The sequence below is a fragment of the Setaria italica genome, chromosome VI (genome assembly GCF_000263155.2).
Source record: "Setaria italica strain Yugu1 chromosome VI, Setaria_italica_v2.0, whole genome shotgun sequence".
NCBI lineage: Eukaryota > Viridiplantae > Streptophyta > Magnoliopsida > Poales > Poaceae > Setaria > Setaria italica.
Window position 1 is genome coordinate 20,949,901 of NC_028455.1, and position 67,374 is coordinate 21,017,274.

The 67,374-nt window shown below is 45.4% G+C and overlaps 3 protein-coding genes and 1 long non-coding RNA gene across 8 annotated transcripts; 2 read left to right on the plus strand and 2 right to left on the minus strand.

Moving 5' to 3' along the window:
- Window positions 1-22,411: 22,411 nt before the first annotated feature.
- On the minus strand, window positions 22,412-23,713 carry LOC101764644 (small heat shock protein, chloroplastic). The gene is made up of 2 exons (XM_004973209.4): window positions 23,389-23,713; window positions 22,412-23,247 (listed from the first exon to the last, which is right to left on the minus strand). Exons 1-2 carry the CDS (start codon window positions 23,627-23,629, stop codon window positions 22,715-22,717), a joined length of 774 nt encoding a protein of 257 aa, XP_004973266.1. The 5' UTR covers window positions 23,630-23,713; the 3' UTR covers window positions 22,412-22,714.
- A 2,676-nt stretch (window positions 23,714-26,389) lies between these two features.
- LOC101765065 lies at window positions 26,390-30,140 on the plus strand. Of its 5 annotated transcripts, XR_215399.3 has the most exons (7): window positions 26,390-26,848; window positions 26,957-27,121; window positions 27,717-28,130; window positions 28,490-28,610; window positions 28,842-28,919; window positions 29,570-29,664; window positions 29,758-30,140. It is a non-coding gene; the product is annotated as an uncharacterized LOC101765065 (long non-coding RNA). The 5 variants fall into 5 exon arrangements; XR_002678199.1 differs by lacking the exon at window positions 28,490-28,610 and having other exon boundaries at window positions 26,391-26,848; window positions 26,957-27,116; window positions 28,847-28,919; XR_001164400.3 differs by lacking the exon at window positions 28,490-28,610 and having other exon boundaries at window positions 26,392-26,848.
- Window positions 30,141-31,041: 901 nt separating this feature from the next.
- On the plus strand, window positions 31,042-31,706 carry LOC105914575. Its single transcript, XM_012846828.1, has 2 exons — window positions 31,042-31,395; window positions 31,491-31,706. The coding sequence occupies exons 1-2, from the start codon at window positions 31,042-31,044 to the stop codon at window positions 31,704-31,706; spliced, it is 570 nt and encodes a 189-aa protein (XP_012702282.1).
- Window positions 31,707-36,050: 4,344 nt separating this feature from the next.
- LOC101765314 (bifunctional nuclease 2) lies at window positions 36,051-40,489 on the minus strand. The gene is made up of 11 exons (XM_004973212.3): window positions 40,332-40,489; window positions 39,159-39,457; window positions 38,392-38,562; window positions 38,251-38,300; window positions 38,117-38,173; window positions 37,972-38,037; window positions 37,806-37,880; window positions 37,320-37,438; window positions 36,848-36,939; window positions 36,506-36,564; window positions 36,051-36,426 (listed from the first exon to the last, which is right to left on the minus strand). The coding sequence occupies exons 2-10, from the start codon at window positions 39,451-39,453 to the stop codon at window positions 36,509-36,511; spliced, it is 981 nt and encodes a 326-aa protein (XP_004973269.1). The 5' UTR covers window positions 39,454-39,457; window positions 40,332-40,489; the 3' UTR covers window positions 36,051-36,426; window positions 36,506-36,508.
- Between the last annotated feature and the right edge of the window lie 26,885 nt (window positions 40,490-67,374).

The following is a 67,374-nucleotide window of genomic DNA, read 5'->3' on the forward strand; positions in this document are numbered from 1 at the left end:
CCGGCCCAGCTCTGTGCTCCCGCACCGCACTGTTTCCACCGTCGCTGGCAAGCAGGGCCCACAGGTCATCTGCTACCTCCCGTTCCCCTCTGCGTCGGACTCGAGCCCGAGCTCGACTTCGATCTGGCAGCGCCCCTCGCGTCCCCGTGCCCCCGCGTCCACCTCCGTCTTTGGGCCACACGCCAAGGACTGTATAAAGGCCGCTGCCACCTTCTGCCCTCCCCACCAAACCCTAGCTCTGTTCCTTCAGCACGCGCCACCAACGACGCTGCCACAGCGCCACCGCCACTGATCTCCTCTATCACTGCACTCCCATCGCCAAGGACCCTACCCCGAGTTTCGCAAGGAGGTGAGGAAACTGGACCTGTGGTCCCCGTGCTTCTCCGCGCCTTCCTTTGCTCGGACGAGCTCATCAAAGCGCCACCTCCAAGCCGTGCTTCGCGCTGCCACCACCACGAGATCCACCCAGGTGACGCCCTAAACCGCCTCGCCGTTTCCTCCTCTACCTCCTGGTCAAATCCCTGTCCAAATCCGCACCTCGAGACTCGCTTTCGAGCAACTCCGACGAGCCATCACCGTGCGCTGCCGCTTGCATGGCCACCCTGCGTCGCTAGCCGTCGGATCAGCATCTAATGGCCATCCGAGTCAACCGGCTGTGTACCAGTCAACCACACCATGTCATGCTATTTTTGCTAAAAAGTCCCTGTACTTTTCTAGTTTTGCTCCGCAGTCCAGCGCAGTTCACAAACCCTTCCATCTAAGTCATGTTTTCTTTCACCTAGGCCCCTAAGCTTTTGCATATTAGAACCCGCCATCCAGCTTGGCTCTTTTGCGTGTTAAATCTTTAGTTTATACGTGTAATTGTGTTTTAGGTCCTTGGTTTCTTGTCGTTAGGCCCCTGAAAGCTTAGATTTCTCACAGATAATTGTGCTTAAATGCAACATGGAGCGACCACCCAGGAAAACAGTGCAACCACAACAACTACAATGGCTCAGGTCTTGGCAAAATAATTAGGGACTTTGGTTAGTGGCAGATTTACCTAAAAGGGGCAAGAGGGGGAGATAGTAGTTGGTGTATAACTGGGTCCTCTTTGGTAAGGAGCTTGGCTAAGACCCTATGCCACTAGGGAGGGTTATGCATTGCGCTGATCATGAAACCTTAGCAAGCTATCCTAACTGGGGAAACTTTGTAAAGGCCTCGTAGTGTCCCTATTCAATCACACCACGGAAGTGTGGTATGGTGCCTTGCAAACACCGCATGGTTGGGTCCAAAGTTCTTTGAACTTTTACATGACTTGTGGGTAAACATGTGCAACCTCTACAAAGTGTAAAACTGATCGATCAGCCATGCTCACAATCTTGTTTTTGTTGTTTCTTAATTGTGGGTGGTATAAACTTACGTTTAGATAAATGCTAATAAAATTTGACCAACTAATTAAAAGTTGATGTTGTTAAAACCTTAGCCATTCCTTGGTTGGCCTTACACTACACTGTTCCCCATGACTTGTTAAGTACCAACCATAAATGTATTCACCCTTGCAAAACCGCTATTCAGAACAAGTGAATCTCGAGGAGTATCTGCAAGACTTCAAGGAGTTCTAGGCGTGTGTTTCTTAAGTCAGCTACCTGTGGAGATGTTGCTACTTTTGGAGTTCTGCTGCGTAATAATTAGACTTTGTGGTTTGCTATTCGTTGTGGCACTATCTTTATTCATTGTGGCACGTCTTTGCTATTCACTTATGTCATACATGTGTGTAACTTGATCTTGGTGCACATGTATTCAATGCACTTGGTTTTGTCCTTAAAACCTGGTGTGACAGAAGTGGTACCTATTTAAGGACTATAATAATCTAGTAGCCATTCCTACCTATTGCTTAATTTAAATCTGCTTAAATAAGCTTAATCTTGACTTTACCCATCCTTACTGCTATTCTTTAATTTTGCTACAGCCATTCCCTTCATTATTTATTATAATCTTTTATTTTGCTTTTGTCCTTGTTCTGTAGAATGTTTCAAAACTTGTCTTAAATCAATTTTATTTTATTTTCTTCTATTAGATGGCTCACACCAGATAGACAGCCCGCAAGAGCACCCATCCTCCGTGTCATGGCATCACTCAGCATCATCCTCAGAAGTCCGACGACGAGCTTGAAGAGCAGCACTACTACTTCCACCACCCTGGAGATGATATAGATGAGGACGCTGTAGCAGTGGAGGGAGTAGAGCAGGAGCTTGCGCCAGCTCCAGCTCCTGTGCCTGCACCAGCACCTGTTGCAGTCGACGCAACAGACTCTGATCCAGCTTCAGAACCAGAGGAGGATCCGTCTAAGCCGTCTGATCCATCAAATCTAGAGTCTAACCTAGAAGAGGATGCACCAGCTCCTAAGCCTGAGAAGTGGACTAAGTGGGTGAAGGAGGACAATGGGGTGGGAATCCCCATGGCTGATGAGTTGAGGACAACCTGGCACCGTTTGGGACATATCATGAGGCCCAACTACAAGTGTCAACGGTTCATGCACCCCCTGTATCCGATGTATTAGAAAGTGAAAGTGACCCTCTATGAGCTGCACGAGGATGGATGGGAGGTGGTGTCTGTCCACAAGGATGTCGCACAAAGGACGACTATGCATGCCGGTATCGATGAGGCAGCTAGGAGAGCACTCGAGGTTCTCTCTCATAGGGAACATCCACGGTTGCAGAACACCTACCGCCAGTACATACCTTTCAGGGCCAGTGGTGAAGCTAGGACCTTCATAGCCCCACTCAGTGGAAACGACATGGCAACATATTACATTCGGAAGTATTCAGTTGCAGCCATCACTGCTTTGAATGATGCAAACAACACTCTTCATGCGACCCAACAAGAGTTACGTGAAATCAGGTGGGAGAGGGATGTACTAGTTGCTTCCGCAATAGGAGCGCCCCTCTTAGAGTTGCCAGAAGAGGTGGAGTTTCCAACTTAGTCACCATCACCCAAGCGCACCCGCTATGACTCCCCCGGTGCCGCTACAGAAAATCTCTAGGTTCTAGGAGTGTTAAGTTAGTTCTTTGTAATCGTTTGAACCGTCGACGTTAGAGTGTGCTTAGCTTAAAGTGTGTTTGGAGGCTTGGTCTTGTGATAAACAATTGAGTTGGATCTTTGTAATGATTGCGGTGTGTTGTGGAGTGATTACCGCAATGATATCAATTTTTGGTAGTAAAGTGATTGGTTTGGGTTTTAGTTCTGTTCTCAATCAGCTTTATCCCTCTTAATGTTGATCATTGATTTATCTATATCTATCTGTCATGCAAGATATGTGTTGCTCAAATCTGTTCTCATCATCATGTGACCTGTCAGTGCTGTTTTATTTATATCTCGAGCTACAATATTCCAAATGGCATGAACAAGTTGGCTTAGTTCCATAATTTTGTGGATCATGTTCTGTCAAATTTTCAGAATTTTTGGATATTCTTTTTGGGATATACATACGAATTTTTGTGACGAGATCAGAATCTGAAACTGTTACCTAATACTATCAGCTTGTTTAATTTATATCTCGAGATCTAGACTCCAATTGAGGTGATTCTAAATGGGTTAGTTTGCAAATTTAGTGAATTATGACTTGGTAAATTTTCAGTAATTTTGAGTAATTCTACTGAGAGCTACATCTGATTCAGTGGAGCTAACAGAATCTATCTTATTTGGATATCATGTTACTTTATCATTCTCAGTTACCTCTTTATGCACTTATCTAAATCTATTGTTTCTAAATCATTCTCAGTTATTTGCATCTGATGGTGAACCAGGTCTGGATCAAGAGTTGACCAGCCCGTAGTGCCCCATCACAGGAACAACAACAACTTCAACCCCGCTCCTCAGCCGAACTAAGAAGCACCTGTAGGGATGGAGCAGTTCTTTGCAGCACAAATGCAGCTCCTCACCAACAAGGCCAACACCATGGCGGCTATTCAGGCTTAGCTCAACAACAACAACAACAACAACAACAACAACAACAAAAACAACAACAATCAGCAGTAGCCGCCCAGGGACAAGCATAGAGAGTTTATGAGCCACAAGCCCCCGACGTTCTCACATTCTCCAGATCCACTTCATGCTGATGACTGGCTGAAAACTGTGGAGAAGATGCTTAATATCACCCAGTGCTCTGATAGGGAAAAGGTCTTGTGGTCTAGAGGGACAAGCTGTAGACTGGTGAGATGCCTACACTACCGCCCATGCTAATGCTAATGCCATCACCTAGGAAGAGTTCAGGACTAATTTCAGGAGTCACCACATTCCTGCTAGTCTTATGAAGTTCAAGAAGAAGGAGTTCCTCGCTCTCAAGTAGGGGAACATGACAGTGACTGAGTACAGGAATAAATTCATCCAGTTGTCTCGCTATGCTCCTGAAGATGTTGCAGATGATGACTAGAAGTAGGAGTTATTTATGGAGGGTTTGATTGGACCACTCCAGTACCAGCTGATGTCACACACCTTCCCTACCTTTCAGAAGTTGCTGGACAAAGCAATTGGCCTAGAGCACAAGCGCAATGAGCTAGGGGAGACGAAGAGGAAATCAAGTCACAGGCACCATCAGGAAGCAACACTTGCCCTCGCTTTGCTCCACAGCAGGGGACACCACTCTGCCCAGGGGGCCCGAGTGGGAATTTTGGGCAGCAGTCATTCCAGCGCTCGGCTCAGCAATTCCAGTGCCCCAACAAAAGTTCCAACGCCCAGTGCTATAGACTCCGTGCCCCAGTTTCCACAGAACCGCTAGATGACTCCCGCAGGAATCCTTGTAAGGCCTAACACTTCAGTGGGCAACACTTGCTTCAAGTGTGGAGAGGTTGGCCACTATGCCAACGCTTGCCCCAAGAGGAATGGGCCAAACACTCCCGTGCAGAACAACAGTGCTGCAAGGCAGAACCAGCAGATACAACAGCGAAGGAATGGGAACCAGACCCCACAAGACAACCAAGGGTAGCAGAGCTATGCCCGTGGCAAGGTGAATCACATGGATGCTGAGACTGCTTAGGGGGCCCAAGATGTAGTGTTCGGTATGTTCCTTGTCAACTCAGCCCCCACATCAGTTTTATTCGATTCTAGAGCATCGCATTCTTTCATCACCTCTCACTATGTGGCCAAGCACAATCTTCCCATCTGCACCATGAAGCATCATATGCTAGTTAGTTCACCAGGGGGGAGATGAAAGCATCATATATGTGTCCTAAGGTTGGTCTTAAGATTATGGTAGTTGACTTTTCCGCAAGATTGATCGTCCTAGACTCAAAGGGGATTGATGTTATTCTGGGATGAGTTGGTTGAGTATGCATGATGCAATCATCCAGTGTGCCAAGAGGTCAGTTCTTCTGACAAGTCTTGATGGAGAGAAGGTTGAGTTTGTGGCTACTCTACCGTCAGCAGCAAATTGCAAGGTGATTCAGTTGGCTGGGAAATCTTTAGAAGATATCAAAGTGGTGCGTGATTATCTGGATGTGTTCCCCAATGAGTTATCAGGTATGCCACCTGACCATGATATTGAATTTACTATTGATCTTTTACCGAGTACTGCACCTATTTGCAAATGACCATATAAAATGTTTGTTGATCAATTAAGAGAATTAAAGCAACAAATAGAACAATTATTGGAAAAACAGTTTATTCGCCCTAGTACATCACCATGGGGAGCACCGGTTATTTTTTGTACCAAAGAAGGATGGTACGCAAAGGATGTGTGTGGACTACAGATCACTCAATGAGGTAACCATCAAGAACAAGTATCCATTGCCCCGCATCGAGGATTTGTTTGATCAGATGAGGGGAGCCAAGGTATTCTCTGATATTGACTTGTGTTCGGGTTATCATTAGATGAAGATCAGGCCATCTGACATTCCCCAAGACTGCTTTCACCACCAGATATGCTCTTTATGAGTATACACTTATGTCTTTTGGGTTGATAAATGCACCAGCTTACTTCATGTATCTGATGATTAAGGTATTTATTGAGTATCTTGATAAGTTTGTGGTGGTATTTATTGATGATATCCTAGTTTATTCCAAGAATGAGGAAGAACATGAGGAACATTTGAGGTTAGTGCCTTAGAAATTGAGGGAGCACCAGCTGTATGCACAATTTAGTAAGTGTGATTTCTAGTTGAAAGAGGTTTTTGCCTTAGTCATATTATCACCAACAGTGGAATTGCAGTGGATCCAAGCAAAGTTAGGAATGTTCTGAAGTGGATGCCACCACAGGTAGTTGCGGAAGTCAGGAGTTTTCTTGGACTTGCAGGATACTATCGCCGGTTCATTGAAGGATTCTCCAAAATAGTGAAACCTCTTATCTCACTGTTGGAAAAGGGAAAGGAATTCAAGTGGACAGAAGCGTGTCAAGCCAGTTTTGAAGAATTGAAGAAAAGATTGACCACAGCTCGAGTGTTAGTGATGCCAGATGTATAGAAGAGTTTTGACATCTACTGTGATGCATCCCGACAGAGCCTAGGCTGTGTTCTTATGCAAGAAGGGCATGTTATCGCCTATGCTTCAAGACAGTTGAGGAAACATAGGCAGAATTACCCTACTCATGATTTAGAGTTAGCCACAGTTGTACGTGCTTTGAAAATTTGGAGGCATTACATCCTTGGAACTAAATGTCAAATTTATACTGATCATAAGAGTCTCAAATACATTTTCACTTAGAACGACCTTAATCTGAGACAGCGACGTTGGTTAGAGCTCATCAAGGACTATGATTTGGAAATTCACTATCATCCTGGTAAAGTCAATTTGGTTGAAGATGCCTTGAGTCGGAAGGGTCGTGCTAATCTGGCCTTTGCATTTCAGTTACCTGAAGAGTTGATGAGGGAAGAAGCTTAACTTGAGTATAGTTGCTCAAACTGAAGGAGTAACTATGGAAGTGGAGTCGACTCTAGAGCAAGAGATATGAAAAGGACATCCTGAGGATGCCAAGATCAAGGAGACTAAGAAGTTGGGGAAGGAAGGAAAAGCCTCGAATTTCACATAGGATTCTCAGGGAACTTTATGGATTGAAGGGAGAATTTGTGTTCCAGATGTGGGAAATCTTCGACAGATGATCTTGAGGGAAGCTCATGATTCAGCTTATTCTATTCACCCTGGAACCACCAAGATGTATCTGGATCTCAAATGGAGGTATTGGTGGCCTAGAATGAAGAGAGACGTAGCTGCCCATGTAGCTATTTGCGACATATGTCAAAGGGTCAAAGCTGAACACTAGAGGCCAGCTGGATTGCTTCACCTTTAAAGGTTTCCGAATGAAAGTGGGAAGAAATCAGTATGGACTTTATAGTGGGATTGCCCCCTACTTAAGCTGGCTATGACTCAATTTGGGTGATTGTGGACAAGTTGACGGAGGCAGCACACTTAATACCTGTGAAGACCACCTATTCAAGGGCAAGATTGGCAGAGTTGTATATGTCGAGGATTGTGTGTTTGCACAGTGTTCCCAAGAAGATAGTGTCCAACAGAGGTACTCAGTTCACATCTCATTTCTAGCAAAAATTGCCTGAATCTCTAGGTACGAAATTAAATTTTATTTCAGCTTATCATCCTCAAACGGATGGACAGTCTGAGAGAACAAATCAGATTCTAGAGGATATGTTGAGAGCATGTCCATTAAACCATGGAGGTAGTTGGGACAAGAGCTTGCCCTATGCAGAGTTCTCCTATAAAAACAGCTATCAAGCCAGTCTCAAGATGTCACCGTTTGAAGCTTCATATGGGAGAAAGTGTAGAACCCCTCTCTATTGGAGTGAGACAAGAGAGCGTCAATTATTTGGGCAAGAAATAATTCAAGAAGTAGAAAGACAGGTTCAGATCATCAAGGAGAACTTAAGGACAGCCCAATTTTGGTAGAAGAGTTATGCCAACACTAGGAGAAGGGAATTGACCTTTAAGGAAGGTGATTATGTGTATCTCAAAGTATCACCCATCAGGGGTATGCGCAGGTTCAAGGTTAAAGGGAAGCTGAAACCTCGCTTCATTGGACCTTTCAAAATTCTTGAGAGAGTGGGACAGGTAGCTTATCAATTGGAGTTACCTAATCAGCTCTCGGATGTGCACGATGTGTTCTATATCTCACAATTCAAGAAGTGCCTCAGAGTTCCAGAAGAACAGTTGCCTATGGAGGAATTGATTGTTCAGGGGGATCTCACCTATACTGAGCATCCTGTCAAGATCTTGGATACTTTAGCAAGGGTTACCAGGAACCGGGTGATCAAGATGTGCAAGTTTCAGTGGACTCACCATACAGAGGACGAGGCAACTTGGGAAATAGAGGATGAGCTAAAGAAGGAATTTCCCCAACTCTTTGCAAAATCATTCGAATCTCGAGGATGGGATTCTTCTTAAGGTGGGTAGGATTTGTAACACCCAAAATTTCCAACCTTGCATTTCACTAAAATTTGCTAGAAACAATTTTGCTTGTGTTTAAGGCATATAAGGTTGTTTTGCATTTTCTAGGCATTTAAGCATTTTCAAAATAAATTAATGAAACATAGGAATTTCTTTGCGCATCCATGTTGCTGCATAGTTTTCGTTTTGTTTGCTTGGTTTCAAGTTTATGTTTTGCTTTTAGCTGTTGGTTTTTCCTTTTCTGTTAGTAGGAGATGTTTCCGTCAAGTTTCGGAGTTCTTCAATCAGTTGGCGATACTTCTATCTGTCTCTCGTATTTTTTGGTTCAGCTACAACAGCCAGGCAGTAGTTCCTCCATAGCTTGGGCCCATTCTCACTTTCCGCTCACCAATAGCAGCTTGCAGCCTAGCTCTGCGCCTCGGCCCAGCAAGCACCGACCCAGCTCCACGCTCTCGCACCGCACCATTTCTGCCGTCGCTGGCAAGAGGGGCCCGCGGGTCATCCGCTACCTCTCGTTCCCCTCCTCGTCGAACTTGAGCCCGAGCTTGACTTCGATCTGGCTACGCCCCTCGCATCTCTGTGACCTCGCGTCCACATCCATCTTTGGGACACACACCGAGGACTGTATCAAGGCCGCCGCCACCTTCTGCCCTCCCCACCAAACCCTAGCTCCATTCCTCCAGCGCGCGCTGCCACCGAAGCTGCCAAAGCGCCACCACCGCAAGATCCACCCGGTGACGCCCTAAACCGCCTCGCCGCTTCCTCCTCTACCTCCTGGTCAAATCCCTGTCCAAATCCATGCCTGGAGACTCACTTTCGAGCAACTCTAGCGAGCCACCGCCACGCACCGCCGCTCGCCGCCGTTCACCGCCGCTTGTGCCACCGCCCCGCGTCGCCAGCCGTCGGATCGGCATCCAACAGCCCGCATCTGAGTCAACCGGCCATGTATCGGTCAACTGTACTTCGTCATGCTGTTTTTGCTAAAAAGCCCCTACGCTTTTCTATTTTTGCTCCGCAGTCCACCGCAGTTCAAAAACCCTTCCAACTAAGCTGTTGTATCTTTCACCTAGGCCCCTAAGCTTCTGCATATTAGAACCCGTCATCCAGCTTGGCTCTTTTGCACGTTAAATCTTTGGTTTATACGCGTAATTGTGTTTTAGGTCCTCGATTTCTTGCCATTAGACCCCTGAAAACTTAGATTTCTCATAGATAGACCCCTACAGTTTGTTTTGTGTGTATCTTTTGCGTCCTAGCTCCACTTTTAGCGTTCTTTATGTCCACGAGTTCATTCGGACACATAGAAGAGTTTTGTAAGCTTGTTTTCTTCTGTTTATATTGATTGGTGTACTATTTTCTCATTTTATGCTTGTGTTTGCTTGTATGTGCTCGTGTGACGTGTGTAGAAGGACACCAGTTCGAAGGGTACAAGGAGCAAGCTTTTGAAGAGTACAAGCAGCAGGAGCCAGTGCAAGAAGGCAAGTCGTTCCATTGATCACATCTTTAAGTCCCATTACACCTTTACTTTCATGTTCAATACAATTTTCGTATGTACTCCATATTATAATCATGATGGGTCCCAATTAAGGTTTTCCTAGCTATATTCCATATACCTTGATCAACTGGTTTTACTTTTATGCTGGGTAGCTCATGCTTATCGCTCAACATGGTTATGGTGGTTTTAATGAACTCAATGATTAAACTTGTTTCATTTATACTATACCTTTCACTAATACAAGATCAAACTTATTAAATGGAACATGGAGCGACCACCCAGGAAAACAGTGCAACCACAAGAACTATAATGGCTTTGGTCTTGGCTAATTAATTAGGGACTTTGGTTAGTGGCAGCTTTACCTGAAAGGGGCAAGAGAGGGAGATAGTAGTTGGTGTATAACCCAGTCCTCTTTGGTAGGGAGCTTGGCTAAGACCCTATGCCACTAGGGAGGGTTATGCATTGCGCTGATCATGAAACCTTAGCGAGCTATCCTAACTAGGGAAACTTTGTAAAGGCCTCGTAACGTCCCTATGCAATCACATCTTGGAAGTGTGGTATGGTGCCTTGCAAACACCGCATGGTTGGGTCTAAAGTTCTTTGAACTTTTACACGACTTGTGGGTAAAGATGTGCAACCTCTGCAAAGTGTAAACCTGATCATTCAGTCGTGTTCACGATCAGGAACGGCCTGGACCCTCACATGATAAAATTATCAGATGATGGAATTAAATCATTGTCATTTATTTACTATTACATTGTTATATCTTGTTTATGTTGTTGCTTAATTGTGGGTGGTACAAACTTACATTTAGATAAATGCTAATAAAATTTGACCAACTAATTAAAAGCTGATGCTGTTAAAAACTTAGCCATTCCTTGGTTGGCCTTACACTACACTGTTCCCCACAACTTGTTGAGTACCAACCATAAGTGTATTCACCCTTGCAAAACCGTTGTTCAAACCAAGTGAATCTCGAGGAGTATCTGCAAGACTTCAATGAGTTCTAGGCGTGCGTTTCTTCAGTCAGCTGCCTGTGGAGATGTTGCTACTTTTGGAGTTCCGCTGCGTAATAATTAGACTTTGTGGTTTATTTGAGACTATCAGTCATGTAATAATGGTTAATACTCTCTTTATTCGTTGTGGCACTTTCTTTGCTATTCACTTATGTCGTAGATGTGTGTAACTTGATCCTGGCGCACATGTATTCAATGCACTTGGTTTTTTCCTTAAAATTGGGTGTGACAACAACAGATAGAATAATTCGAATAGTGGCAGATTTGACAACTGGACTAAAGGTGTCCTCATTATCTATCCCATATCTTTGCTTAAACCCCTTTGCAACAAGCTAAGCTTTATACCTATCTAAGCGCCCATCAGATTTTCTCTTCTCCTTATAAACCCACTAGCATCCTATAATATTTCTCCTTTTCTGTGGTGGTACTCTAGGCCAAGTTTTATTTTTTATGAGTGCCATATATTCTACATCCATAGCAGCCCATCAGATCGTGTAATACCCTACGTCCTGTGTGTTGGTTTGTATTGATCTTGGATGAACTGGAGTTGTTCTTGTTTGAGGGGGGGTCCCTGCCCGCCCTTATATATACGGGAGGGCAGGGTTACAAGTCTGAGTCCTAGTCGAGTATAATTACAGAGTCCTACTCAGTATGGCCCGAGTAGTTTTCCATATACATACTTGACTAGTCCGAGTGGGATACGCCTATCCCTTGTCCTGACCATATCCGAGTACACCCCTTAGTGGGCCGTTCAAGGTCTACTCGTGGGCCTAGGGTGCATTCCCGACAACCTTCAAATTTGTATTATGCAAAGCTTTATCAAGATTTTGAGCTTCACCGGATGCTATGAAACAACCACATTTAATAGTGTTGTTTTTGTATACCTTGGCCTTCCTGTTGATGCCGCTTTGTAGTCTGGTTCTGGGCATGTAGTGTTGGGTGCAGAAGATCTAGGAAAAAAGATCTGCTCCAGGATTGGAGCCAGCTGCTTTGTCTCATGTCCTAGCGAAAAATCTGCTCCAGGAGCAGCACGGTTGGTGCAGGTACTCCTGTTGCCTACTATAAGAAATCTTCCGACTAGTGACAAACCAAAAAGTGTCATAAACGTGTTTTTTGCGTTAAAAACCATGAATTATGATGCGGGAGTGACAAAAATCCTTCATCAATAGTCGAGTGTCATAAACCGTGACTAGTGACGTTCCTTATTTTTGTGCATCACTAAGATAATGACAAATGAAAATTCATCCCACATGTTGTCATAAACTGGCTCCTACGTAGCATGCCACGTCGAACCACAGTCTGATGTGGCATGACGGTTGTGACAAACTGTTTTGTCATAAATTGAATTAGGCCCGGTTCTTGTTGGACCAAGCTCAATAATTGATGTCGTCATAAATTGATTTAGGCCCAACTTGTTGTGCTGAGCCCAATAATTGTTATCATCATAGATTGATTTAGGCTCAATTCTTCTTGGATCGAGCCCAATAATTGCTGATGTTATAACTTGGTTTAGGCCCAATTCTTGTTGGATCAAACGCAACATGTGTTGACGTCATAACTTTGTTTAGGCCCACGAAATAATGGACCGAGGGGGTGAGCTCATGAAATTTGGGGTCCAGTTATTTTCGGGTGTAGCTCAGGTAGCACTTAATTAAAATATAATCTAATTTAGTATTACATACAAATCAATTCGGTAATTGACAACACACTTAATCTTTACATACCACACATACAAATAAATATTTCTCATCACACTTCACACATAATTATTCATGACCAAAGAACAAGCACAAGCAGATTGTCATAAGAGATCACAAACCACTATACATGATCTTAAACAAAGCAACTAAATAAAGTAAAGAATACAGGAGCAGGATAAGCACTTGTTTAGTTACATACCACAACACATGATTGAATTTTTAGCAATGTAGGAATGTGATACTAGGTCCTGCACAATAAGTATTTGGTCAATTGTCTTAGATAGAAGGAACAAGATGTACCATGACCATAGAAATGCAAATGCCAGCCTTGCAGATAGATCTAGAGTGACCAGGTAAGAGAAGGATCTCAAATCTAACATAATACACCGATAAATTTACTTTTCGCTAAAGAAATGCTCCAGCAGCTAGGCGCAACTAGGCTTTGCTCCAGACAGAAATAAACTTGAGCAGAGTGCTCTCCGGTGGAGCAAATGCAGATCCAGAAAATTGGATGGGACTATAGAGAAAAGAAATGAGATTCTCACCTCTAGAGATCGAAGATGAAGTGGTGCATGATTGGATGGGGCAGCCGGTGCTTGCATGACATCCTCGCTCAACTACTCAGCTGCGCAAGCATGAGCGCAACCACTGTAAGGATGCTGAGATGTTCCTCCAAGAGTGTCGCCGACCATGCTACACTTTGATGCCCACCGCCCGTGGAGCTTGCCACCACCGCTGAGGTAACCCGCAGCCGTTGAGGTCAGCTGCCACCGCAGATCTAGTTGGACTTTAGAGTCAGCAGAGAGGAGAGTGCTAATTTTTTGAAATACAAGTCAAGAGTTTGGAGGGGCATTGCAGTAGCCATGTTTTTATTATTTGGGGGGAGCCAAGGGAATACAGAATTTGAATATCCCACTTTCAAGTTCCTCAGTGCGAGATGAAAATTTGGTAAGCTACACTTTCTGCAGGGTCACTAATAAGATTGTGCGCTCTTATCAGACCCATTTGTCAGCAAAGCTGGGTGCATTTCATCTTGCATACAACACATGTGGGAGACGAATATCTAGAAGAGGCCCACGCTTCAGTGAAGCTGGGTATGTTTCCAGTCGCTAACCACAAAGGGGAACAACTGTTTTCTCCAACTATAGCCTATCAACTTCTAAAAGTCATTGTAACTTGAAATCAATGTTTAGTATAAGTGGGAGATGATGGAATACTCTGTTGCATCATTAAAGTCATTGTAACTTGAAATCAATGTTTAGTTTTGCACTTCATAAACTATAGCCTATCAACTTCAACCACCAATCGGAATGCAAACCTAAGGGTAGGACGAAATCAGAATCTATTGCCTTCAACCGAAATCCCCAATTCCAAAAATCCCCTTCCCTGTGACGAACGGGGAAAGTAGAAGCACAAAACAGGAGACTAACCTGAATGTAGCTCTGAAGAGTATCTTGGCCCCCTTAAGTGGGTTTTGGTGATTTAATGATGCAAGCTTAAGTGTCTAACAAAGTTTCAACTGCATAAGCAAGTTTAAAAGGATTATTGGTCATGAAGCACTTGTGATGGACCCCTCAAAAGGAAATAAAATTATAAACGGCATATTCTCAAGTCTAAATTTATTTTCGTTGAATTTGAGTATAGGAATGCCGCACTATTAAGAGGGATGCGTGATCTCTTGTCTTTATGTTGAAAAAGGTGCTCAAGATGACCTAAGAAACCTATGAGAGACACCCTTTGCACCTGCACATTACATGGGGATACTTAGTGGTACTAACAAGAGAGTTTCGAAATTTTCCGAAGGTTTTTCCGGAATTATCCAGAGGTTCAGAGTTTCTGGAGAGTTTCCGGAGGTCTAGATTTTTCTAGAAAGTTTTCTGGAAAATTCTGGAGGTTCCAGAAGTTTCCGAAGAAAGCTCCAAAAATTTCTGGAACTTAACCCCTAACGGCTAGTTTAAGGGTGAAGGGGTATAAATACCCCCTCCCTTTCAATCTCTCTTGCCTCCTCACTGACCTGAAAGCTCAGAAAGTATTGACTTCCCTCTTTACTCCCCTACTGACCCCTCTTTACTCCCCTCTTGGTCCTAGGTGAAGATTTGGTAAGGGATTTAAGGAGAGATTCTTGAGAGAGTAAGGGAGTGTACTAGTGAGCTAAAACTCCATCTCTTGAGAACCTTTGTTCTCCGTCAAGCCGGCGTTCCGCGTTTGTTACTCTTGGAGCTTCAAGCTCCTAGCTGGCTAGGTGTTGCCTGGTTGAGCATCCAACCTTTGTGGCTGCCTCAGGAAGTTTGTATTACCCCGACGATTGAGTTAGTGACTCTAGCTCGATCTTTGTGGTCGCTAGAGGGAGGAAAGTGGCTTACGAGTGAAAAGCCCACCCTTCGTGGGTCCTCAACGGAGTCGTAGGATTCAAGGTGTGAAGCTGAACTCTGGGAAACAAATTCTTGTGTCCCTTGTGCTTGTTGTTCTTAATTTCGTTCATACTCAAGCATAGAACATATTTCTAGGGTTTGTACTCGATCTACTTCTCTAGAAAGTTTGGAGCTGTGCTATCTTGTGTCAAAGGCTTAGAATAACCTGTTGAACAATCTATATTTGTCGATTTACTTTTTAGCAAGTTTATCTTGAGGTTGTAGTTGATTTCTGTCAAACATCCATTTAGTTCACAACTTCACTCGGAATGAAGTCTGGTCCTTAATGGAACGCCCCAAGCAAAATGTCATTGGAACTAAATGGGTGTTTCGCAACAAGCAAGATGAAAATGGCAGGGTGACAAGAAATAAGGCAAGGTTGGTTGCTCAAGGGTTCACTCAAATTGAAGGATTGAATTTTGGAGAAACATATGCACCAGTGGCAAGACTTGAAGCTATCCATATACTCTTAGCATATGCCGCCCATCATGACTTTAAGTTATATCAAATGGATGTCAAGAGTGCATTTTTGAATGGACCAATCTCCGAAGTTGTCTATGTTGAGCAACTACCAGGCTTTGAAGATCCAATGTTGCCCAACGCGCATCTACATTAGACCGGCTACTCCAACTCTTCTACCGCTATGCTGCGTGTCTAGTGGTAATGATCCATGACTCCTTTACTCGCAAGTTTCCTAGGTGATGCGATAGATGTATGCTAGAGTTGCCTACCCGTTTCCCTTCATGAACGCTACGTAGCTTCTCTTGCAAAGTAGCGGCCGGTGGCTTCGAAGGTAAGCAAGTTTCATGTAAACGAACTTTTCTGAACTTTTTGAACCATTTCGCTAAGTGTGCTGCGTTGCTTCATGGAGTGCCTTTGCATCAGATTAAATGAATGTATATGTGGAGGATAGCGTGGATCGGCGTGCTTTGTATTGAACCCCACAAGAAGGTCATTTCCTTTTCCTCGTGCTGCTGCTTTAAGAGAGAAAAAGCACCCCCGCCTAATCAGCCCATAGGCTTTACTACTACTTATCACTTTATATGCATACCAAAGTAAATTCAAGAAGGCCCACCATGCATCTTCAAGTAAAAGTATGATCGCATGCTGCAGGACTGCAGGGAGTTCGGTAGTAACATGCCCAAGTGTCTAATAGTTCCTTGATGATCGCATAGGACATACGATTGTATCAGGCAATCAAGTGGCCATTTGAAATGAGAATAAAGGTATTGTACTCTTATAAGAGTCCCTGTAACTGCTCTGCAAACTAGCATAGCAAACTGTGTCTTGTGATTGGATAAACTTGGATAAAAAAAGTGCGAGAGGGCAAAAGGAAAGCGAGCCATACTACTGAAGAGAAGGGACAAGTGGAAACCAATGTACCATGATCTGGAAGGAAAATCAAAGGATAACGTCCATTGTAGAAATTTATATTTGTGACACATAACTTTTATTTGAGCATTTTGCAACCGGATTTTATGTAAGTGAATTTCTTCAGCAACTGACTCTCCATTAGCATTTTTGCTCGCTTACTATATCCTATAGTGTCATCATTTGTGGACAAATGGATATTCCGTTATCAAGGAATCATGGATAGGAGACATAAATCCACTTGTATATGTTGTCATAGCAACCAAAGAGATGCAAGGTATATATGTATATACGTGGAAATGCACGGGATCTCTCTGTTGGTTCCTCGAAGTCGTTTAATTATATTAGATTCCCATCATATCTTTATACAAGTTGGTTGCTTAGATTCTTCCATGCAAATGATCTGAGGGTGGTCCCAGTTGAGCAACCTTCAGAGATGTTGCTATTAAAGTTATAATTGCTCTTTTCAGCTGATGTTTCTTTACACATAGAGATGGAATCTTTAATCAATATCTATTTACCGAAAGCATTTGTTTGACACTCTTTTCTCGTAAAGGACGACAGTATGACCCCGACATGTTGCTTTTCTACAGTTACTATTAGGAAGTATATTAGGAAGTATATGTGTATATTAGTTGTACACTTGATGTATTCCTTATACTTCAAGCCATATTGGCTATATATACAGAGGTCACCACCCCTCATAAGGGTGTGTGGTGTTTTCCATCTACTTGTCTACATGGTATCACGAGATTAGATTGTGGGCCTCCTCTCCCTGCGACTCCCCCCTGATACGCGCAACCCTAGGCAGCGCCCCCCTTGCTACGCTACTGCCACCCACCCTCCGCTGCACCTCCCCGACCGGCTTCCCCCCCCCCCCCTCCCCAACCAGCTCCACCTCCCGGGTCATGCGCCATGTCCTCCACCGACTCCTTTGAGTCCGGCGACACCACCGCTCATGCTGCTCATCCTGTACCACCTCCTGAACCGCCCCCTACTACCAACGGTGTTGCATCTGTGCCGCCACCTGGCACCGGCAGCTCCTCTAGCGGTGCGCCCCAAGCTCCTCCAACTGGCGAAGCACCCGGCAACGGCGGCGGCGGCTTTATCGTGTACCTGGAGCCGCCGCCCGCCGTCCACCCCTATGCCACCGTCTCCATCAAGTCTCACGTTCTCGTAACGCTGACGATGAAGTCCAACGCCTACTCCAGATGGGCGTCCTTCTTCAAGTCCATGTGCAGCAAGTTTGGCCTCAAGTCGCACATCGATGGCACGGTGGTGCCCCGTCCCCAGGACCCCGACTGGGATCAAGCGGACTGCTGCGTCCGCTCCTAGTTCTTCAGCTCCATCGACGACTCCGTCCTCGACCTCACCATAACCAACAACGATCAGACCGCCCGGGATCTTTGGCTCGCCATCGAGGGCCTCTTTCGGGCCAACAAGCAGTCCTGGGTGATCTTCATTAGCCACGACTTCCACTCCATGACACATGGCGACTCCTCCGTTTGTACTCCAAGCTATATTGGCCATATATATAGAGGTTAGCCCCCATTAGGCTGTGTGGTATTTTTCCATCTACTTCTCTATAGTTACACTACACATGCTTTTCTCGTAATAGATTAGGCGGAAGCAGGAACTATGCAGCTACTCCCTCCATCCCAAATTATAAGTCATTTCAAGAATCTTGGAGAGTCAAAGCATCTCAAGTTTGACCAAAATTATAGAGAAAATTATAAAGATTTATAACATCAAATAGGTATACTATGAAAATATAATTGATGAAGAATCTGATGATACTTAGATGACATCATTAATATTATTATATTATCATATAAATTTGATCAAACTTGAGATACTTTGACTCTCCAAGATTCTTGGAATGACTTATAGTTTGGGATGGATGAGTAGTATATATGTACAACGTTGCACGCTCAGTTCCTACAGCACATCGGTGCTTCACCGCCTTCAGCCACCCATTAGGTCACACCCATATATATTCAACAGATGTCAAATATTAGGAGGCACTGGTAGAGAATTGATCTTTAGTCCCGGTTGGTAAGGTGCAAATCTCCCGAAAATCCATCCGGGATAAACCAATCGGGATAAAAGGGGTCCTTTTGTCCCGGGTCACTCAACCGGGACAAAAGACCTCCCTTTTATCCCGGTTAGTAATACCAACCGGAATAAAACTATTACCAACCGGAATAAAATGGGTCACCACGGCAGGCGCTGCAAAAAAAAAGAAATCCCAGGCTCTCAGGAGGAGGGCCCACACACGCGCAAGTCACAAGTCACAAGTCACGTGATTTTTCACGCGAAATATGCGCGTGCGCTTGCGTGGGATTCGAACCCACAACCTCCAGCCTCGCGCGTAGCTTCCTTGCCATCCCACCTACACAGCACATCTGACTATATATAGGGGATGCAATTCTTTTGTATTAATTCGTGGGGACCCTTTTATCCCGGTTGGAAACACCAACCGGGATAAAAGATCCATCTTTATCCCGGTTGGTATTACAAATCGGGATAAAAGGGTTCGAGGGATTTAGTCCTCTCTCAGCCACCCCGTTGGGGACCCTTTTATCTCCACCAACCGGGATAAAAGGCCTCTCAGGGTCTTTTTTTTCCACTAGCCTTTGCAACCGGGATAAAAGGTCCCGATTGGTGAGCCCCTCACCAGTGACCGAGCTTTAGTCCCGGTTGGTGAACCTTTTATCCAGGTCAACTTTAAATCGGGACAAAATGGGGCGCATGGAAGGTGAATTCTCTACTAGTGAGGAAGAAGAGCTTAGCCGGAAGCCAGGGCCGGGGGTAACAATTCACTTGTGGGGAAATATGGAGGACCCGGCACGGTGAATGGAATTTTCGTTGTACTATTACCTCAATATAATTTCTTTCCCAATAGCGAACTAGAGTATGTTGACATGTTGTTAACAGATGGACTCCGTCAGGTAATCAAGAAAATAAGAAGCCAAATTTGCTAACAATATATATATATATAAGCTCGTCGCAGCCACCGCGCTTTCTTGAGCTAACACCGAAGAAGTCACCGGAGTCAGGGCTCTTGCTTTCAACGGCATGCCTAACAACGCCACGGACAGTGGACTGGAGGATGGCGTTCTCGGACACACCGGAACGCTAGCCGGAGAGGCTGCGGGTTCAACGTCTGTGGTCGGGGATTCCGCTATGCCTTTCGGTGCCATGGCTCGCGACGACGAGAACAAGAGTCAGGTGGTACGGTGGTTGCTACAGCTGTGTCGATGAACAGCGGTGATGAGACAGAGGCCAACAAGGTTCCTGTGGAAGCCGGTGTGACAGGCGCTGCTCATAGCACTAGGTCAACGGCCGACGAAGTGATGGTAGCTGATGATGAAGGTGAGGGAGCCACCAATAATGGAAACGGTGAGCCCACAGCAGTCGGTGAGATGAGTACCCAAGGCGGCGGTCTGATCGCCACCACCTCCAGCATCGCATCCGCAGCTGACCAAGCTGTAGCTCCTCAAGGTGAGGCGGTTAGCACGGGCGACCACATGGGGGGAAGAGCAACGAATGTTGCTGCGATTGCGGCAAGGAGTGGTGACGCCATAACGGTGGATGTGGAAATTATGGCGGCGAGGAATCCTGAGGAACCAAGCCGTGGTTTGTTTCCAGTCCTGCTTTATTTCTCTCTAGCTTTTTCAATGATGGAGTTTTTTCCATAATTAAATAAAGTTATTTTTGTAGATTAATCAATAGATTTGAGAGCATTATGTGGAGGTAGTGTTCGAAGAATAAGATCACGAACACAAACGATTAGGGGGGGAAATCATGGGTTGGCTTTTTTCTCAATCCATCTTTGTTCTCTCCTTATCTTTATCACAAAATTATACATCCCTAACCAATACCTCAATGATTCAAAACCTGCAAAAGCCAAGCCAAGCCAAGCAGGGGAACATTAGCTCTGTCCATCACGAGAATAACTCCATCCAACGGAAAACAACATGTACAACAGAGAGTTCAAGGACAAAATTTCGTCAGAAATATACTTAATTATTTGACCCTACATATTATTTAGTTACACTTCATCGATATAGAAGCTAGGCTAACTAACACGGATGGGCCCATTTCTTATCGCAAAGCTGAAAAAAAGACAAAAAATTTAACTGCCAGGCTTCTAAAGGCAACATCATAGAAATCGTCCAATATCATGTACTGGGAATGGAAAAGATTGCAACAGTAAATAAGAAGTTTGTAGTTAACACTACTCGAAAACTGAGCATTCGTCTCGAGACTCAGTACCTGTTGCATTTTGGCCAAGTACTAATATGAGCATTAGTACCGGGCCTAATGGATAGTCCTCGAGGAGCCCCTGTGATCCCGTTTAGTCCCGGGTGGGAGCTCCACCCGGTACTAATGTGCCTAAGGGCCCACCCAGTACTAAAAGGTTTCCTCCGCCTCTCAACGTCCACGTGCAAGAACTTTAATTTGCACCTCCCTCCCACACGCCTGGGCAGCTAGCCTTATCCTCTACCTCTCTCCGCCTTCCTCACCCTCCCTCAGCTCCCTCCCTCCAGGAGCCCCTCCTTCCTCCTCCACCAGCCCCCTTCCTCCCTCCCGGCCTCCCCTCCCCTCCCCTCCCCTCCCCTCACTTCGTGCCTGAGGCAAGGAGCTATAGCGGGGCGAGGCGGAGAGCGGTGGGGGCGGAGGCGGAGGACGGCAGGGGCCCGCGGCGGGGTGGGGGGCGGGGCTAGCGGGGGATTTTCTTTTTTTTTGAATTTTTTTAATACCTCTTTAGTACCAGTTATTTCAACTAGTACTAGAGGACCTCCTTTAGTACCGAACTAGTAGTACGGTTGCGAAACCGGTACCCAGTAGTGTAAGGGACATATTTTTTGGAGGTTATTTTCCTGTTCTACTTCATGCCGCCCTAGTTACTACATACGTACCTAGACTTTTTTAGCTAGTCAATTAAAAATTTATTCATCTCGTTATTTATTGAATTTCAGTTTTTAATTCATTTTTGTATACACTACATTTAGGTATTAGTTTGCGTGCATCTCATGTATCTATAATCTATCTATAACTCTATATTAAAGCTCCTAGCTTAGGCGATTTCTCAGCGCACGAGGTACTGGCAATATCTGTCAAGACACTGACATGTGGGGCAGAGATTGCAATCAGCTAGGTGTTCTTAAGATATTCAATCTCCTGAAACATCTAGCGACAGTAACAGGTGTACAAGCATCAAGCGACTAGCTCTCAGATCACCTTCTGTACATAGATAAAAAAAATGTCAATTAAATAATAACCCCATCAGATATCCAGAGAAACTCTCCTTCCTCCGTTCCTCGCCACTGTCGTCTCTTATCAGTCTTGACAACGTCGCTTTCCCTTCCCCCGTCAGCACCCATGTTGTCGCCTCCTCCCCTGTCAAAATCCACACCATGCTCCAAACCAACGACAACGCTGAAGATCAAAGGAAGGAAAAATCGAAGCTTTGCTCAATCTCACAGCATCACTGGTGGCAGATCTCACGACCACGCCCCTTCCCCATCAGTGCAGCATCCGCGTGATCACAAAAGTGATATTTACGCGGGAACTGAAGCTGGGACTCGCATGGGGCTCTGTTACAAGTTACAACTCTGTTTCTCCAGCACTCTCTGAAATGAGGCTTGCGGATGGGGCACTCTGTTTCTCTAGCGGACTCTGTTTCTCTAGCACGCTATATAAAGGCAAGTTTGGATCCCTTGACCGTGCTTGCCTTGCCTGGCTGCTGGCAAAGCTGGCCTTGCTCAGCGAGGCTAGGGAGGCCGGAAAATAAGAGCTGGACAGCTTCCAAAGTATGCCCAGCCAAAATTAGGGCAAGGGCAAGCTAATAAATTTTGACACTCATTTGGTTGGCATCCCAATTAAAATCTATTCTAAAATTTTTGCTCAGATTTTGGTATGGCGTGCCCATATTTTGACCTGCCAAATTTTGAACACCAACCAATCAGGCTCTACGTGCCCTAAGCTACTGTCGTTCTTCATGTTTTTGCTCTAAGTGGAGTTCTTAGACTTGGGATGATACAAGACTTTGCAAGTTCATTGCTTCGGTAATAAAATTTGTCCGGTGACCCAGACTCAAAATTGAATCTCGAGATGTCCACAAAATACATGTTAAGTGTGTGCCTACAACTCGATCACAGGCCTTAGGTCCAAATACATGAAATACACCGGCCCACTACTCTCGATAAATTACAGGGCCGAAACTCAGAAAAGGCCGCGGCAAATTGAAGTTCTAGTATTATCAATAGAAGAAGCGCGGTACAGATGCATGTCGTTCCATCTAGAAGTTGCTGGATTCTGGCCCCGCCTGACCTTGGGTAGTTTTGTCCTTCACTGCACCTGGATGTTGACGACCTTGCCCCCCGCTGACAGCTTGGGGATGGTGAGGTAGAGCACGCCGTCCTTCACCTCGGCCGCGATCCTCTCGGCGTCCACGTTCTCCGGCAGCTCGACCCGCGTCCTGTACCGCCCAAAGCTCGCCGCCGGCCACGGCTCCCCCGCCTCGTCGTCGTCTTCCTCCTCGGCACCTGCTCCCTTATCCGCCGCCGCGGCCTTCTCGGCGGCCACCACCAGCGTCCGGTCCTGCACGCTGACCCGCACGTCCTCCCGCGTCATCCCCGGCATGTCGAACCGCACCAGGTACTCCCCCGCGCGCTCCCTCACCTCCCACGGCGTCCGCCCGCGCCGGTACGCCGGGGCCGTGGCCGCAGCGGGGACGGCTGCGACGCCGTTGTTCCCGCGCGGCACCGAGTTCGCCGGCACGACGAAGACGCGGTCGTCGTCTCCCTCGCCGTCCATGATGCGCTCCATGGTGCGCACCATCTGGTCCAGCGTCCTCGCTTCCGGGAAGCTGTCCCACAGCCCTGCGAGGTATTTGGTAACAGTGAACTCATTAGCCTACAGACGACAACGAGAAGAATGATTTCTCTCGAGGAATGTCAAAATTCTTACGATATTAACTTAATCAGCTGAAATTATCCAGAAATTACAATCGGATGGCGTACCAAACGGAGAGGTTTGGATGACACGTCTCCTTGGAGCGCCGTTCCCATGCTGCTGCTGCCTGGGCTTGGACGCCCTCTGCAGGTGGTCCAGGCTATCCGTGGAACCGTTCCTCATGGACCGCACCCTCACCGAGCCTCTCTTTGGCACCCGCCAGGAAGGGCTGGTACTTGTGAACCTGCCTCTTGGAACGACAGGGGACGTGGTGATGGCGTGCAGGTTGGAGGCCACAGCTTGCTGCATCGTCCCAACAAGAACGCTTTGGGATTGTGTTGGTTGCTTGGCTGATTAGAAGATGCGAGTGCGACAGTGCACGGAGAAACTTGGCGGTGCGCATGTGTTTATATACAGGGAGTGGTGGAGAACACGACACTGAGGTCACGAGGGGGCAGGAATGACGTAGTGGCTTCTGGAGGGCATGGCGTTCCAGAACCCTCTGGACATGCGCTAGGGTCTGGAGGACCACGGATATTTCCGTCAGGCCGGCCTGGGGCTCAGCCTGTCAGCCGGATCCATGCCAATCCTGATCGCAGGAATTTTGAGAACCGGCAGGGGAAAAACTCTCTATTTGTATGAAACATAAACTGTAACGGCAAAGATCAAGTCGCCAATAAATCAGCTTAGAATGTTTATCGATCATATTTAAATCAAATTTTCTCTTTCTTTTTTTCATTTATCACGGACCATTTTGTGCTGCCCCACCGCTGTTTGGATGGGACCTGAGCCATACGGTTTTGCCAAATAAGTCTTAATACCTCGGCTGAAAAAATTGACCGCATGGATTTGCTGCATAAGCCAAGCAGTTTTGCGAAATAAGCCTTAATACCTCGCTTCAACTTCTCCACTCTAGCGCCCCCTTCTTCTAATGAGGATCCAACCCTAACCAACATGATTGCATCCACTATATTAATCTGACCATCTACCTAGCCGCCTCAATACCTAATTATTACCATGGACACACTTGAGAAAAACATTTCTTAAGATCCTGTGGTATGAACAGTGGGATGGCATGGTCCAATCAATGATACGAAATTTCGCTAGGATTCGATCTTTCAAAATGTAACGCCCTAGAGTTGAAATGCCCAATGCCCAGATCCACTAACAAATTGGATAAACCACACTTCAGCTAACATGCTTACACTTTCATTCGTCCTCATTTCACGCGGAATGATGATTATATTTTAAGGTACATAACATACACTCTGTAACTTCTGTATGAGCGCACGTGTCTCAACTCTCAATTATCAAGATTGTTGTATTTAGTTGGAGAGCTACATGGGATGGGAGGTAGCTCCAACCCACTTTAAGACAACTACTCCTATCATCATTCTCGTATCCTAAATGGAATGGCTGCGTCCAGCACAATTCTTGCTATGTGCTCATTTAACATCTCAAAACCTTTTTTTTCTAATGAGAGCCCCTCTCTAATGAGAGCCCCTCTATCCCCTCCTCTAACCAAGCACCTAAAAAGTTTGAAAGCGGAAGTAGTAGATATGAAAATTGAGTTAAAAACAAAGGCCCCTGTACTGGGGGCTCCTATCTTGCTTCCGCTAGCCGGATAGCGAAGATAGCTTAGGGTCTATCATACCTACCTTCCTCTACACCATCATTTTTCCCGCGAGCTCCACCGCCACCCCGTCCGCCGCCGCGCTGACCGCCCACCAACTGTCGCCGCTTGCCTACCCCGCCCTTCCTAACCTAGTGGCCGTCTTCGACCCTGCCACCAGCCACCGACCATCGATCATCCAGCTCTACCCTGGCTGGCACCACCATCGCTGGGCCTCCACGCCGTCCCCAACCCCTTCCTCTTCTATGGACGCCGGCCATTGGAGCCCCCACTCCAGCAACCCCGAATCCTAACCCTAACTCCAATGCCGCCTCCACCACCCGCCCAGTGGTGACCTCGCCGCTGGCCGCTCCCCCCCACCTCTCACCCCTCCCCGGCTCTCACCAGTGCGCATGAGCGGCGGCATAGACGGGCGCGTGAGCAGCGGCAAGGTGGAGATGAAGGAGATCGTGCGGCTCTCGTTGGCCGCACGAATTTCAAACACCGAAAGTCAAGTTGGCTTCAGGCTTCGGGAAGCCAGATCCTCTCTACTCAACCGGTCTTCGTTAGCCCGTTTTGCATGGGGAATTTCCCGCCAGGATTCCCTTTTCAAGGGCCCATACATACCATTCCAGGATTCCCGTTTCAATTTTCAAAGGGCCCATAAGTGCCCATTTAATCTTATAAGCCCAATGGCCCGCTTGAGGTGATGAATGAGAGAGCAACCACGGTTGGGCCGGACGGATCAATTACCAAACTCACAGCCATCTGTTGCTGTTGGGCCATTAGCGAAGTGGACAGCAGGCTCAACCCAATTGGCGTTCAGGTTTTTCTCAAAAAAAATTGGCGTTCAGGTTTTCTCAAAAAAAAAATTGCACTCAGGTTCATTGATTTTCCTCCATTCCGTTTTCTTGAATAAAACCTCCTTTCTTTCTTTGGCAGCACGCCGGCACATGAGGTTAATTGGTCTTTTCTCTCTCTTTATCTTTATATGTTCGGTTCTTTTCTTTGACAAATTCTGAAATATAAGATTTGCTAGCTGATCCATTTTACTTTTTTATTATACATGCAGTTCGCCCGTTCGTCCTCAAAGGATGCGGGGGAGACGGTCTTTTTTTCCCAATATTGGTTAGAACTGACTTGTATCGATTAAAATTAATTCGATGAGCACCAACTTCTATAGCTGTATATGTTTGTAGACACGTTTCTTTACAGCTAGCCTATATGACTATATATATATATATAATCAGGGGTACCTAGACTTGTAATACCATGTAGAGAGATAGGGAAACACCACACATCCTTAGAGGGGTGACCTTTCATATATATATATAGAGAGAGAGAGGATTATACTATACAATACCCTGCAGCCAATCGGTGCGGTCAGGCGCGGCCGGTTTCCGCTTCACGCCGGTCCCAGTTTATTTTCACGAACGTGGGTTTTTTGATTTTTTTTATCAGCTCCTCCGAACGTGGTTAACGTCCTCCCGTTCCCGTTTCTCCTAGCAGGAACCGCGCCCGCCATTCCCCGCCGCGCGCCGCCGCTCGCCATCCCCCGCCGCCGCCGCTCGCCATCCCTCCCCGCCGCCGCCGCTCCCAGACCCTAAGCACGCCGCGATCCACCGTCGTCGTGTCCTCTGATCCTCGCGTCACCGCCAGTCGCCATCCCTCGCCGCCGCCGCCGCTCGGCATCCCCCGCATCCGCCGCTCGCTCCATCGACGATCTGCGCCGTCCCGACCTCTGCTCGTGTAGAGCATGCCTATCCCCCGGCCGATTCGCAGCGTGGCTGGAGAAGGGAGCTCGAGGCCTCGAGCGCTGCCGCCCATTCATCTCCCGAGCCCAAGTGCCGCCGGCCGATTTGAGCCTGTCCTTCGCCGATTCGAGCCAGTCCGCGCCGATTCGTCGTCCTCCACAGGTGGTCCTCTCCTCCCCCGCTCGAGCGCGGCTGCCGCTGTGTGAGCTACACCCCCGCTCAAGCCCATCTCTGCCCCAAGCTTGACGCCGGTGTCGCTGCTGCCCACAGGCCCTCCGTCCCAAGGTCGTCAGGCTGGAGGTCCCGCAGGTCCACTGCGGAGCTCGCTCACGCAGGCCCACGGCTGGATCTCGCACGGATCCGGCAAGGACTGGTCCGGCAGCTCCCTGCTACGACGTTCTTATCGGGTGGCTTTTCATTGGAGGCAGTGGTGAGGTCGTTGAACTCCTCAGTCCCCTTCCCCTTTCCTCGATCTTTCATTGTTCTGCATACACGTGTGTGGTTCAGTGGACAATTCGATTGGTCAGAAAGTCAGAACCATATCTACATAGTCGATTTGAGTTGCTCCCTGAGATTCTGCATCATGGGTCGGTGCCGGAGCTTGTATTGTGAATTTGTGATCCAGATTATTGGATTCTTGTTTCTGTAACCTGTAAATGTCAATTGAGCTAGACAGAATTTGTGATCCAGATTATTGAATTAACCTGTAAAAGTCTGAACTAATTGATGAAAACCAGATGTTCTACGATGCTGCTAGTGTTATAATACAACCTATATGTTTTCTTAGATATGTATACACTCTCGCTAGTCCAATTGCAATCCTCCAATGAAATCTCCCAGTAATGTAGGAATTATAATTGTTCTATATTAGTTTAGAAGAAACAGACAACTCTTGCCTTGCCTTGTTTGTTTGTTTTGTTGTTTTTTATCTTGCAAGTGAATCTTCGGTTCATGGATGCTGTTGCCTTTCGTTGATCTCGCGAATGACTTATTAAATTCTCAAACTCATTTCTCTTCTGTATGCCTGCAGATTGAAGCCTTAGGGGCTAGGTAAGAGGCCGAGAGCAACGAGCTCCAAGGGTGTACAAAGGCGCGGCCAAGATGACAAATGCGGAAGAGAGACCTGGACCGGAGAGATACTGCAGACTTCGGGCCCGCCGTCCCAGACCCTACTTCTTCATCCCAGTGCTGATTCCATTTTGTGCTTACATTGATGCTTCAAGCAGTCGATTTGCTTGTTTCTGCTGCGCAGCAACTGCTACATGGCGCAGCCGATGGCTTGCTCGGTGGGCAAGCTGCCTGACAGCCTTGCTGGCAGGGATCCTTAATGATGCGGGCAACACAGATCTAGCGACAGCCAGCGCATGATTGATGCTAGTGACGCATCATCTTGTGCAAGACCAAGAACAGCAACATCGAATCCGTACTGGACAAAGCACGAGAGGTTCTTATTTTTCATATTCCATAATTTGAGCTCTTTAGGCTTGTTGAACTTTACAATTGTTCTTATGTTTGATAATTTCTGGTAATGGGATTTGCGACCAGGCTCCTCAACACAGCTATCATCTTCTAATGAATAGGATATCATGATTTGTGTCTGGATATGTTGGGCTTAGCGTGTAATCAATTTTGAATTGGCTTTATAATTTTTCCAGTTAGATCTATTATTTCTCTTAAGAATGCTGATAGGAACCAGCCAGTGATGCATAGATTTCCTATTCTGATTTTGGTATTCTAATTTTCCTTCTCTTATCATCTGAGTGATTAATTGATTCCTACTCCTAAACTCTCATGTGAGTGAAGATATGTTCTGCAAACTCCTTCAAGAACCACTCCAAGCTAGGTCCTCTCCTCCGCATGGGGTTTTCACCTGGTTCACCGCACGTCGCACAAAATTGACGTTGGGGAGACGAACAGACGTTTAGTGAGCAATCATTTGTTTTGTGAACAACCATATGTCCTTCAGATTTAGTGCATTAGTAATTATAATATATAAACAATTATTTGTTTTGTGAGCTATGTTATTTGTTTTTTTCGAAATGTCAGTTTGATTGCCATTTGCATTCAATACTTGATTTCTTTGTTCTCAGTTATCTCTGGCACTTGTGTGTACTGTGTAGTCTGAAAAATTAGTAATATTTTTTTCAATTCTCAGTGCAGATCATGAGTACATCAGCATAGGTGTCTTTGCCAGTACATTTGTTATTTGCAATGAGGAACCTAATTTAGTGACGTGAGCATCACAAAGTTCTTTTTTCACATGATTACTCTATTATTCATTACTAATTTCCTGCTTATGTGTTGTCTAGTTAAAAGAGGATTTCTTCAGCTAGGACTGTCACTATATTTAACTGAATCTCCAGAGTTCATTCTTTGTATCATTATATGTGCCATATGGTGAAAGAATATGCAGAAATGAAGCACTCTGTTTGTGCTGATCATAGCTTAATTATTACTTAATATGTTCAATCTGCTGTATAGTAAGTTTTTACATATATATAATAGAGCTATAAATGGTTTTCTAGCTGTTTCTACCATTTATCAACTAGTGATAGCCTTTTCTTAAAATTACGATGCAATATTTTAAATATAGTGCACATGTGGTATTAGCCTGATTTTTTTAATCCAAACACATGAATATAATCTTAATCTCATCATCATTGTACTCCACTTTCAGAAGCTGACTATTACAGTTAATCTTTATAGTTTCAATCATATACTGAAATTGAACATTGCAGTGTCTTAAAAAAAGTATTGTGGCTGACATGTACCGAAAGGAACTTGGATTCAGCAAACATATGTTTTTTGGCTGCCTGAATGTTTTTGCCTGCTTTGAATATAAGCCATGACGTGTTTCTGAAACAAATCCATATTCACCTGCAGATGACATTGAACTTTCACCATCTCATATCCATCAGGTGTGGCTACGGGTGCAGTGGAACATGGAGCAGTAAGCGATGATGTGGCCACAGGACATAGTATGTTCCTATTGGGCGTGTGACTCTGCTGAACCTATAGTATCTTTAGCTAGCAAGTATGCTTTATTCTGAACTACCGTTATCTGCCTGCAGCTCCAATATTGCATCAGAGTATGCTTGACTTCTGTTTGCACTATGGAAGACATAACAACAAGCTCTCAGATGATGAAGTTGTATGCCAATCATTGGCTAGATTGTAGATTCAGGATCTGTATATTGGTTCTTGCATGCTCAGTTCTACAGAGATTTTTTTGTGTGGAATTCTGACCTCGCAACAATGAGAACTCTGTGATCCATGGTCCAATGTTTATCATTTCTCAGGAAAGTCTATCTAGTATTCTAGTGCAGCAATTGCATGTACAAGACCTACTGGCTCTTTTCACTCCTTGTAATGATCACTAGGTGCTATAATTGTTGTACAATTGTATTACTTGTGTCTGGGAGCGTGATGCTGAATCCAGGTTCCTATATGCAAATGCATAATTATCGGTGATGCTACTACATTCGATCTAGGTTCCTATAGTTTTTTTGTTATCACGCTACTATTTGCAACCACGTGCTATTCCTTCAGGATAAAAAAATACTACTTGTTGGCGATGCATTCGTCGAGTCCTTCCAACTTGTCGAGCGCTGCCATCTCCTTGTCCTCGTCAGAGCAGGCAGCAGCCGCCTTGCTGCTCCTCGTGACTAGAGAGATGAGGCTCGCTGATGGCTTCTTGGACGAAGACGCGACGGCGATGGTCGCAGCCAATGAGATGGACTCGACGGCCGAGAACACGGCATCGGAGGCCGACGCGATGGTGGCCATGGACTCGGCGAGCACGCCGGAGACCTCGACCTCGACGAGGGTGGCGGAGGATCCGGCGAGCTGCGGGAAGTACTTGGCGGCGTTGCTCACGGAGGAGGCGAGGCGGGCGAGGTCCTTCTTGGCATGGCGCTGGGCGCGCACGGACGATGTCGGGCAACAGCGTTGCGTGGAATAACAGGAATACTGGCGGAGAATACGGTGCAGACGGTTGCGGGAGCGCACCGCGCTCGTAGGGAAAAAAAATGCGCCTGGGGAGGTGCGGAGACTCGTGCGGGGGCTGTGCATGGGTGGACTCAGGTACAGAATAATCTATTCTGTACCCTGGGTACCGAATAGCGGAGGCCTATATATATATATATATATATATATATATATATATATATATATATATACACACACACACACCAGCGACGCCGATCCTCCTGGCGCCGCCTTCCCCACCCCCTACCGATCCAATCTGATCAGCAGGCCTTCTCCTTCCTTTCCGGCAATGTTTAGACCCCTCCTAATTCTCTCCTCGATTGGATCTACAAGGTTCAATTCCCACCTCCCCTTGCCGACGCATCTCCATGTCGACCCCATCCACCCTGTCCTCCTCCACTTCCTCCTCCTATGGGCCTCAATCTCCAAGTGCCATGGGAGAATCTGCCGGCCCCCTCTTCATCAACCCCTACGCCACGGTCGTTGTCATGTCGCACGTCCCCATGACGCTCGAGCTAAAGAACTCCAACTTCAACAAGTGGTCCTCGTTCTTCCGCTCCATGTGTGGCATGTTAGGCTTGCTGGCGCACATCGACGGCACTGCTCCTACCTACCGTACCGACCCGACGTGGGAGCAAGCAGACTGCTGCATCCGCAGCTGGTTGTTTGGCTCCGTATCGGATGCCGTCCTCGACCTCGCCATGGACGGCACCGACCAGACGGCCTGACAACTCTAGGTCGCCATCGACAACCTGTTCCAAGCGAACAAGGCCCCGGTGCTATCTTCCTGAGGCATGAATTCCATTCAATGATTCAGAGCGACTTTTCCATCAACGACTACTACCATCGCATGAAGATCGCCACCGACGCCCTCCGCAACGTCGGTCAGCCCGTCTCCGAGCCTACACTGGTGTTGAACCTGCTGCGTGGCCTCACCAAGCCCTACTCCACCACCGCGGACAACATCGCTACCAACTCCGACCTCACCTTCGCTGCTGCACGCAATCAACTTCTCCTGAAGGAGCTACGCTAGAAGAATGAAGAGAAGGTCATGACCACTTCCACCCTCGTCGCTAGCTCTGCACCGTCCTGCGGCCACTCCGGCTGCCGCTTCTCATCTTTGCAAGGTGCTGGGCAGTAGCAGCAGCGTAACGACGCTAGCGGCACAACAAGAAGGGTGGCGGCGGCTACGGCGTCAACAGTGGGACTGGTGGCGGCGGCCAGCAGTATCGCAACTAGGCTGCTTCATTCGGCCCACCAGCGGGCCCATGGATCTGCATCTCTCCATGGGCTGGTCAGCAAGGTGGACAGGGCTCCTCTAGCGGCCAGTCTTGGGGTGGCCAGGCCTGGTGCAACCAAGGCGTGCTAGGCTCGACGCCTCAGGCCCACACCGCATTTGCACCTGTCCAAGTCTCCCCTCCCAGCCAGAGCTGGGACTAGGCTAGCCTAATTGCGGCTCTGCAACAGATGTCAATGCAAGGCACATCCCCCTAGATCATGGATACTGGTGCTTCCTTGGACATGTTGTCATCCGATGGTATACTCCTACATCGCCTACCCCTCTCCACATCCTCTATTATAGCAGGCAATGGCACTCGTATACCCGTCACGTCCAGAGGTCACTCCATCCTTTCCACCAACGCGTCTAATTTTGCTCTCAACAACGTCCTTGTCGTTCCATCCATCATTCCTAATTTACTTTCAGTACGCCAATTCACCCGCGACAATAGTTGCTCGATCGAGTTTGATGCTTTTGATTTTTCTGTCAAGGACCTTCGTACACGACACGTGATTCTTCGCTGCAATAGCGACAGGGATCTATACACCTTGCCAGCCTCTCCACCAGCCTCCCCCGCACTCCTTGTTGTATCTTCCACCCTGTGGCATCAACGCCTTGGACACCCGGCTCCAGCAGCTCTCAATGGCCTAAATAAGAACAATTATATTTCTTGTAATAAAATAGATCGCTTCATTTGCCACTCTTGTTAGCTAGGCAAGCATACGCATCTACCCTTTAGCTCGTCAAGTTCACACATGGTTGTTTCCCTTTGAACTTCTTCATTGCGATGTCTGGACAGCGCCTATCACTAGCATTTCTGGTTTCTCTTATTACTTGGTGATTTTGGATGACATTCCCTCTCAAACGCAAGTCTAAAGTCCACCAGCGCATGGTTGAGTTCATTGCTTATGCGGATACATAATTTGGTCTTCCCGTGCTTTCAGGATGATAATGGCACGGAATTTGTGAATAACACCACCCCATCCTTCTTGGTTGCCCGTGGCATCCTTTTGCACTTGTCCTACCCCTACACCTCCCCGCAAAATGGCAAAGTCGAACGTGTCCTTCATACGCTCAATAACTCCGTGCGCACGCTTATACTCCACGCATCCATGCCACCATCGTATTGGGTGGAAGCCCTCACTGCCGCATGCTATCTTCTAAATAGGCACCCCTCTTCTTCTGTTGGCAATGAGGCTCCCTACACTCGTCTCCACGGCAAGCCGCCGCAATATGACCAACTTAGTGTCTTCGGATGTCTTTGCTATTCCAACGTGCAGGAGACGTCTGTGCATAAGCTCGCTCCTTAATCAACGGCGTGCAATTTCTTAGGATACCCCTCCTCCCATAAGGGCTATCGATGCCTCAACCTCTCCACTCGCCGCATCATCATCTCTCGCCATGTTATTTTCGACGAGTCGATTTTTCCCTTTGCTTCCACCACGGCTGCCTCCACTGATTCTGCCTTGGACTTCCTCTTAGACGTCGATGAGGCTATGGTGCATTGTCCTACTAACCCTGCAGCTGGATGTGGCTCTGCTCCGGTGGCTGCTTCGCCCGTTTAGGACGTTGAGCACCCGCCTGACACCTCGACGACTTCTGGACTGGGCGGGCGTGGCTCCGTGCCCTCGCCAGGACCAGCTCCTACTGCTCCTTCCACTCTAAGTGGGCGTGGCCCTATGCCTCCCGCCAGGCGCAGCGTCGTCTTCATCTTCGAGCGGGCGTGCCCCCGTGCCCCCGCTAGGATCATCGTCCTCTTCATCTCCAGGCGGGCGTGGCCCCGTGCCCCCTCCTGGATCGCCATCTATTGCTCCCCTCACTCCGGGCGGGCGTGGTTTTGTGCCCCCGCCAGGACCGCTACTTGGCTGGACTTTTCAGCACACGTACGCCCAGCGCTTGCATGCGCCCGTACGTCACCATCGCCAGCCCGTGCTCCTGGTGCCCTCTCCACTACCCGGCACTCACCCACTACCGGCTCCACCGCGCGTACACGTGCCACAGCCACCTCTAGCGTCTCATCCCATGGTTACCAGGTCCAAGATGGGCTCTCTCAAGCAAGTTCATCCCATGAACCTATCCGCCATTAGCGTGATGGCCTCTCCTGTTCCGGCTAACTATCGCAGTGCTCCAGCGGATTCCTAGCTGGAGGGTAGCAATGGCAGATGAGTATCACGCTCTCATTGATAATGGCACATGGAAGCTCAGTTCCTCATCCATCTAGTGCAAATATGGTGTCAGGCAAGTGGATTTTTAAACATAAATTTCACTCAGATGGCACTCTAGCTCGGCACAAGGCGCGTTGGGTAGTCCGTGGATTCCCTCAGCAGTATGGGATTGACTATGATGAGATATTTAGCTCGGTTGTGAAGCCCACTAGCATATGGACTGTTCTGAGAATTGCTGTCTCTCGTCAGTGGCCGATTCATCAGCTTGATGTGAAGAACTCCTTTCTCTGTGGCCATCTTCATGAGACCATCTATTGTCAGCAACCTCCTGGATTTGTTGATCCTTCAGCGCTAGATCATGTGTGCCTACTGCAGAAGTCGCTCTATGGGCTTAAGCAAGCTCCTCGCGCCTGGTACCAACGGTTTGCCACTTATATTCGCCAGCTGGGATTTGTACCACCATCCTCCGACACATCGCTGTTTGTCTACAAGGATGGTGCTAGTATTGCATACCTGCTGCTCTATGTTGACGACATTGTTCTCACTGCCTCATCCACAGATGCGCTTCATCATATCATCACTCGACTCCACTCGGAGTTTGCCATGACTGATCTTGGGGTCCTCCACCACTTTCTTGGCATTTCGGTCAACCGTACCTGCGATGGCTTGTTGTTGTCCCAGCGATAATATGCAGTTGATCTTCTCCAGCGCACCAGTATGGCTGACAGCAAGTCCAAACTCTCTGCTGCTGATGGTGCCCCCATTACTAATTCATCGGAGTATAGGAGTCTTGCCGGAGCCCTTCAGTATCTTACTTTGACTCGCCCTGATTTGACCTATAATGTTCAACAAGTCTGCCTCTTCATGCTTGATCCGCGTGAACCTCATCTTGCATTGGTCAAGCGTATCATTCGCTATGTGAAGGGCACATTGGACGTTGGTCTTCACATTGGTACCGGTCCCGTTGATTCTCTCACGGCCTATTCAGATGCGGATGGCGCTCCACTTCTAGCTAATGTGTCTACCTCGGCGATACTTTGGTATCTTGATCCTCCAAACGCCAAACCATCGTCTCCCGTTCCAGTGCAGAGGTGGAGTAACAGCCTGTGGCTCATGCAGTTGCTGAGTGCTGTTAGATGCACCAGCTCCTCCAGGATCTTCGTGTTCCTATTGCTTCTACGACGGTTGTCTACTGCGACAATGTGAGCGCTGTCTATATAACCGCCAATCCCGTCCATCATTGTCGCACAAAGCATATAGAGATTGATATCCATTTCGTCCATGAGAAGGTCGCGCTCGGGCAAGTCCGTGTTCTCCACGTCCCCTCGGCGCATCAGTATGCAGACATCATGATAAAAGATCTTCCTGTACAATTGTTTACTAACTTTAGGACTAGTCTTGGCATTCGCCTAACTCCCCCTGCGACTGTGGGCAGGTATTAGAGTATATATAGTTGTATATGTGTTGTACTCATATTTCTTGTACACCAAGCATATATATATATATATAAAAGGTCACCTGTCTCCAAGGGTATGCGGTGTTTCCCTGTCTCTCTGCAACTTCTATTATGCAGTCATTTTTTTAGATAATGGAAAAAGTTCCATCTTCAAAACCCTCTGGAGAGGAGCATCCTACCACGATTATTACAGACGGATTTGCAAAATGAAAGGCCATCTATTGTGCAGTCATACTTAGTTGAACATTTGAGATCATACTTAGTTGAACATATGACTAGGAACGTTTTCCTCTTGAATCTTGATATGTCCGGCCGCATCTCTGACCCGCACACACCGTATAACTGCAAGGTCGCCTCCAATACCACATCCTAGAGTCCAAACAGCTCATATCAACTCACGCAGCCTCGACCACACACTCCTACCAATATATTTGTGGTTTCATCCTCACTTTATGCAAAGAATTAACACCAATCTGCTTGTACTTTCATCATCGCTCTCTGTAAAAGAATTAACATTAACCCGAGGTTCGTAACATCTCTCTATATTGGTGCAACTCACCTTCAACCACCAATTGAGGCCTAACCCTCCATATACTCACTAGCACATCATGTCATGAAGATATTTTACTTCCGAGGACATGTACATTCGTGCCAGCAAACATGACAGATTTTTGTTTTCCATGGATTAGTTTTTACTTGGAAGCTTAGTCTGAATTTACAGAAGCCAGTTCTCAAGTCCATATAATATGTACAGCTAGTTACATAGAGCCATAACCAGTGTCAGGTTATCCGGAATGCACACTGGAATGCAGCAGGGCACCATCTTTATTTACACCATCCAGACGAGCCGAACCTGTCAAAAGTCATAAACAATCACAAATCCACCAACGGAGAGTAACTAGACAGAAAACGGAGCTACACAAGTTTAGAACCTGTCAGGCCCAGTTTTTCCGCTTGGACCTCAGCTGCATCAGTTTGTCCTTCCATGATGCTGTAGAAACCAAGAATGCAATCAACATTTGAAATAAAAGAACACTCACTATTTTTTGAAGATTAACGCACTTGTTCATATATCCCATAAGGTGATTTATTGTAAGCTCAGGGTCCTTTGCAGAGTACAGAACGTTGGTTGCAAAGGAAAAGAGTTATTCTTATTTAACATTTCAAACGGTTTCAAGGAAACACTAAGTCAAGTAGTCTGTCAGATTCTCTGGAAACATTGTCTTGATTGCTGGATGAATCTGAATGAAGCCATAAGAAGATAGTATCATTACCGGCATCCTTATATCTCTCTTCAACAGCTGCGATGAGCATGTTCCGCACTAATCCGAACTCTTGAGCCTCGACGCAGGGCTGTCCATCGGGTCTGATAAAAGTGCAAGTGTCATGAAGAATGCAGAATATAGGTCAGTCATTGAGCTTTCTGCATCCTAAACAGAAAAGTGCAGACGGATCTCCTAAAAGTATGTCCAGGACAAGGACTATGAAAAAGCATCAATTTATTAGTGCCTCTTTGGTCTTTTGTCCTCACAGTTTTAATTATTAGAGCTTCCACCGCCCCACTCTCCTGTACATCATAGCTCAGAGTGCATATTTTGTTTGTTTGTGGGATAATTTGTGGAAGCATATAAGTAACCAATTTATGGGCAAACACAAACCAAAGTAAACCACCACTGCTGCAGCTATTGCATCACATTATTGATTTCAGGCAATCAGCAACAATAATAAGTATACTTTCTAAAAGACCTGTCAAGTTCTGTAAACAACAGCCCCTCTGATAGACCAGCTGCTACCGCCTTTCTTGCTGGCTCAATTGGCCTTATGCCATCACTGTATGCAAGACTTCTATGAACTTGAATAGGAACCTGTTCATGTCAAGAAAGTAACATCAATATGGAGAATATGGATTTAAATTCTTGTAAACATTGTAAATATAAACCAGTGTCCATTTTTCTATTCATTGAAATTCCTCAATTTCGTGGGCCAAGACTGTATACTAACACAAATGCTGTATGTCTCTTGGTACCATTAAGGCATTACGGTCTCAATAAATTTGTGAGCATGGATGTGTTATTTATTTTTTTTACAAAAAATAGACAAACTAGATTCAGGCATGTCCAATCATAAAAGGAAACACAATACAGAAACAAAAAGGAGGGCAAGAACTGAAAACATAAGACTCTGCAAATGAATTAGCATCTAGCAGAACCTTTGGCAAGAATATAAATATACCTTGCAGCGAACCGCAATGTTGATAGCATCTGAAGGTCGAAGATCAAAGGTGATACTGTCTGTAGGGTCTTCTATCTGCAGGACAGGTGGTCTCCAGTTTAGAATATAGATTAAAATGAAATGGTTCCATCCTAGAAAAAACTAAATAAGATATTAAGATTGGTACCTTTGTTAGATAAAGTTCAGCACAATATGCTTCTTGAATTCTTTTGTTTACCCGAACAAGTTTTACCTGGAAAATAGTACAAACATCATAATAGGAGCGACAAGTGAATCAAAATGCTATTATGTGGGCTTCCAGATTAAGCTACCTCATAACCCATTTTATCAATCATTTCCTTAACAACTTGATATATTGTAGGTCGTGCCTACAACAGAAAAGCGTCATAGACTGCATCTAGTGTTATAAACTGAAGCAAATAGCTATAGTGATAGAAGGTATTACAATGTGGACATTGCGAATAGCTGCCATCAAAAGTACGCTTGGCATCTCCACTGAAAAAAGTAAGAACATACATTTATATGAAAATCAATCAAAAGTTCCAATTTCAAAACAAACAGATCAAAGTAAAAGAGTTTCACATACAGACGATGATTGGAAGTAATGTTTCGCTCCCGTCTTCAATCCTCAAAACAATAGCTGGTTGTGGTGCACTCTCTGGAATGTTTCTCCCTTGTGAATTATTATGCACACATCGCAGGTTCTTCCCATCTCGCATCTTGATTACATACCCTTCTGATCCACTTCTCACCTCAACTGAGACAGAGAACCACAACTAGAGATGTTATCTTCAATAAACTGAGGATACCCATGTCTAGAATGTTAGAGTTTAACTAATTAGTTGTTGGACAATAAATTTACTCACTTTTACATCAGTAGAACTCAATTCAACTCATATTTGAGCATCATTAAGATTTAGGAAATATCTGAACCATCATCTGTTATCGTGACTTAGGCCTGTTCAAAACTGTTTCAATAAAACCATTCCAAACTGGCTGGTCACTTTTCGCACTGCATGCGAAAAGTAGTTGCAATTGAAGTTAACACACATTGCAACATGTTGCCAACCTGTTGGGAATGGTTTTGACTAAAACAATTTTGAACACCCCTAATGTGACTAATGTATGGTAGCATATGACATAATAGTCCATACATAGTGCAACAGTAGCAGTAGAGCTACCAAAAAACATGTCAAAACTGCATTGGAAGTAAAATATTCAGTTGTTCCCTTTAGCTAGTAATAATGCCTAGTGGTTCACCAGAGAACTTAAAATGCTCAGAAAATCATCTTATCAGGAAAAATAAATTTTAGAGTAACAACTCGAGGAGTTATCTTCGTGTGAAAAGGTTACCTGCTTCTAGCACAGTTGAATTAACATAATCTTCATCACTCTCGCTAAAGTTTCCAGCCATGTATCCATTACCATCAGAAGATGAGCTGAAGCTACAGCAAACATGGCTGGAATTCTTCGCGGGCGGCTGAGAGATTGGAGAAATGAATCTAGTAACGTTCCTGTATTTTGACATGGCACCAAAGAATGCTGTCCCAAGCTGCCCAGATTTGACCAGAGAGTTGCTGATGAGAGCAGCAGCGGGCAGTTTTGCTTGCATCGCCGGACGGCATAGAACAGGCCCCTCCATCGCCATCAATCTGCCAACATGGTAAAAATGAAACCGATAAATAAATATACATGGCGGTGACGGGATATAAGTCCAAGTAAATAAATATCCTGGGGAATAAGTCCAAGTCACCAATAGCAACGGAAAAGTCAGAAAATGATTCCTGCTCTGCTTGTATGCATTATCAATTTTACATTTGCTGACACTGACGTATCAACCAACAATCTGGCTTCAGAGCTGAGGTGGGATGCGCTCTACAATGTCTGATCCTAACCGAGTGCTGATTGTTTACCCCCCAGCCCCGAAATGTAGTGTCGTTTGTTGCGTCTCATCGACAGAAATTTTTGATCGAAACAAGCATTCTAAACCGATTTCATTACCGCAGCTGGAGATACCATGGAATATTTGGCCTACACTAAGGTTACAGTAATCCTTTGATTCGCATCAACATCAGAACGAATTGTTTAGCAAGGTCATCTTGCTTGAACCCAAAATTGATCAATCGTTTATCCTGGTCCAGAATTTTTAAAACGCATACTTCCCCGAATGCACGCCACACCGGCACATGGAAATCAATCAAAGTACTGGCCAAACAGCCACGAAACGGCATCCGTCTTCACGCCACAGCCCGAGCAGCGAAGGAAAACCAAGCAAGAATCCGCCCAAATCGAAGCTTAACCGCAAAGCACTCACCCGAAGCCAGTCAAATCCAACCAAACAGAGAAAGAGAAGCAACGGCCGCCTGCTCCCAAGAAACGAGAAAAAGGAAACGAGGAAAGAATCCTTGAAAAGGCAAAGAATCGCAAGAGACTAGGAGAGCGAGAGAGGCCGCAAGAATCGGATCGCGAATCGCGTCGGGGCCAAGACTGATTTGGAAAAGGGGGACTAGGAGAGGATCGGCTTACCAGCAGCAATGGCCGCCGGTCCTTCGGAACCGAGGAAGCAGAGCAACGAGAAGGCGACCGGGAGAAGTGGATTATTGTTTGGTTTGTGACGATGGATGGATGTGTCCGGGTGGAAAAAGGAATAGAGAGAGGTTGGGGCTCTCGCCTTTCGCTTCATCTGGAAGAGATCAGAAGCATGAAACGGTGGGCGAGAAGGGGAGTTCCTCTCCTGAATTACTCTTTTGCCCCTACCCTATTGGATCGGCACTTGTTTTGGCTCTCGGGTTGTCGCCATGGCTGAGCACAGCATTTAGCACTACTTCCGCCGAAGATACAGCATTTAGCTCTACGTTTAGATTTTGTTTTAAAATATTACTATTTTTTAGTACGTTTGCTTCACCTCAACAATCTTATAAGTCGTCTCATACAATGTCATATAGGATTTTTGCTGATGTGAAGGAGAGAATATGATGAGAGAGGAAGAGGTCGTTGTTTCGCGAAATAACTACCTTATAGGCTAGATTTTAGAGCTACGAGACGACTGCTCTACCGTTGTACGAGTTGTGGTTACGTGCAACTCATAATATTTTTTTTCTATGCATAAATTAAGGAAATATAATTACTATGAGATAACTTAAAAAGATAATATATTATACAAGTTGTTGTTAAGTCGTCTCATGATTACGTATCAATGCATAAGACTATCTATTAGACAACACCAATTCACTTACCTTGAGTTTGGATGTGAGGCAGCGACTCTATTCACTCCAAGTCTCCGACACACTTTCTGGTAATATAATTTCCCAATAGCGTTTGGTTTTGGTTTTCAGTTCACATGCGTACCAACAAATCCGGCAGCATTGCTGGCCACATCATGGACGTGGAGCCGGTTGCCTTATATAGAGTTAATAGAGATCAAATTAATCTCTTTTAGTTACTACTCCCAGTCTGTCTGAAAATGTTTAAAACTATATATATTGTGAGAAGAAGGAGTACAATGTTCTGTAAAACATTTAGTGACTCTAAAAAGAGCATTCAAGCATCTTTTATTTATTGTGCAAGCACCTAGGCAAAATAATCTTAGAGCTACCTCAAGAAGAAATGCTTTAATATCTAAAAGAAATAGACGCATGTTTAGTTCATGATCCGAGCAACGGAGCAAGCCTAGCAAATATTTATCCATGTCCAAAGTCTGGGCAGTGCCAAATTGGAGTCTAGAAAGTTGCATTTATTTTGTGACAAAACCAAAACATTAGGGTGCTGTCATGTCAAATATGTTAGTACGATACGTGATACCCACTATCGATTATTTTCTAACATGGCTCTTGTTTTATAGATTAAATCACACGATTTAGGAGTTATGATTATTTAAATCTTGTTAAACAAAGGTACAAAGCATTGAATACCGGCTATTAGAAGATGGAACGTCATCTATACCGAGATAGAAAGAAAGTAACCGCTAAACAAGTTTTTCTTTGACAAAAGGTACGCGTATTGAATAGGAAGTATAGGTTTCGCCAAATCTATGCGGTGTATTTTTCTAGCCCAAGTTGTACTAGCTACTCCATACAAAGACTTTGCCTGTTTTTTTTTTATTTAGCCATGACCAATATTCGGCCTCGAACCATGTAAAAGGGCAAATTACCTAGACGTGCGTGGCTAAATTTTGGTGTGGCTCCCTTGGAAAATAAACTAAACATGCTCTAAAAGAATAGGCTGGGTCCATGCATTTAAGAATCAATGCGGTACATGGTACCTCGCCAAATACCCTTTACTCATGATCCACCGCTTCATACCAAGTTACCACTCTTTTTAGAAATGCCATGGGTAAGAAATATATGCTAGCATTTTATCTTTACATACAATGAGGTTAAATGTCTTATATTTGAGATCTTTTGCCAATGTACAATACGAATCTTTCAAATAAGACTGATTGAACATGCTAAAATATCGTAACGTCTAAGAGAAAATGCCTCTGCATTAAAAGTGTGGCAAATAAAGCCGACATAGAAGGAGCCAAGAGCCTGCCAGGTGGGGTCCCAGAAATTGTCAAACCCGCATTATCATGCGTTCATCCATCCTCTAGAAACCCCCTCTTTATTACCTGCTCACGCAAGCACGCACTGGGCCAAAGGCACAAAACCCAAAAGACGCAAAGTACGCCCACATCCTCCGTTGACAAAACCACCAGGGGGCATTTCCGTCCTGCCGTTCGCTTGGAGGAGGAGGTGCTGAGGTGGGACTGTACTCTGGGGTCACGGCGCAGGGCGACGCATGTGGTAGAGTGACCCACCACCCGCAGTCTGCCGTGCGGTGGATTGGATAAGGCTGGTCTGGTTTTCCATTCCTGCGCGCCACCCATCCCTTTCTTTCTCTTTCTCTTTCTCTCTCTCCACTTGCTCTTGTTCTCTCTCTTTAAGCCGTTTTCTATGAAGGCCGCGGTGTTCGTCCGAGTGATGCAAGGAACCAAGAAGTCGTGTAATTCTTTGTTCTTTTTTTTTCGCGGAGAGAGCTTTATTAAAATATCTGACACATGCAGGAACAGTAAAAAAAAGAAGGGGATTGTTATATCATATCCGAATGTTTTTTTACTCCTCCCACGTTTGAATATAGCTACTGAAGGATTCCATGTCTCAGCAGCTTCTTTTTATCTACAACAACAGTTTCTTTTTCAACTCCGGCGAGTTAGGTTTGGGGTGGGGTTACTTGTGGCCGCCAGGTTTGGAGGGAGCTCCGGGGTGGCTCGCTGGCTGGGGGTGGTGGCGATTGAGATAGCGGCGAGGTGCCGCCGGAGCCGGGCGGCGGTTGACCCCCGGTTGGGCGGTGGAGGTGGCAGGGGCGTCGATCTTCAACTACTTAGCGATGGCGGCGGTGAAGGCGGCGTTGCGTCGCAAGAGTCGGACGGGGAGCCGTCGGCGGTAGGGGATCACAGATGGACTTGAGGAAGAAGATGATCGAGGTAGAAGACGCAACGTCGGGCGGTGAGATGATTTAGTGCTGGGTTGTGGTGGAGAGCGGCGGGGACGCTGCCGGAGCCGGGAGGGAAGGCGGCGGCGTGCGGCACGCACGAGTGCCGCCTGCAGAGCTGCGTCGGGTACTCGGGTTTCTTGCAACAGGACGAGGATAAGGAAGGCGATGGGAATGATAAGATGGAAAGAGAAAATTGAATCGCACAGGTGAGAAATTCAAGTGCTAGGGGAGATTTCAACACTCGCGCATGCAGTGCTTGATCGGAACTGCTGGCTGCGTAGCACTACAGCTACTGCAGCAACAGCCAGCATTCAGATCGATGTAGGTGCTGCAGCAGCCACCATTCAGGTCACTGCAAGCCAGCATTCAGATCAGTTCGATTACAATGCTTGGGCTGCACAGCCGAGCAGCCAGCTGTGCAACAAAAGAAATAGATAGTACACAACTACTGGTCGACCGCATGGCTAAATACGTGGCTTTGTTTATGCTCTCTCTCAATATTCACACGATAACCCAAACTTCGGGGCTGAGAGCTCCAAGAGTTTCAAAAAAATTTCTTCCCCAAAACCATATATTAGGATTCTTTCAAAAAAATTTCCCCTAAAAACATATCAACCCACAGCAGCAGCAGGTCGCTAATAACTAGTTCCTAATATTTCAAAACAGGTCACATCATCATAATTGGGCCCATTACTTGGGCTGGTCACCTGCCCCTCACGCACACACCTCCCCCTCACGATCTCCAGCGCCGTCGCCAGGAGCTCATGTCGCCCCTGCGCATGGCATTATTTTTAGCCACCCTTGCCTAGCATCTTTTTTCCTCCGTCACGTGCTCACGTCACCCCTACTCATCTTTCATTTGGATTTAGCCCGACGCTGCCAAAGTTGCAGGCAATGTCAGAGTTGTCATTCTACTGGTAGAAGATGTAGGAGGTGTGGGTGAGGAGCGTGTTGGGCTGGTATCCCCCTCACGATCTCCAGCGCCGCCGCTAGGAGCTCACATCGCCCCTGCGGACGACGTTATTTTCAGCCGCCCCTGCCTAGCATCTTTTTTCCTCCGTCACATGCTCACGTCGCCCCTGCTCATCTTTCTTTTGGATTTAGCCCGACACTGACAAAGTTGCAGGCGATGTTGGAGTTGTCGTTCTACTGGTAGAAGATGTAGGAGGCGTGGGTGAGGAGCGTGTTGGGCTGGTAGCTGTAACAACCCTAGGTTAGTTAAACCGTGTTTAAGCCTAAAAGAAGCAATTAGAGTCTAAGAGAGCAATGAGCAGCTGTGTACCCAAGTAAAAAGACTCAATTGCCCCTCAAGTTAATGAGTGTTTAAGCCATAACTCGAATTTTTGCTTAAGAACTTAAAAATCCGCCCAACTAAGAGTTGTTAAACTCATCATTTCTAACAACTTTTGTATTTGACGTTTGAGTTGAATCTGAGCAAAAGACTTTCAAAAACTCAAATTTCAAATCAGTGACAAAGTAAAGGAAACATGAAAAACCCAAACTTTGGAGCTTCTTTTCTCACAATTCCAAACGAAAACTCAAATTGAACCTTTTATGAGAGTTTTAGTGCTTTGATTCCTTAACAACTTTGATTTTTAGAGTTAGGTCAAACTCTACCCAAAAGGTTTTCAAAAACAATGTCAAACACAGCTAAAATGGTCAACACTGTCAAAAATGGCTGAAGTGTTCTAAGTCTCAAAGTTTCAGATTTTGCCAAACTTTGAAGCGTTTTATCTTCAAATCAGCTTCGAATTTGAACTTGAGCCAATTACAAGTATTAAACTTAGATCCTAGGTCTACAACTTTTGTAAAAGGGGTAAAGGTCGTGCAATTCAAAAATCTGGAGCTTTTTGGTCCCGAAGATCGGCCCATCGCATATCCTGCGAATCCCGTTCACGCCAGAGCGTGCTCAGCTCGCGTGCGCGCACGTTCCGCTCGTTGCCCGCCCCGTGGCGACGGCCCGCCCGTGCCGCACCCCTGCCCAACCCACAGATGCGACACGACGCGCTCGCCTCGCCCTGTCGTCGTCCCCCACGCCTTGTCCCGTCTTGCCTGTCGTGCCCGACGCTCTGCTCCGGGCAAAAGCCACCACGACGCCACCACCTCCGCCAGTCCATGGCCAGGACAGGACGCAACGGTGCCTCGTCGCCTATTCGTGCCCTGACCGCAACAGCACACTCGCCCGCTTCGTCAGTTGCACGTGCCGGCAAAGCTGTTTTTGCCGCACACGCGAGCCTCGCCCTGCACGCCTGCCGCACCGCCCGTCGGTGCCAATGGCCGCCGCCATGGCCGGTCCACCCAGCAGCACGCGCCTCGCTCCACTTTTCAGCCCCAGCTGCAGACGCATGCCTCGCCGCGACTATAAAACGGCCCTCCCCCAAACCTTTGCCTCCCCAAACTGCAAGCTTCAGAAGTTTTTCCCCGTTGCCGAGCTCCAGCACCTTCGTGCGCTCACCAGCCAAATCCTCCATGCCTCGGCCATCTCCCTCCAATAGCCCACGCCTAAGGCTCCTCCACTTCCTCAGCCACGCCCTCGACCACTCCCCGTCATCCGCCGTCCATTGAACTGTAATAAGTGCCATTTGAAGTAATATAGTGACCATGAAAAATTCAGAAAGAAATCCAAAAGAAAAAGAAGGAAAAACGGCAAAAAGGTCAAATTCGGCCAAATTTTGACCGAAATTTGAATTTCAAATTTGAAATTCAGAAAAAATTTGCCAAAAAATATGGATTACAAGTGTAAGGATGTGTAGGACTCAAGGATCAAAAATTTGGAGCTAAGCTAGTGCCAAAGTCTTCAGAAGAATCAAAGAAAGAAAAGAAGAACTCGGTTTACTGTTCACCGTCCGAAAATAGAGATTCAGGAAAACAGCCACAGAGTCTGTTTTCAAAATTCAATTCTGGAGAAGTTTTCAACCAAGTGCACCAGAACAACTATACCATGTTGAAATATAGACTTTGGACTGCAATAATCATGTGTTGTTGGCCAGGAATAGTAAAAGTAAGGAAGTCAACCTCGAGCTCAAAGTCAGCACAAAATCACAATTGTCTGAAACTCTGAAAAATGCCTAAGTCTGAACAGCAGCTAGGCATCGACTTTGAAGTCAAATTCAGAGTAATTTAGATCAAGGAAGGTACTCGTTCAGGAGCAAAATGGAGCATTGGGACATAATAGAACATGTTTATGAGGAAGTTGGAGTGACAAAACAAGATTTAAGTCCTTAATTTGGTTCCCAAAGTAAGGTCAACATCACTGTCAACTGACGAACTGAATTTACAATTCAGTCGACATTCAGAACCAAACCGGGCAAAACTTCAAGAATTCAGATGATCCGATGTTTATCTCAAGCCGATGCCAAAATAAAAGATGGAGGTCTTGAGTTTATCTCCAAGTTCTGTTAAAGCACGAGAGGCCGTCGGATCAAGGATCAACCGTTAGCCGCTTCTGAAGATCACGGGCGCCAGAAGACGATGACAGAGCTGCAAGACGTGTCGCCGCCGCCGTCGTCGGTCGCTCGCCAGCACGTCTAGCTAGGCCACCTCCTCACCACGCAAGCCTACGGGTAGGCCATGGTGTCATCCATGCGAGGGGTTAAACGCTTGAATATCTACCGCTCCCGCGCCGCCGTTTTCACCGCCGCTCTTTTTACTGCCGCTAGCGCCTCTTTTGTCAAACACCGCCGCCGAGCAAAATTCCACCGCCACACCTCACCTCCCGTCGATTCCTCTCGCCCACTCCTCCACAGACACCCCAGCCACACCCGGAGCTAGTTGTTGTCCCACATCCTCGCCGGAATAGCCGTGCTCGCCGCCGCTTCTGTCCGCCGCCGTCGCGCCGCCCGCTCTCGGTGAGAACCACCTTGCGCTGTCTCTCTTCCTTCTTGAGTAGTCGTAGTCGAGTCCTCAGGGTCCTAGGATGGTGTCGGGGTAGTTGTTTGAGTAGGTTGTGCCGTTGTCGTGAGTAGTCACCACCGGCCGTGGGTGTTGCCGCCCGTCACCGTGGAGGGGATGGCTCCGGCCATCTCCGGGGAAGCTGTCGCCGCGCACGGGGTCGTGTAGGTTTAGGGTTGGTGTCGTCGCCTAGACTCACCGCCGGGAGGGCGCCGGCCGGCGAGCCGCGCCGCCCCCTGTCCTGGTCACGCTTTTGGCGGGAGGAGGAAGAAGGAGCTGGGCACCTGGGCCCGCGCGTCAGAGGAGGAGGGGGAAAGCAGGCCAGCGCAGCGTAAGCGGTTGCTGGGCCGTAGCGTGTGGGAGGCCCAGTAGCAGCGCGCGCGCGCGGTCGGCGGGATTTGGAAAGGAGGCCCGGGGCCGGTGCGGTCCTTGGGCCGACGTCGCGGAGGCCCAGAGAGTCGCGCGCGAGCGACGCAGGCCGGCGTCGCGTGGTAAAGGAGGAAAAAGGAAAAAAAAGGGCCGTGGGCCGGTGCTGGGCTGCTGGAGGAAGAAGAAAAGAAATCGGCCCGTGAGGGCCCGTCAGGGGAAAAGGAGAACCGGCGGGTAGAGTGAATAGGAAGGTGGGGTCCGCGCTGTGGGGTCCGGTGATTCGTGAGAGAGGGTAGCGCGGGGGTGAGTAAGAAAAGTTTTCCGGGCAATTTTCGGGAAAATTTAGATTTCCTTTAGTATTTTAATCCGTTTAAATTCGTTTTACACCATTTTTAACACAGAAATTTGTAGGAGTGTCCAAAATTAGTGAAACTAATTTTGTTAGGCTTGTTTTATTTTCCTTTATGCATTAAAATTTTTACACCCTAGGAAAATAATAAAAAATTTGGGTATTTATTTAATGCCTTCCTTTTAAGGTAATTAAATAAATACTTAATATTTATAAAATGTATAAAATATGAATAATACTTTATTAATCACAAATAATTCTTAAACCATAGGAGATTAAATTTTCAAGTTAGAAAATAATTACCACTCTTTCAAAAATTAAAAGAAAAGCTTTAGGAAGGGTTAAAAATAAGAAAAATAAAAATATAGGTTAATCTTTTTAGATTTCTTTTGTGGGTTGACTTACAACTTTATCGTGATAAGTCGTATAGTCCTTGTTGGCTTGCAACTTTATCATGAAGGAAAGTTGTATAGTCTGTTATTTAAAAAGTTTGCATTCTAACCCCTGCATGTATGTGCCGTAGATCCAAAAGCACCAGAAGAGGATTACTGGGAATTTTCAGAAGGACCCTTGGAGTCCGACGAAGTGTTTGAATTTGTCCCCTGTGAAGCAAATCCGTCGGCGTCTACTAATCTTTTTAACGATCAAGGCAAGCCCCGGTGCATTTACACCTATCTATTTTGAGATCAGTATTTCATGTGACTAGTTATAGGTTATGGGTTTATTGTATGCACTAAGTCTAGGAGTTGAATGAAACCCATTCTTGTGTATGACTATGCCTTGAATTAAGGACATCTTTGCCACTTGTTCAAATCCTAGAAACTACCCAAGTCTAGAATTGCTTACTTGCTTACATGTTTGGTTTACCAACCTTAAGGCAAACACTTAAGTCATACATGTTGCTTATGAAAGATAGTTTGGAACATGGAACCAGATAGAAGCTAGAGATGTAGTTCTGTCTACTAGGTTAATCTGGTTAAGGACCGATCCGTGTCTTAACCATTGATCAAGTGATAACCTCTGATCACTTACTGGGTATGGGACCAGTAAAGCCCAGTAGATTAGTAAATTCTATGATCAGGAATACTTCGTACCCGCATTTGACGTGCTGGAGATTGGCAGGGGTGTAGCCTGAAACTCACATGGAGATCAGGCCAGACGTGGGGTCCCATGTGGGGGTGCATCCCTAGGTCCGGGTAGTTGTATTCCTAATCGTTGACTTTGCTAATCGAGAGGTTGTTAGTACGACCTGGACAGTCGTATAATGCTGGTGATCAGGGTACTCTCCTGCAGGATGTAAATGGATCCGGATCGCCGCAATTCTCGGTTATGAATGCACTTGATCGCTGTTAAGCTTCGTAGTATGAACTCATGCAATATAAAATCTTCGGTTGCCAAGTACTGTATGATTTAACAGCTATGATTGTTTTACTCATGTTATCACCTAGAATGGTTAGGTAATGACTTAACTAAAATAAAAGATAAAACTAAGGCCTCACTCGTAGTAAGCTTTTTCGGCAAAATGGTGTCAACCAAGCACACCCAAAGGCTGACATGCATTCCAAAGAAAAACTATTATATTGGTTAGTCGGGTAAGACATGCTGAGTACCACGTACTCAGGGTTTTCCCCTTGTGGTTATCTTTCAGAAGCTCCGCAGGAAGCTACCGAGGAAGAGACCCCGAAGATCTAGAGTGTTGACCTGAGTCTCTCAATACTCTAGAAAACTGTTTATCGCCGCACCTTCTCCTGAACTATTTATGTTTAATCTTAGAGCTTGTCTGACACTGCATCACTAAGGTTACCTCAACTTATGTCTTGTAATAATTCGTACCTCTTACTTATGTATGTAAAAATGTAATGTTTGTTGATATTATCCCATCGTGGATATTATCCTGATGTATGGTTATGAGACACGCCGTGGATCCTTCGAGGAGTCCTAGGGACACTCGACGGACTACCGAACTTACGCTGTTTTAGGTGCGTCTCGGATAATTGCCGTTCTAAAGGCGATTAGGCGCACTTAAACCAGCTTAAGTTGGACGGTTCCGCCACAGCTGGTATCAGAGCCGTAGGTTGGGATAATCAACAAATATTACCTTTTGAAACACTGAGACTCTATTTTAATCATAAAAACAAGAGTCATAGGTGGCAGTAGTATTAACTGGTTGATTGTTTTGCAGATGTTAACTGTTTGCTGCGTGTCGCTAGTATTCGAAAGTTTATTATTTAGGGAGAGAATACGATGCCACCAATTTTTCTACGAGTGTGTATATGAGTTTGAAAGTACGTAGGAATCGTTGCATCATAATTGCATTGCATGTTTAAAACTTTTGGGTTTGGTGAGTGCCGCTAGACCTGACCTCGTTTCTTTTATAGGATGTTCGAAGAAGGTTACACGGATAGGGATGGGTGGACTCGTGGTCGTTATCTGGACAAACCAGGGTTCGTGCAATTACTCTGGAAGACACTACAAGAGTTGGGTTTTCATAATCCCCCAGAGTACTATTGGAGGAAAGAAGATACCGGCCATAAGCAATGTTGCACAGTGTATGTGCATATCCCAGATGATGATACCCGACCTAATTGGCGTCTGGAGGAAGTAATGGAATCGGGTTTCGAATTCCATGATACTATAGAAAGGGCAGCCATGACAGCTCTTACTGAGCTGTGTGAGAATCATAAGGTTGAAATAGGATCGAGCTCTGCTCGATTCTATCCAATTAAGCATCAAGATGACGGGATATGGAAGCGGAGGATCAAAGCCTTGAAGAACACATCTTGTGTGGAGCACGATGTGTTGGTAGCTGCTGCTTCTGACTACATGACCGCTATGTACAATTTACATCAAGCTTGTATCCGGGAGTATTACAATCAGAGACAGAAGAATGAAGATACTAGAATGGAAGCAATGGGTGCCCGGTATGACAAGGAAATGTACAAGAAGGCAGCAATGGCAAGGGAGCACGAGATGGAGAAGGCAATGCGAGAGCAGTCCAGGCGGATTGAAGATTATGAAGAGAAACTTCGGGCACTGCAAGGGTTCATCGAAGCAAGTCGAAGCATGGCGGATAGAGCAAGAGAAGAAGCTGAATCCAATGTCCATAGGCTGGAGGCGGAGAGATTTCAGCAGCTAGACGAAATTCTATCACTTCGTCTAGCCCTAGAAGAAATGCAAGCTCAAGCACCTGCGCAAAATATTGTCAATGTTCCACCACCTCCCCCACCAGAAGAGCCTCAACCACAGAACCCGGAGGAAGCAGATCAACTAGTGCCTGTGATAGAAATGGAGGAAGATCCAGTGCCACCGGCAGAACCTGAGATAGATTTATATGCTCACGAGAATTTGGAAGGCTTTGATGTGGACATGGAAGATGACCAGGGCGAAGTCCCTATGGGAAATCAACAGTTTTCTTGGGCTAATGCCAATGCCGATGGACTAGATCCTCAGGGCTATGGTCCTATGCAGCAGTGGGGAGAAGAAGAAGAGGAAGGCGAAGAAGAAGAGGAGCCAGAAGAGATGGAAGGAAATTCTGGAATTAGCACCTCTGACACTTCCCGCACTTGGAGTGACTACGGACCGGAGTCCGGGAGTGAAAATTCTGTCAATCAAGCTCCACCTGTTGCTCCCCCAGGGCAAACTCTGATGATCGTGGACCAAGACGTTCTGCAAGAAGCCATGGCACGACTGGGATTAAATGCCGAAGAACTGGGCATTTTCCCTTATGACGGTTGACATGAACTTGGTTTGAGCGAGTTGTAATATATTCTTGTAAGATATAGGTGATGGACAAGTGGCACCAAGGGGTTTTGTAAATATTAACTCCTAGGCATGTAATATAAATAAGTATGTACATAAGTATGGTTTGTGTGTGAGCATGCTGTGATGTGTGATATGTTAGTATGCAGAGAGTTGTTGATAAAAATGCACTGTAGATATTAATATTTTGTTAACTCTTGGCAGCATGACGGATCCCAGGGAACCCCAAGCCTAAGGTTCCAGAGGACAGGAAGAGGATTTACCCAGAGCACCTACATTGGCTGACGCAATAGCCAGTTTAATGAATTCTGGGGCAGAGCAAGCCCGCTTACTCCAGATGATAGTACAGAACACCGGCAACGGTGGACGTAGGAGAGAGCCGGAGCAGGGGGTGTCCTACACCCAATTTCTGGAAACACGTCCCCCAGTCTTCTTAAAAGCTGAGCATCCTTTGGAGGCTAATGAGTGGCTTCAGGCCATGGAGCAGAAATTTCGAGTAATTCCCCAATGTACTGCCGTTCAGAAGGCCGAGTTCGCGGGGCTTCAGCTTCAAGGTCCCGCAGCAACTTGGTGGACCAGTCATCTGGCCAGGCAGCCAGTGGGAAGGGAAGTCACATGGGAAGATTTTAAGGAAGCCTTTCGGACGCAGTTTATACCGGAAGGTGTTATGAGAATGAAGCTGGAACAGTTCTTGGGACTGCAACAAGGAACTCGCAGTATTCTAGCATATACCAATGAGTTCGACCACTTAGCTCAATATGCTCCAGAGCATGTTAATACTGAGACCAGAAAGAGGGATTGTTATCTCCGGGGGCTTAATACAAGAATGCAGGAAAAGTTATCCACCTGCACGTTCGCTGATTACAGTTCCGCGGTAAGTACAGCCATTACCGCAGAAGAAAAGATGAAAGCATTGGATGAAACATTGAAAAAAGAAGAAGCATTAAAGAGGAAGGCTGTTCCTTCTAGAAATTTTGGAAATGCTCCTCAGAGGATGAGGATGGTATATAGAGGTCCTCCTCGACCCATGTATCGTCCTTCATTCCAGCAACGGCCTTTCCAGTCCTGGAATGCCAGAGCTCCCAGTACTGCCCCTCGTCCTGGAACTGCACCATCTTTCGGGTTTCGTAACCCTACTCCTTCGGGAACCCCACAGGTTTGTTTCAACTGTGGGAAACCAGGACATTTCGCCCGAGACTGTCGTTTTCCCAAAATTGGGGGAAACGCGAACTTAAAGGCTCAGACCTCGGGCCAAGGCTCTGGACGAAAGTTTGTCCGTCGCAAGTTTGTCAACACCAAGACAGGACAGGCTCACTATATGACTGTAGAAGAAATCCCAGAAGGAGAGCCAAAACTAGCAGGTACGTACCTTGTTAACAATTATCCTGCTATGGTTTTGTTTGATTCCGGTGCATCGCATACTTTTATAAGTAAAGAGTTTGTCACACAACATCAACTAGAAGTTCATACCTTAGATGTCAAATATGCTATTCAAGCTACTGGTGCCACGCAATATACCAATCAAGTAGCTCGCAATGTGATTTTAAACCTAGAAGGAAATAAAGTGGGAGCTTATCCTTTAATTCTGGAAGATCAAGGAATAGATATTATTTTGGGGGTAAATTGGATGAAAGCACATGAAGTTCAAATTAATGTGGTTACACGGGTTGTTAGCCTGAAGGATGACCAAGGCCACTCTTTCGAACTCCAATTACCCGTTCAACCTTGTTTGGACCAAATGGTCAAAAAGACTAGAGCAGTGACTCTAGCATCTATTCCTGTCGTTAATGAGTTCCTAGATGTATTTCCAGAAGATTTGCCTGGGCTACCGCCTGACAGAGCGGTAGAATTCACTATTGAATTAGAACCCGGCACTGCTCCTATCTCTAGAAGACCGTATCGAATGCCACCTAAGGAGCTAGCAGAATTAAAAACACAACTCCAAGAATTGTTGGATAAGGGTTTCGTCCGACCCAGTACTTCACCATGGGGCTGCCCAGCCCTGTTTGTTAAGAAGAAGGATGGTACCTTAAGGCTATGTGTGGATTACCGTCCCTTGAATGCGGTAACCATCAAAAACAAGTATCCGCTGCCACGGATTGACTTGTTGTTCGACCAGTTGTCTGGAGCTAAGGTCTTTTCAAAAATCGACCTTCGGTCAGGGTACCACCAGATTAAGATAAAACCCGAGGACATACCAAAAATAGCTTTTTCAACCAGATATGGACTATATGAATATTTGGTTATGTCTTTTGGATTGACAAATGCCCCAGCGCATTTTATGTATCTCATGAATTCAGTATTCATGCCAGAACTGGATAAATTTGTGGTTGTCTTTATAGACGATATCCTTGTCTTTTCTAAAAATGAAGAAGAACATGCGCAACACTTGCGCATTGTCCTAAATAGACTCCGGGAACACCAGTTATATGCCAAATTCAGTAAGTGTGAATTTTGGTTAAAGAAAGTTCCATTCCTTGGGCACATATTGTCCGAAAAAGGAATTGAAGTAGACCCTGGAAAAGTCAAAGATATACTGGATTGGAAATCACCAACTTCTGTTCATGAAGTAAGGAGTTTCTTGGGAATGGCTGGTTATTACCGTAGATTCATTCCCAACTTCTCTAAGGTTTCTAAGCCAATCACCGAATTATTAAAAAAGGACATGAAATTTGAATGGAAACCTGAGTGTGAGGAATCCTTCCAAGTCTTAAAGAGATTATTGACTACAGCCCTAGTGCTAGCTCAACCTGACATAGAAAAACCCTTTGATGTATACTGCGATGCCTCAGGAACAGGCATCGGATGTGTTCTAATGCAAGAAGGCAGGGTTATTGCTTATGCTTCTCGTCAATTGAAGCGTCATGAAGAGCATTACCCTACTCATGACTTAGAGCTTGCTGCCGTAGTGCATGCACTAAAGATATGGCGACACTATCTTTTAGGTAGTGAATGTCGTATCTTTACTGACCACAAGAGCTTGAAGTATATCTTCACTCAGATGGACTTGAACATGAGGCAAAGGCGGTGGCTAGAACTGATTAAAGACTATAAACTAGAGATTCATTACCATCCTGGTAAAGCTAACGTGGTGGCCGACGCCTTGAGCAGAAAGGCCCAATGCCATTGCACTACCGTCCAGTCTAACCTGAAGACCCTGTGCGAAGAAATGGAAGGGTTAAGTTTGGAAATAGTAAAACAAGGCACCCTCCAGAATGTTATGATTCAAGATACCCTAAAAGAAAGAATCATAACAGCCCAAAAAGAAGACCCATGGATTAAAGCACTTTATCAGCAAAAAGCCGAGGGGAAGATTCCTGAACTTAATCAAGAAAAAGACGGAGGACTATATTTCAAGAACCGGGTAGTAGTTCCGGAAAATGAAAACCTGAGAAGATTAATACTAGAAGAAGCACATTCATCCAAGTTCTCCATTCATCCCGGAACCAATAAAATGTACCAAGATTTAAAGCAAAGATTTTGGTGGGCCAGAATGAAACCTGAAATTGCACGATATGTGTCAGAATGTGACACTTGTCAAAGAGTTAAACCCATACTACAGAAGTCAGCAGGTTTGTTACAACCCTCAGAAATTCCTGTCTGGAAGTGGGAAGATATTTCTATGGATTTCATAGTAGGATTACCTACCACTTCAAAGGGGTATGACTCCATTTGGGTTATTGTCGACCGCCTTACTAAATCAGCTCACTTTATTCCAGTCAAAACGGTTTACCAGGTGTCGACATATGCCAAAATCTATATAGCCCGAATTATATCCTTGCACGGAGTACCAAAAACCATAATCTCCGATCGAGGTTCCCAGTTTGTTTCCAGATTCTGGGAGCAACTGCAAAAGGATATGGGTACTACCCTCATTAGAAGTTCTGCTTATCATCCTCAAACTGGAGGACAGATAGAGAGGGTCAATCAAATTTTAGAAGACATGTTAAGAGCATGTGTCCTTACCTTCTCTAAGCTATGGGATGAATGTTTACCCCTAGCCGAATTCTCCTATAATAATAGCTATCAAGCTAGCATTAAAATGGCACCTTTCGAAGCCTTGTACGGTCGAAGATGCCGAACTCCTCTAAATTGGTCAGGAGTAGGGGAAAGGACACATCTGGGATCGGACTTGGTTATGGAAACCGAGGAGAAGGTCCAGAAAATTCGCAAGCATTTGGAAATAGCTCAATCCCGGCAAAAGAGTTATTCAGACAAAAGAAGACGGTTCTTGGAATTTTCTGCCGGAGATTTTGTATACTTAAAGGTATCCCCAATGAAAGGCGTACAGCGCTTTGGAGTAAAAGGTAAGCTAGCCCCGAGATATATTGGTCCCTATGAAATTCTGGAACGAAAGGGCCCAGTGGCATATAAGCTGTCATTGCCTGATCAACTTACTTCTATACATGATGTATTTCATGTATCCCAGCTTAAGAAGTGCCTAAGAGTCCCAGAAGAAATTTTAGAGGATCCAGAAATTGAGCTCGAACCAGATTTAACATATGAAGAGAAACCTATTAAAATTCTGGATCAAAAGACACGCGATACCCGAACTCGGAGTATCACGTTTTATAAAGTGCAATGGAAAAATCATACTCCGGACGAAGCTACTTGGGAAAAAGCGGAAGACCTAGAGTCTAAATATCCGAAGTTATTTGAAACCGTCAGGGACAGATGAACAAGGACCACCACCCCACTATCCTTGTACAGAAAAAGAAAAAGTAAATGACCTGACGCAGTTTCCTTTCCATTCCAAAAACCAAGGATTTAACCCCGGGAATCTCGGGACGAGATTCTGTTAAGGGGGAGAGGCTGTAATAAGTGCCATTTGAAGTAATATAGTGACCATGAAAAATTCAGAAAGAAATCCAAAAGAAAAAGAAGGAAAAACGGCAAAAAGGTCAAATTCGGCCAAATTTTGACCGAAATTTGAATTTCAAATTTGAAATTCAGAAAAAAATTTGCCAAAAAATATGGATTACAAGTGTAAGGATGTGTAGGACTCAAGGATCAAAAATTTGGAGCTAAGCTAGTGCCAAAGTCTTCAGAAGAATCAAAGAAAGAAAAGAAGAACTCGGTTTACTGTTCACCGTCCGAAAATAGAGATTCAGGAAAACAGCCACAGAGTCTGTTTTCAAAATTCAATTCTGGAGAATTTTTCAACCAAGTGCACCAGAACAACTATACCATGTTGAAATATAGACTTTGGACTGCAATAATCATGTGTTGTTGGCCAGGAATAGTAAAAGGAAGGAAGTCAACCTCGAGCTCAAAGTCAGCACAAAATCACAATTGTCTGAAACTCTGAAAAATGCCTAAGTCTGAACAGCAGCTAGGCATCGACTTTGAATTCAAATTCAGAGTAATTTAGATCAAGGAAGGTACTCGTTCAGGAGCAAAATGGAGCATTGGGACATAATAGAACATGTTTATGAGGAAGTTGGAGTGACAAAACAAGATTTAAGTCCTTAATTTGGTTCCCAAAGTAAGGTCAACATCACTGTCAACTGACGAACTGAATTTACAATTCAGTCGACATTCAGAACCACACCGAGCAAAACTTCAAGAATTCAGACGATCCGATGTTTATCTCAAGCCGATGCCAAAATAAAAGATGGAGGTCTTGAGTTTATCTCCAAGTTCTGTTAAAGCACGAGAGGCCGTCGGATCAAGGATCAACCGTTAGCCGCTTCTGAAGATCACGGGCGCCAGAAGATGATGACAGAGCTGCAAGACGTGTCGCCGCCGCCGTCGTCGGTCGCTCGCCAGCACGTCTAGCTAGGCCACCTCCTCACCACGCAAGCCTACGGGTAGGCCACGGTGTCATCCTTGCGAGGGGTTAAACGCTTGAATATCTACCGCTCCCGCGCCGCCGTTTTCACCGCCGCTCTTTTTACCGCCGCCAGCGCCTCTTCTGTCAAACACCGCCGCCGAGCAAAATTCCACCGCCACACCTCACCTCCCGTCGATTCCTCTCGCCCACTCCTCCACAGACACCCCAGCCACACCCGGAGCTAGTTGTTGTCCCACATCCTCGCCGGAATAGCCGTGCTCGCCGCCGCTTCTGTCCGCCGCCGTCGCGCCGCCCGCTCTCGGTGAGAACCACCTTGCGCTGTCTCTCTTCCTTCTTGAGTAGTCGTAGTCGAGTCCTCAGGGTCCTAGGATGGTGTCGGGGTAGTTGTTTGAGTAGGTTGTGCCGTTGTCGTGAGTAGTCACCACCGGCCGTGGGTGTTGCCGCCCGTCACCGTGGAGGGGATGGCTCCGGCCATCTCCGGGGAAGCTGTCGCCGCGCACGGGGTCATGTAGGTTTAGGGTTGGTGTCGTCGCCTAGACTCACCGCCGGGAGGGCGCCGGCCGGCGAGCCGCGCCGCCCCCTGTCCCGGTCACGCTTTTGGCGGGAGGAGGAAGAAGGAGCTGGGCACCTGGGCCCGCGCGTCAGAGGAGGAGGGGGAAAGCAGGCCAGCGCAGCGTAAGCGGTTGCTGGGCCGTAGCGTGTGGGAGGCCCAGTAGCAGCGCGCGCGCGCGGTCGGCGGGATTTGGAAAGGAGGCCCGGGGCCGGTGCGGTCCTTGGGCTGACGTCGCGGAGGCCCAGAGAGTCGCGCGCGAGCGACGCAGGCCGGCGTCGCGTGGTAAAGGAGGAAAAAGGAAAAAAAAGGGCCGTGGGCCGGTGCTGGGCTGCTGGAGGAAGAAGAAAAGAAATCGGCCCGTGAGGGCCCGTCAGGGGAAAAGGAGAACCGGCGGGTAGAGTGAATAGGAAGGTGGGGTCCGCGCTGTGGGGTCCGGTGATTCGTGAGAGAGGGTAGCGCGGGGGTGAGTAAGAAAAGTTTTCCGGGCAATTTTCGGGAAAATTTAGATTTCCTTTAGTATTTTAATCCGTTTAAATTCGTTTTACACCATTTTTATCACAGAAATTTGTAGGAGTGTCCAAAAATAGTGAAACCAATTTTGTTAGGCTTGTTTTATTTTCCTTTATGCATTAAAATTTTTACACCCTAGGAAAATAATAAAAAAATTTGGGTATTTATTTAATGCCTTCCTTTTAAGGTAATTAAATAAATACTTAATATTTATAAAATGTATAAAATATGAATAATACTTTATTAATCACAAATAATTCTTAAACCATAGGAGATTAAATTTTCAAGTTAGAAAATAATTACCACTCTTTCAAAAATTAAAAGAAAAGCTTTAGGAAGGGTTAAAAATAAGAAAAATAAAAATATAGGTTAATCTTTTTAGATTTCTTTTGTGGGTTGACTTACAACTTTATCGTGATAAGTCGTATAGTCCTTGTTGGCTTGCAACTTTATCATGAAGGAAAGTTGTATAGTCTGTTATTTAAAAAGTTTGCATTCTAACCCCTGCATGTATGTGCCGTAGATCCAAAAGCACCAGAAGAGGATTACTGGGAATTTTCAGAAGGACCCTTGGAGTCCGACGAAGTGTTTGAATTTGTCCCCTGTGAAGCAAATCCGTCGGCGTCTACTAATCTTTTTAACGATCAAGGCAAGCCCCGGTGCATTTACACCTATCTATTTTGAGATCAGTATTTCATGTGACTAGTTATAGGTTATGGGTTTATTGTATGCACTAAGTCTAGGAGTTGAATGAAACCCATTCTTGTGTATGACTATGCCTTGAATTAAGGACATCTTTGCCACTTGTTTAAATCCTAGAAACTACCCAAGTCTAGAATTGCTTACTTGCTTACATGTTTGGTTTACCAACCTTAAGGCAAACACTTAAGTCATACATGTTGCTTATGAAAGATAGTTTGGAACATGGAACCAGACAGAAGCTAGAGATGTAGTTCTGTCTACTAGGTTAATCTGGTTAAGGACCGATCCGTGTCTTAACCATTGATCAAGTGATAACCTCTGATCACTTACTGGGTATGGGACCAGTAAAGCCCAGTAGATTAGTAAATTCTATGATCAGGAATACTTCGTACCCGCATTTGACGTGCTGGAGATTGGCAGGGGTGTAGCCTGAAACTCACATGGAGATCAGGCCAGACGTGGGGTCCCATGTGGGGGTGCATCCCTGGGTCGGGGTAGTTGTATTCCTAATCGTTGACTTTGCTAATCGAGAGGTTGTTAGTACGACCTGGACAGTCGTATAATGCTGGTGATCAGGGTACTCTCCTGCAGGATGTAAATGGATCCGGATCACCGCAATTCTCGGTTATGAATGCACTTGATCGCTGTTAAGCTTCGTAGTATGAACTCATGCAATATAAAATCTTCGGTTGCCAAGTACTGTATGATTTAACAGCTATGATTGTTTTACTCATGTTATCACCTAGAATGGTTAGGTAATGACTTAACTAAAATAAAAGATAAAACTAAGGCCTCACTCGTAGTAAGCTTTTTCGGCAAAATGGTGTCAACCAAGCACACCCAAAGGCTGACATGCATTCCAAAGAAAAACTATTATATTGGTTAGTCGGGTAAGACTTGCTGAGTACCCCGTACTCAGGGTTTTCCCCTTGTGGTTATCTTTCAGAAGCTCCGCAGGAAGCTACCGAGGAAGAGACCCCGAAGATCTAGAGTGTTGACCTGAGTCTCTCAATACTCTAGAAAACTGTTTATCGCCGCACCTTCTCCTGAACTATTTATGTTTAATCTTAGAGCTTGTCTGACACTGCATCACTAAGGTTACCTCAACTTATGTCTTGTAATAATTCGTACCTCTTACTTATGTATGTAAAAATGTAATGTTTGTTGATATTATCCCATCGCGGATATTATCCTGATGTATGGTTATGAGACACGCCGTGGATCCTTCGAGGAGTCCTAGGGACACTCGACGGACTACCGAACTTACGCTGTTTTAGGTGCGTCTCGGATAATTGCCGTTCTAAAGGCGATTAGGCGCACTTAAACTAGCTTAAGTTGGACGGTTCCGCCACATGAACCGCCGGAAATCGGCGTTTTCCCCAACTCCAGGAACTCCACCCGCCGTCCCTTTGCCTCACCGTGGATGCCCCTCTTCCAGCCATCCTCGTCGTCAACCAACCGCTAAAACGGAACCACGGTAAGATACTGATCGTCAACTTTTGGGTCAACTTTCCACGCTCGTTCCCACTCATGTCGACGGCGTTCCTCGCCGCCCGCGGAGCTCCTGTGTGCCGCCCCCTTCTTCCCCATCTGCACAGCTCAGGGAGTCCCCTGACCTTGGGGAATGGTGCCACCGCCCGCCCCTAGTGCTGCTGCGTTGTTTCCCCTTGCTCCCGACCGGCCTGTGTGCGCCCATGTGTGTTTTGTCGTGCCTGTGTGCGATCTGTTCCGAGGAAGAAGAAGGGTGAGGGCACGGTTGTGAAAAGAAAAGAGAGTCAGGGGGTTATGGGTTAAATGGCTGGTTTTATGTTTGAAGGTGGAATCTGTCCAGGGGTGTAGGTGCAAGATCCAGGGGCCTCTACGCATTTAAATCCTAGACCTGGGGGCCAGATTGGAAGATTGCCTCGATTTTCTTTTTTTTCCTAGATCTAAAAAGGCTGAAACTTTGGAAATTCGTAGTAAATTGCAGAAAAATCGTAAAATAGCAAATGAAGATGTTTTGGCATCCTTGAGTTGTGTTGTTTTACATAAAAATAAGTTTGCACATGTCTCTGTTAGAATTAATGTTATATGATTTAATCTTTGTTTAAGCTATTTAAATAATAACAAATCACAGAAAAATGCTAAAAAGGTAAATCCAACTCTCAAGTTCTTTTTTAAGAGAATGGAAGCTCATAAAAATCATGTAGAGCCTAGCTCAGATGTTAAACTTCTGTTTTAGTTTTGCCATAGAAATCTAAAGTTGTTTTTATCTTTTGCACAATATTTAATCCAGAGAGGAGAAAAATGTGAAACCACATGGAGTGGATCAGTGATGAAGTATAGTTCACAAGGAAAGTATGAAACCTTATCTGAAAGTAAATAAAGCCCACTCTCCTTTCTAGAGAGATAAATAGGAGTAATATATGTAAAATAGATGTCCTTCTTTAAAAATCATGAAAAATTCACCAAGGCCTCTGTTTCACCCTTAGACCCCGCTGTTTAAATTTCACATCTAGATTGATTATAGTTGATGAATTAAAAATAGTTAATTGCATTCTACCTTAGGGTAATATACCTTTTTAATTGTTTTGTGCACCTCTAGTGGACCCTAACTTTTTGCAGTAGCTTAGTAGTAATAAGGATAGGTTGCTGGTAAAGTTTCACCTTCTTTTGTTGTTGTTTGATTAGTCAAACTAAATTTGGAAGATGAACCGGCTTTTATTTATATGTAATAAAGAAATCGTTAATTCATGAAAGTGTTGTTTTTACGCGAAATCGATAAGTGTGTCTTGCAAGCATGTTTCTTTTTTTAAAAAAAATATGAAATGCCATTCAGATCATCGAATCAAAGTTATCATCTCATTGCATTGCACCTCATGTAGAGTTGAACGTCGCTGACGGCACGTACGAGCTGCACCTGGCGCCCGAAGAAGAGGACGTAGCGGATCAGCACCAAGCCGGAGTCGAGCCCGTGCCCCAGCAAGCCAAAGACCAATTTGCTAACCCCGAGTTTGAAGGCAAGCCCCGAAGCATGATTTCCTATCTTTAAATATTTGCAATACAATTGATATCTTTGATTGTGCATTTACGTTCTAGGATTTGATTAAAACTATAGATGCATGAATATAATACCCTTGATCTGAACACTAGTATGTTAAGTCGAGTAGTTGCAATGCTTAATAGGACTTAGTAAAAGTCGAGTGATTTCCTGTCACTCGCGAGTTATAGGAGATGATTACTTTACTTATGTTGCAACTATAAGGACGATGGACGGGGCCGGACTTATGTTCGGTACTCGGTGGTTTGCCTCGTCTGTCTATATGAAATTGGACTAAGATCGAGATGTGATAGTGTTCATGATCAAGTGTTTGAAAGTACTAATCTCATACGTAGTATGGGATGGGGAAGTCTAGTACCTGATTGAACCGGGACGTGAGCGGATTGTTCCACTGTCTCTGGAAACTGAGTTTTCCCCTGGTGCATCATGTGGTGACAAGTGTGGTCAAAGAACGGCAGAGGCCGGGTCTATGGAGCCTTGTACCAAGGGAAGTGGGCCTGACAAGGGTCTAAGAATTGATGGGGACGGCTGACAAGTGAAGCGACCCTTCGTGGTGTGCGGATGTCATGAGATTAGGTTCGCCATGTATGGTTAAGAAATTCGAATCAATTCGTCTGCCTCTCACAGTTTGGGACTGCTTGATCACTATGCTACACTAAGTAAGAATGAAAGATGATGATGATTTAATATGGTTACCTATACTAATTGCTTGGAAAACTATGTTTGTTTAGTATAGTAGCTAACTTAGATTGTTAATTGAATGTAGAACTTGTCGGTAAAATATCAAAAGTAAGGACGTACACTAGTTGCTTTTGGCAAAAACAAACCCCTCTAGCTAAAAAGCTTGCATGCCTAGATGTTGGTGGAATAGTACCACTGGTTGATTAAGTCTTGTTGAGCGTAGTCACTCAGGCTTGTTGTGGTACATCTTTTCAGGTAATGTTGATGCCTCTGAGCTCGCTGCAAGTGGCACTTAGCCTCCCCAACTTCCTCCTGGTTGGACAGTCGAGTGGGATCCCTCCTTGGACGGCGAGGGTCGGGATCATTGATGTCATGGTCGGCTTCGTCATGATATCCTGCAACGACATTTAGCTTCCGCTCAGTTATTTCATTTGTTTAAAAACTCTACAAACTTTGCTTGAATTTTGAACTTGAAGTTCTAATAATTTAATGCACTTGTTTAATTATGATAGACTGTTGTAATCTCTGTAACCACTCGCCTTCATGTGAGTCTTGCTTTCTCGATTATGAGGTACGTAGTTTATCAGATGAAATCCGACGGACGACCAAATTGACTTGATTAAAGTACATGATCGCGTGTTAAGCGACTTAAGTGTGCTTTAGCCAAGTTAATTTGGGCGGTTCCGCCACAGTAGCACCAACCGCTGGCGTAGGAAAAGTAGTTCCTGCAATCTCCAACTCGAATTGGAGATAGGTACAATGGATTTGCTATGAGTCGACGAAGCCTTTCAATACAGCTGGTGCTAGATTCGTCGTCAGATGATGACGATGATGATTTCTTCCTCTCTGTTACTCATGTGGCCATGAATGCGGATGAGTCTGATGATGAAATAAAATATCGTGGTTCTATCCTAGGGCATCGATACTTTGGTGAGACAGACAGGCGGAGCATCATCAAAGGTTGTATCAAGATTATTTTTTAGATGATCCTACGCACGGACGTAGTTATTTCAGATAATGGTATGTAAACAATAGATTTATTTGGACCATTTTTTAAAAAAATTCATATTATATATGTGTTTCATTACTCTTGACATGCAGGTTTCGAATGAGGCATACACTATTTGTACACATATGGAATTTCATAGAACAACACGATGAATATTTTATGCAGAAAAGAAATGCTACCGGTATACTTGGCCTTTCTAGTCTGCAAAAAATTACTGCAGCATTTCGATATTAACTTATGGAGTAGCAGCTGATGCTACAGATGATTATGTACATATTGGTGAGAGTACTGCTATTGAGAGTCCGAGAAGGTTTGTCAATACTGTTGTGGAGGTTTTTGGAGATGAGTACTTGAGATCACCTAATGAAGATGATACTGCTAGATTACTTGCCATTTGAGAGAGTAGAGGTTTTGCTGGTATGCTTGGGTTGATTGATTGTATGCATTGGAGGTGGAAAAATTATCTTTCGGCATGGCAAAGTATGTATACTGGGCGTGTGCATGAGCCTACAATTATACTTGAAGCTATTGCAGATGAAGATTTTTGAATTTGACATGCTTTCTTTCGGATGCCTGGTTCCCACAACGACATCAACGTTTTGCACCGATCTTCTTTATTCATATGGCTAGCTGAAGGTCAAGCTCTAGAGGTGAATTATACCATTAATAACAACGAATATACAATGGGTTATTATCTTGCCAATGGCATATATCCCTCGTGGGCCACATTTGTGAAGACCATACCTGAACCACAAGGTAACAAGAAGAGATATTTTGCAACTACCTAAGAAGCTTGTAGGAAGGATGTGGAACGAGTGTTTGGGGTTCTACAGGCTCGTTTCGCTATCTTTTGGGGGCTAGCTCGATTTTAGGATGAAGACACCCTCGGACAAATCATGAGGGCTTGTGTCATTATGCACAACATGATAGTTGAGAATGAGCGTGATGAGAAAGATGATTTAAATTATGATGGGTGGGAGAAAGGGTGAAGATTTCTTCTGATGAAACACCTGAACTTGAGGAGTTTATTAAAAATTATAAGAATATAAAGGACAAAGATATTCACAATCAGCTTCAAGATGACCTCATTGAGCACATGTGACAACATCATCCATACCTCTACAAATAATTAGCTAAAATTTATATTTATTGTTACTTTGAATAATTTTGACTACGTTATAAATTTATAAATTTATAAATTTATAACTGGCACAATGTTATTGTTATGAGAACTATTTATAAATTTATAAATTTATATTTATTGTCACTAGCAGCCAGTCAGTCCGAGCTGAAAACAAGCTGAAAACAAACAGGTCTATCATCAAACAGGACAAACGTGACACACATGTATAGAATATTTGTACCAGAGAGATGGATAGGATTTATAGTCTGACAATAGCATCAAAATAGTTACTACTACTCTTTAGAAGATTCAAATACTAATTAAGTTTGGAAAATCATACAGTACCGTACGGAAAAAAACATCACAGTAGCTACTAATATTATTCAGAAGAATTAAATTCTAATTAAGTACTCAGCTCATGATCTCAGCCTGCAAGCACATGTAGTATTTCTTTTGCTCATCTTGCATGGCAGTAAGGTCCATGGTCATAATCCTCTCTTCATCCCTCCTTTTCTGCAACTGGATCTCCTGCCTCCTCACCTAAAGAAGTAGTTTTTCATTTGCAACTCGATCCTATTCAAGAGTAAATGCTTTGTTGAACCTCTCCTCTTTTTTAGCTCTTTCTCCCCATCAATTTTTTTTTCTTTTGTGCCCACATATTTTCTAAGGTTGTTGTCACACTTTTTTTCTTTTCTTGCAGCAGTGCTGCTTTTGCCTTCTTCTTACCAATTAGCCTTATCAATGCATTATGCTCTAGGCATTCAACCTCACCTTATCCTATTTCACTTAGTAAACTTGCACTCGGATTAGCAATTGAGCTTGTCTTCTGCTTCTTATTAGATGTTTTAGCAGTAGCCAATTCATCAATTTTAGCAAGCCATTTTGGTTGTGTTCTCAGCTTATTCCAGCAATGCATGAACTGAACTGCTTTCTGATGTTCGTCTTCAAACTTGTACAAAGCACATGCCTCTGCAACCTGCACACACCAACATCCAAGGGATATTCATACGATATATAAAAATAAAATAGTTGAAACAAATCCTGGTATTGCATAGTGAGTAAGTACCTTGTCTTGTAATGTAGTACCTCTTTGACGTCTTAACTCAATCCGTATTAGACATCCACAAAACTTGTTCACATATTTTTGTATGGTCTCCCACCGGTGCATGAGAGAATTTATGGTACACTTTGAGGGGCACGTCTTGTGAACAGCTCAATAAACAGATATGATCATGTGACAGAACACATAGAGCGGTAGTAATTCTACCAAGCTGATGAACAGAGCTGGATATATTATTTTAACTTGATCAATAGGCAAAGGTTCAATTATTTTAGAGAACAAAAGAAATAAAACACCAAGCTTCAGTATAGTGGCAGTAGATAACAACAACCGGTGCTTTTTCGTTAGAGGACAACAGTTTGTTGGGACTATTAGATAGCATGGCAGCACACCAACTCTGATTGCTAATGCCTGAACCAAACTGAAGCTCCGACGTTGCTGCTTAAGTTCTGTGTCTACCCAGTATAGTTCGTGCAAGGCTCAGATAATCCACCCCCCCTGCTCCTGGTACAAAAGGATAGGCAATCTGTACACTGATTTTCACACCCCAGAAGCTGTCTCAGAGCATCACAGCGTGGAGAAGATTCGAAGAAGACTAGCATCCTACCGATTCATAAACAGGGGTAAACAAAAATCAAGGAGACGCAAATAAAATCCAATCATAAAGAGGGATATAAGTTGTCTTCTCAGTTAGCGAGACAGCGTTTTCAACTTGGAATATTGGCACATATTATTTCAGATTTCTTCATCCCTGTTCAGAAAATAAGAAAAAAAAGGTGTTCAAAAGGTTAGCTGCAAGTCTGTAACTTCGTAGGATTAAAGCCCTATGGAGCAAGCACCGGTGGAAAACTCACTTTTAGTCCCAGTTGGTAGGGAGCAAATCTTCCAAAAATCCATCCGGATAAAACAATCGAGACGAAGAGAAAGGTCTTTAGTCCTGGGTCAATCAACCGGGACTAAAGACACCCTTTAGTCCCGGCTGGTAAAGGGGTCGCCACGCTAGGCACAGCCCCCTATCTCCCTTTAGTCCCGGTTGGTAAGGATTTTACACAAAAAAAATATTAGAAATTTCCGGACATCGCAAGTCACAAGTCACACGATTTTTCACGCGAAATATGCGCGTGCGCGGTGGCGTGGGATTCGAACGCACGACCCCAAGCCTCGCGTATAGCTTTCTTACCATCCTACCTACATAGCACATCTGACTATATAGGGGATGCAATCCTTTTGTATTAACTCGTGAGTAACCCTTTT

What these genes read in the sequence shown, in the direction of transcription:
- LOC101764644 (XM_004973209.4), bottom strand. Translation starts at nt 23,629, where the DNA reads ATGCAGCAAGCTGTGGCCTCCAACCTGCACGCCATCACCACGTCCCCT. An exon ending in CATCCAAACCTCTCCGTTTG is followed by an intron (nt 23,248 to 23,388) that starts GTACGCCATCCG and finishes AATACCTCGCAG; the next exon opens with GGCTGTGGGACAGCTTCCCG.
- LOC105914575 (XM_012846828.1), top strand. Translation starts at nt 31,042, where the DNA reads ATGTCGACCCCATCCACCCTGTCCTCCTCCACTTCCTCCTCCTATGGG. An exon ending in TGGACGGCACCGACCAGACG is followed by an intron (nt 31,396 to 31,490) that starts GCCTGACAACTC and finishes TCAATGATTCAG; the next exon opens with AGCGACTTTTCCATCAACGA.
- LOC101765314 (XM_004973212.3), bottom strand. Translation starts at nt 39,453, where the DNA reads ATGGCGATGGAGGGGCCTGTTCTATGCCGTCCGGCGATGCAAGCAAAA. An exon ending in TTCAACTGTGCTAGAAGCAG is followed by an intron (nt 38,563 to 39,158) that starts GTAACCTTTTCA and finishes TCTCTGTCTCAG; the next exon opens with TTGAGGTGAGAAGTGGATCA. An exon ending in CTGAACTTTATCTAACAAAG is followed by an intron (nt 37,881 to 37,971) that starts GTACCAATCTTA and finishes CCTGTCCTGCAG; the next exon opens with ATAGAAGACCCTACAGACAG.